At 34.4% G+C, this 72,089-nt stretch overlaps 2 protein-coding genes, 2 long non-coding RNA genes and 1 other non-coding gene across 10 annotated transcripts in view; 3 read left to right on the top strand and 2 right to left on the bottom strand.

Annotated features, from left to right (window-relative positions):
- The window catches only part of LOC108480700 (uncharacterized), a 1,880-nt gene extending 553 nt beyond the window's left edge, over window positions 1-1,327 (bottom strand). Inside the window, exon 1 of the long non-coding RNA XR_001870669.2 lies at window positions 989-1,327. This is a non-coding gene — a long non-coding RNA (uncharacterized LOC108480700). The remainder of the gene's footprint in view (window positions 1-988) is intronic.
- A 22,144-nt stretch (window positions 1,328-23,471) lies between these two features.
- Window positions 23,472-23,578, top strand: LOC128282137 (small nucleolar RNA R71). The gene has a single exon (XR_008272389.1). It is a non-coding gene; the product is annotated as a small nucleolar RNA R71 (small nucleolar RNA).
- A 10,662-nt stretch (window positions 23,579-34,240) lies between these two features.
- Window positions 34,241-35,393, top strand: LOC128284148 (uncharacterized). Its single transcript, XR_008274487.1, has 2 exons — window positions 34,241-34,678; window positions 34,756-35,393. It is a non-coding gene; the product is annotated as an uncharacterized LOC128284148 (long non-coding RNA).
- Window positions 35,394-40,485: 5,092 nt separating this feature from the next.
- On the top strand, window positions 40,486-44,943 carry LOC108483276 (monosaccharide-sensing protein 2). Of its 6 annotated transcripts, none has more exons than XM_017786567.2 (6): window positions 40,486-40,677; window positions 41,433-41,552; window positions 41,667-42,227; window positions 42,901-43,847; window positions 44,048-44,235; window positions 44,329-44,943. In XM_017786567.2, the coding sequence occupies exons 2-6, from the start codon at window positions 41,474-41,476 to the stop codon at window positions 44,771-44,773; spliced, it is 2,220 nt and encodes a 739-aa protein (XP_017642056.1). In that variant the 5' UTR covers window positions 40,486-40,677; window positions 41,433-41,473; the 3' UTR covers window positions 44,774-44,943. The 6 variants fall into 6 exon arrangements, with proteins under 6 accessions (XP_017642056.1, XP_017642054.1, XP_017642055.1 ...); XM_017786565.2 differs by lacking the exon at window positions 40,486-40,677 and adding an exon at window positions 40,688-41,096; XM_017786566.2 differs by lacking the exon at window positions 40,486-40,677 and adding an exon at window positions 40,692-41,036.
- Window positions 44,944-46,229: 1,286 nt separating this feature from the next.
- Window positions 46,230-47,231, bottom strand: LOC108482127 (RING-H2 finger protein ATL80). The gene has a single exon (XM_017785235.2). It carries the CDS (start codon window positions 47,048-47,050, stop codon window positions 46,481-46,483), a length of 570 nt encoding a protein of 189 aa, XP_017640724.1. The 5' UTR covers window positions 47,051-47,231; the 3' UTR covers window positions 46,230-46,480.
- Window positions 47,232-72,089: the final 24,858 nt, after the last annotated feature.

Genomic DNA, 72,089 nt, shown 5'->3' with positions numbered 1-72,089 from the left:
AAATGTGTTGTCAATAATGAATAAATCTAGATCATGCTTCCTTAAATACTGCCTACGTAGCCAGCTATCGGTGGGGCAAACCATTAGAATTGCAGCATGAGTTAACCAACTACAAGGTGTCGTAAAATCCCAGTTGCAAAATGCATAAAACATAAGGAACATGTCTGAATCTGATCTCTGGTACATGTGTTATTCTATAGAGCATATCAGAGTCTTTGAAAGAAATGAATCACTCAACAGAAAATTTGTCACCAGAAATCGCTTCCTACCTAGCAATTTTCTAATTGGTATGCATGATCCCAATCAAAAAGCCTAGCAGTCCAATTAGCATATATGGTTTATTATAAGATTATTGAATAAAACAAACTTAAGAATTTATTTATTTATTTAGAATTATATATTTATATAAACACGAAAACTATACATGAATTCCAGAAAACGTTTTAGATTCCAATAAATTGTTTTTAGTTCCTACTAAACGAATCGAAGAATACCACTCCTATCGAAATAGGTTTCATATTGATTCACGTTAACTTCCCAAGGAAAGGATGCCCCCCCTCCCCCTACAAAAAAAAAAAAAATCCAGAGGAAAGGGATTAAAGCCTCACGAATGGCAGGCAGGCTGACTTAGCACCCAATAGTCAACCAATGATAAGGAGTAGGGAAAATCAATCCAATCAACAAAGTTTTATGAAACTTTTGGATGGTCAAGATTTCAGATTAGAAGATGGGGGTCTTTGCTGTCCCAGACCTAGGTTAAAAGGAAAAAAGATTAAGGAAAGGCGATATGCAAATTGAATTTGCAAAGTAAGCGGGGCGATATAACTGTTATCAAATCGCAATCAGATCCATTTTTCACAATAATCAAAGACAGTAATTAAGAGCCGAAACGCAAGTAACCATAAATACAAAAGGTAAAACCCTAACCAGAGCAGAATCGACTATTTGTTTTTCCAGAAAAAAAGGGAGGGGGGGTAAAAATACAAACCAGGAGAGAAAAATTAATTAGGGGATTTGCCCTTCTTGGGAGAATCATAATTGGGAGGGGAGTAAATAATAGCAGCAACCATGGATCCAGGAAGGACTACGTATTTGGAAAAAGCAGCCAGTCTTGCGACCAAAGGCTGTCCCTTCAGCAGCACCATTTTTTTTTTTCTGTTTGTTTTTGGGTTGTTTAAGTTTCTCCGGCGACTGGCTGATGTTGTGATTGTTTTTGTGATGACAAGTGATATCACTTCAATATAGTTTTGGATTGGGCTTTTATCCTTTCCAAGTTTCTCCTCCCTCCACATTCATTTGGGCCTCCCATTTTGCTCCCCACCTCAGCGTCTGTGTCATTTACACGTAAAAAAAATATTATGTATCTTTTTAATTTTTTTATAAATTTATATATATAATAAGCTCATGATGTCATGCATTTTATTAAAATTTCCAATTTCAATTAATTTTATTATAAATTTATTATAAAATTGCTAAATTTGGTATTGTGTTGAGATAAAATTTAATTATATATTAAGCTTTCTAATTAAATCGGTGACATGAATTAATCAAGTACCAATAAGAGTGTGTCAAGTAAGTCTCCCCAAAACATAAGCCTCACATAATATAAATATATATTATATGCATAAGTCATAACTAATTGTTAAATAGAAGTAAGAAATTTAAAATTTTTCGATTGAAAGTTAAACTAAATTTAATATTTTACATACATAACAGATCTAATATGAAAGGAAAATATCAAGGAGTACAAAAAAGGATTTTTAGATATTAATCCTGGATCATTTTACACTCTATGTCGTTATAATCTAAATTCAGTACTTTGTGATATGCCTTAGTTCTTGTTCTAAAGATGCATAGTTTTTTGGAGTACTACAATGAATATACTAATTATTTCCTTCTTCAATGTAAAGATGAAGAATTTTACAAGATCATATATCGAGCCTAACTCTTAAATCATTGTCACGAATATGTTGAGAAATCCATATTAAAAGCGTTGAAGTTATAAGATTTCAAGCTCCACAAATAAGAGATATGTTATTAAAATTAGTTGAAGTTAGTGATGATCTTAAAGTCAAAAGCGAAGTCGAATGTTTAACAATAAATGAGCTTAAAAATTTTGAGTTTTTGTCGAACGTGACTATTTATTATGAAATATTATTTGATTGGAACTCAGTTAGCAAAAATTTACAATCGAAATATATGCAAATTGATGTAGCTATAAAATAATTAAAAGGTCTTCTTTCATTTTTTTTCGAAAAATATAAGGAAGACGGAAAATAACTATTGAGATAGAAATAAAGCCTAAATTTCATGAAAAATGCGTTATTTGTAGAAATAAACGATTAGATAAAAATGTTTATAATGAAACAAGAAAATCTCCTCAAGAAATTTTTAGAATCGATTATTTTTATACGTAGTAGACCAAGCAATTTTTCTCTCCCGAAAAGATTTGAATAATTTAAAATATATGAATTTTTTTTTTGTTTTTTATTCAATGCAGAGAAATTAAAGTCACTAGACATGTTTTCTTAATCTTGAAAATTCTTTAAAACATGGAAGTCACACAGATATTGATGGATTAGATTTATTTTCAGAATTGAAAATTTTGAAAGAAATTATCAAATTAAAAAATACACTCCAATTAACATAAATTATATAAAAGACTTATTCCTTTTCAAATGTGTATATTGGTTGTAAAATAATGTTAACTATTTCAGTTAAGTTTTTGAAAATTAAAATTGATAAAATCTTAGTTAAAATCAACAATGTCTCAAAAAATTAAATGAATTAGCTATTTTTTCAATTAAAAGAAATGTTACAAGAGATTAATTATAATAGTTTAATAGATTATTTTGAATCTCTAAAAGTCAGAAAAATAAAATTTAAATAAAATTTATAGTTTTATAATAATTACATAAATTCCTAAAAAAGCTTCACTTTACAATTTTGCTTTAGGCGTGTGGAGATGTCGAAAACACCCTGCAATTAGATAATGACTGAATTATGATTTTTTTTGTCTTTTTTAATTCTTAAGCTTATATTGTTTTTAATTCAATTAAGTTTCTTGATGTGACAATTACGTGTATATTACATTAACAATTAATTAATTTTTAAAAATTTAAAATATAAAAAATAAATAATTTAAAATTTTAAAATATATGTTTTATTTTTTAAAATTTTAAAAATAATTAATTCATGGAATAGCATCCACGTGATAATTTACGTGTATGCCATGTCAAAAAGTTAACAAATATTAAAAAACGAAAAAATATATAAATGTTAAAATAAATTTTTTGTAAAGTTAGAGGGCCAAATAAATTATTATACCGATTTTATAAATATGTTTGTTATATAATTATGTTGTTCACCCTGTTACATAATTTAATAGATATATAAAGTGTTATTACATTAAATTTAACTTTATAATAAAATTTATATATTATGTACAGGAAGGAAGTTGAGAGACCTAGCAGGGGCCTGTGACCCCATACGTCTTTAAAATTTCATTAAGCCCTTACAATAAATATCTAAAAATATAATCATTTAGATGACATTTCACCCGATACAAAGACAAACACCCGCCCAGTACGTCTCGGTTTTCATTGAAACCAATGGAAGATATCAACTTTGGGAGTGTGGAAGTCTTTTTCCCAAGGCAAATTATTGTGGGAGTTGGGTGTGATCGGAGTTTGTGGAGTTGTTTTGCTTTAGTCCTTCTCTTTACCAGAGTGTAAAATGAAGGCAACTGCTGGAGGGCTAGGAATGTAGAAAGAACAAAGGTTGGTCAGTGCTGAAGACATTGGTGGTGCAAACGAATAGGATGATGAAGAGATACAGAAGTAGGCCGTATGCAAACCCTTATCTAAAACAATCAACTTGCTATCTCACAGGAGAAAAAAAATGAAACAATCAATCACCACCTAACCATTTTGTGCTCTCTCTCCAAGTATCCTATTAATATAATCCCATGTGCTCTAGCTCCTATTATTAAGGAACTCAACTTCCAACAAGTCTTGAATAGGAACTAAGATTTAAGAACTAGCTGTCAATTAAACTTAGAATACCTTTGTGATACAAAAATGAGAGTCAGTTGAGGGTATAAAACTATTCATCTTTCCTATAAATCTGTGGCTTAACATGATGCTAATAGCAATGGACTAAGAGAATAAATCTTGTTTGCTTTTGTTGATATGTATAGGGAAGAAATTATCATGATGATTTTGGGTGGGTAAGTTTAATTTTATGCATTTTCAACTTGTTGTATAAGTGATAATGTTGAAGAAGAAGCAAAAGTAAAAAAAAAAAAAAAATGAAAATTTATAATCTCAAAAAAGGTTTTGAAAAATTATGACATGTGTCGCGATTTAATTATTTTTAAGTGCAAAATGTATTTTTTTTAATGGTGCTACATTTTGGGCTAAAGCATTTGACAAAATCAAATTTTAGGGATTATTTTTGACAAAAAATATTTCAAGGTTCAGGAACCATTTTACTAATAAAGCCTTAGAAATTTTATTTGTCCGAACTCAATATGTCCCTTAGGGCCTTTGATACTTCTTTAATATCAACAAGGATTATAGGAATAAAAAAAAGCCTTAATTGAAGTGAGCTGTAACAGCCCGCATGTTGTAGATCATACCAATATTCTTTTCGCGTATAATTGAATAAGCTAGAATGGTATTGGGGTGAATTATTAGCATAAGACTTTGGCTGGAGTGTTTCTTGAATTCTTCAGTATGTTATTGTAAGGTTCACCTCGGTGGAATTCACCATTTGGCGAACTCTAGGGTTTGACGGACTCTTTTATGAGACAGTTCGCCAACCTCAAATGTTCTGAGCAAACTTGTTAGTCTGTGAAGCGATAATATTGTTTTATGTGGAAATGATAGCTCGGTGAGCATCGTTAGAGTTCATTTTAAACCTAGTTGGAATTGAACTAGAATACTGTAGATGACAAGTTGATATGTTTAGGTAGCCGATTGACCTGTCTAGTTGGTTGCCTAAGTGTGCAAGCAATATTTTACCACTCTGACTTGTGGTGTTAGTTAATTTTGGTAAGGGTTATGAACAGCCCAAATTTCAGTGTAATCAGAATAGTGGTTTCGGGATCACAAATCCGAGTCGAAAGTAAAATTTATTTTTATTTTATTATATGATTTGTATTATATTAGAAATTTCATGTGAAAATTTTGATACGGAAAATTTTTATCGATTATGTGCTTAATTACGAGAAGGACCAAATCGCAGAAAATGCAAAAGTTGAATTCTAGTAGCTATAAAGATTAAATAGCTATGGAATTCAAAACTTGAGGTCCTTATATGGTAATTAGACCATTAAAGAAAGTATGTAGATATTTTGGTGAGTCATCCATGAAAATTTAGAAAAAGGGCAAGGACTAAATTCGAAAGTGAAATAATTAATTAATTAAAAAGATGATAAAAGATATCATCTTATTATTTTGTCATCTTCAACCCCAAAATTATATGGAAACCCTAGGAGAGAGAGAAGAAACTTTCATGGCCAAATTGGGTAAGTTTCCTTGACCCGTTTTTAGTAATTTTGATATTTTTGAAACCAGGATAGCTTAATCTATCTATTTGGGGGATCAATTTGAGAAGTTATCAAAGTATGGAAAATGGGTCATGGGTTTATATGCTGAAAATTTAAAATTTATGGTAGAAAATGAAAGGTTGTTGATAGATAAACAACTTTTACAAAGTGATTTTTGATGAAAACATGATTTAGGGACTAAAATGTAAAGTTGTGAAATTGAAGAAAAATGCTGAATTTTTATGAATACATGTGCTGTAAATTTTGTAATGGGATTTTGGTTAGGCTTGGAATAGGGAGTAAATTGCACAAATTTTATTTTCCAAACCCAAAGACTAAATGGGAATTTATGGAAAAGTTAGGGGCAAAATGGTAATTTTGCCTAGGTTGAAAATTGAGTCCCCTTGAATATGAAATATGATAAATTGATGTTAAATTTACTAGTATAGATCCGGATAGACCAAATTCGAAGCTAGAGCAAGGAAAAGTGGAAAATGTCGGATTAGTAGATTTTACATACACGAACATTGTCGAGGTAAGTTCGTGTAACTAAATTGTGTTTATTTACATGCTTGCATTGATTGTGTTTATTTAAATTGTATAAATGTCATAAATATGTGAAAGGATTACATATCCAATCAAGCCCGATAAATAAAATTGTTTAAATTAAATGATAATGCCCTATAGATGATAAAAGATAAATGATGAGAATGTTACTTATATGCTTGAAATGTGGAATGTGTTTATTTGAATTATATGAATGTTATAGATGTATGGAATAATCACATGCCCGATAATGCTTGAGAAAAATGTTTAAATCCCGGTTGAATAAAATGGAAAATCGATGAATATGTGCTTTCCCGAAATGAATGAGGTCCAGTATTTGTTGCTAACGGGATTTAGCTCTGATGAGTAATCCTATTGAACTCATTACAGAAATGATTTAGCCCGGACGGGTAATCCTGATATAAGTCATTTCGAACATATGTTATAGGTTAGATTCAGCCTGGACGGGTAATCCAGATCAAACTCCTTAGAGCACATGTCATAAACAAGATTTAGCCTAGACTGGTAATCCTGTTGTATACATGTGTGGCTCGAAAGTGTACTCTCTGATATATTACCCATAAGGTACCATTGGACATGATTTAATGGATCCTGATCCGTACACCTCGAGTGTATTACCTATGTCACAGACTTAGAGTTTTCACAAGCAATCTGTGCGGCCTTAGGCAGTTTCTTCGCTCAAAAATGCCTAAGTCAGCCTAACTAGCAACAATTGAGGATTCAACAGAACTCCTCTAAGGCACCCACGAATAACAACAGAAGAACGAAGTAAGAATGAACTTGAAAGATAAACAAAAGCCATAGAAAAGCAAGAACACTTGAGAGAAAAGTTTGAGTGAATACTTTCAGAATTCTATTTATAACTGCATGAATTACAATGAGGGGGAAAGACCTCTATTTATAGCTGAGTCTTCCCAATATCAGCGGTACAGATCAAAATACATCAATGGCTAAGATTTAAATCTATCTAGATATCAAATCTCTAAGATTACAGAATCGTATCTTCTAAAGATTATATTTAATGTCTAGGATCACATATCTTTGGAGATCCCCTTTCATATTTGCCGAGCATATCTTTTAAGATCATTTCCATATTTACCAAGCTTTGGAGATGGGCTTTCAATCTCTCCAAGCAATGGACCAGTCTGATCGGGCTGAATGACCTCCCTCGAATGCGATGGATCGCACAAGTTCGACATGGTTGCAGGTTCACATTTGCAACCTATGACATTCTCCCACACTTGTTCTAGTGACACCCTCGTCGCATCCCCCTTATGGAACAGGTCTATCTTCTCTTGGAACTGCCACAATGCCTTGGTAGGTTCCCAACTTGCTTCACTGTCGGGAAATCCCTTCCATCGAACCAAGCATTCATGTCGAGATTGATGGTACCTTCATCTAATCACACGATCTGCCTCAATGTTTTCAACTTCATGGTCGCAAGAGACCTTTACCCCCATTAGTGCTCGTTCGTACTTGCCTTGATTCGGATCATCTTGATCCTCATGGTATAGCTTAAGCATGCTTACATGGAACACTGGGTGGACCTTGAGCTTTGCTGGCAACTCAAGTTTGTAGGCCACCTTGCCTACTCTCTTTACAACTTTAAACGACCTCTCATACCTTCACACAATCCCTTTGTACAAACCAGTATATTACAACATCAAGTGTAGTTTGGCAAGAACTGAGTCACCCACCTGAAACTGCACATCCCTTCGATTTTGATCGGCCCATTTCTTGTTGCGCTTGCTTGCCTTGTGTGAATAAGCTCTAGCCAAGTCATTCTTTTCTTGCCAATCCTTCGCAAATCAGTATGCTGCAGGATTTGGTCCTGTATAGCAGGTCACAACAGCGTTAGGTGTGAGTGGCTGTTGGCCTGTCACTATCTCGAGTGGGATTTGATTCGTGTCCCCACTTCACTGCAAGTTGTACGAAAATTGGGCTACATCCAACAACTTTGGCCAATCCCTTTGTGTGGCACTCACATAGTACCGAAGATATGTTTCCAACAACGCATTCACTCGTTCGGTTTGCCTATCTATTTGTGGATGCATGCTTATGGAAAAGTTCAAGTCCGAACCCATTGACTTGAACAACTCCGTCTAGAACTGGCCTATAAATCACTCATCTCAATCACTGATAATAGACAGTGGAAATCCCTAATATTTCACCACGTGTTTCAGAAATAAACTAGCTGTTTCCTCAGCAGGGCACTCCTTGGTAGCTGGAATAAACGTCACATACTTTGAAAACATGTCCCTTACAACAAGAATACTGGCAAACCCATCAGACTTAGGCAAACCAACAATAAAATCAATAGATACATTCTCCCATGGCCTTTCCAGAATGGCCAAGGGTTGTAGCAAACTGGCGGAACTCTTTAACTCGACTTTGTCTTATTGGTACACTAGACAAGTTTTCACATAAGTTTCCACATCTTCACCCATGTGAGGCCAATAGTAACGATCCTTCAAAAAGGCCAAGGTATGGTGCATTCCTGAATGGCCCGCCCATATTGAGTCATGACATTCCTTCATGACTTCCTTGCACAATTTCTTGTAGTGAGGCACATAGAGGCGATACCCATGAGTGTATAGCAATTCCCCATCAAGTAAAAATCTCATCGTTTTTCCCTCATTGGCAAGCTCAATCAAGCTTTTGGTTGCAGGGTCATGGGACAATCCTTGTCGAATGCGCTCCAATAAGGACCTATCGGGTTTGCTGATTGCCGAAAATTTCATCTTTCGGCTAAGTGAATCAGCTACAATGTTGGCACTCCCTGACTTATACTCCATTGTGAAATCAAACTCTACTAGAAAAACTTGCCAACGATCTTATTTGGGAGACAACTTTTTCTAGTTAGAAAATAACTATTGCCAACGTTATCGGTATGGACCACGAACCTGGAACCCAGTAGATAATGCCTCTATGTGCGCAAGCAATACACCACAGCAATCATTTCCTTTTCTTTGATGGTGTATCTTCGCCCCGTCTCATTAAGCTCTCGACTCTCGAAAGGAATTGGATGCCCATCTTGCATTAGTACTCCCCCAATGGCATAATCTGATGCACCAGTGCGTACCTCATAAGGCTTCGAATAATCTGACAAGGCAAGTACGGGCTCCTTCATCATCGCTTGCTTTAATTGATTAAAGGCCCTCTCACATTGTGGATTCCAATCCAAGACCTTTCCCTTTTTCAACAAGCCCGTCAAGGGTATGGTAATTCTAGAGTAGCCTTCGATGAAGCGCCGATAGTAATTTGCCAACCCAAAGAAGGATCTCAACTCCGTCACCTTGGTTGAAGGCTCTCACTCAATAATGGCTCGAATCTTGCTCTCATCCATTCGGATTTTTCCACCTCTCACAATGTGGCCTAAGAATGGTACTTCTTTTTGGGCAAATGAGCACTTCTCCTTTTTGACGAACAACTTATTTTCCCTCAAAGTTTAGAAGACCTCCCTCAAATGTCTCACATGCTCCTCGAGAGACTTACTATACACCACAATATCATCAGGGTAAACAACCATGAAACAGTCAAGGAAAGGTTGAAATACCTTATTCATTAGGGTACAGAATGTAGCGGGGGCGTTCGTAAGTTCGAAAGGCATCACAATGAACTCATACGAACCATACCGCGTTACACAAGTGATGTGATGTGAATCGTGATAAGTTTTATAATTTATGAATGTCTGTTCTTAAAAACTAATTATTACAGTAGTATAGCTTATGGCAAAACTGGGATATCAAACCCAAAGGAACTAAAAGTACTAGTATTAACTTTCTTTTTATTATCTAGCCTAAAAAGAAAGGGGTTTGTTTTATCTAAACTAATTACTAAACTAAGAATACACAGAAAGTAAATTGGGAAAATAAATTTTGGGAAAACTGAATGATTTGGACAATACCTAAGGGAAAAATCCACCTAGACTTCACTTGTTATTGACTTTGAATCAGACGATTTATTCACTTGACTTGATCCGTAGAAATCCCTAAGTTATATTATTATCTCTCTTGAGACTAACAACATCTAACCCTAGGTTGATTAATTCAAATCTCTTTCTAATTAAAACCCCTAGTGTTGCATTAACTCGATCTATGGATTCCCTTATTAGGTTTCACGCTAATCCGATAAAATTCTGTCACCTTATCTCTAGGCGTGCAATCAACTCCGCTTAATTATGTTAGATCTACTCTTAGACAGAGACTTTTGCTCCTCTGAATAAGCACATCAATACTTGAATCAATATCCTAGAATATTAAAGCAAGAATTAAGAACTCATAATTAAGAACAAGTCAAATATTTATCATATAATTCATATAATAATAACAAGATCCGTCTTAGGTTTCATTCCCCTTAGGTATTTAGGGGGTTTAGTTCATATTTATGAAAGAAAATATCTCAAAACATAAAGAAAACCCAAGAACTCTTGAAGGGAATTGAAGGGAGATCTTCAGCCTTGAAGGTGAATCCGCCTTCTAAGATGGATCAATCGGCTTTCTTCAAGTAATTCCTTGCCTCCTAATCTGTGTGTGTCTTTTTGGTACCTCATGGGGTGTTTATATAGGCTTTAGAATGCTTCAAAACCCTCAAGAGTGGCCTTTTCCAAATAAGACTAGATTTGGGCTCGACAGGGACATGCCCGTGTTCGATTGCTTCAAACCGTGTTCAAGTCTGTTGAATGGACATGGGCGTGTGAACTACCCGTGTGAGGAAGTCCAAGCCGTGTTGATTTCCTATGTTGACCCATTTTTTTCCGTTTTTGGCCCATTTCTCGCTCTTTTTACTCTTCTATGCTCTCCTAAGTATAAAACATGAAATTAAAGGATTAGGAGCATCGAATTCACCAATTCTAAGGATAATTCATCCAAAATTATGCTAAGCATGGGATAAAAATATGTATAAATTACGGTTTATCAAATACCCCCACACTTAAGCGTTTGCTTGTCCTCAAGCAAAATTCTCAACTTACAATCAAAATAAATTCTTCTCAACTTATAATTCTCATCAATAGTATCTTAAAATAATCTATAAGTAAGCATACATTGAAAATTCAACTCGAAGGACATCAAAGTTTCAAACATTCCAAGTTGAGCATTTTATAACGAAAACATAGGTGTTTTCCCTCGTCTAAGTAATCACATTTGATTCAAAATATCACATAATTCAACATCCTCACTAAAGATTCACTCAAATCACTCGAGGTGTTTAGGGACAACAAATTAAGCACTCATCAGTCAATATGAAAAATTATTACCATAAGCTTGCGTGAAAATCAAATCTTCACAACTATATATTGAGATGATACATCAATCAAAAGGTCTTTAGAGGGTTGTAACGTGGCTTTGTTTACGGGTGTAGTTACAAGCTGAAAAAGAATGTTAGAATCGAGATTGAATTGAAAAATTACCTAACTAGAAAAATACTACAACTTGATAAATTACATTTCTAATTAGAAAATCCTAGAATTGAACTTTTCTTCATGGGATAAGGAATTTAAATACTTAAGCTCAAAAACAAAGAATTACTACTAATATGTATGTATGTATGTTGTTGTTTTTTTTTTAAAAAACAAGTCAAATAACATAGAACTTTGTTAATTATTACAACGGAAAATAAAACATAGCTAAGCAATTAATTCAAATCAAATCTCGACAAAAATAGGGATCAAATTAGGAGATTTCAACAATAATGGGTTATGGGTTAATATTGAGAGTAAATCAATGAATGGCTTGTTAGGCTCAAAGGGGTTCACTAAGGGTTAATTATGAGGGTAGGCTTTTATGGAGTAAGTGGATTAAACCTAAGTGCCTTTATTATCTTGACATAGTAAATCAATGGTGTGGTCTTGACATGCATAATCAAGCAACTTCTAGAATAACGATTTGATATTGACGCACTCAAAGCAACAATAAAGTGAGCATGAAAGAAATAATATATGCTCTAAAGGCTCAAGATTTCACAAAAATTATGGCTTTTTGATGTTTAACCTATGAATTTCAACTCAAGATAATACCTAAACTTGGGGAAACAACCAAAAAATTTTTAATTCTCAAAAATCAACTTTTCATGCTTGATTCATTAATTTCTTTTGAATTTTAAACAGTCAATGCATAAATGCCTATGTTTTAATTCAAGACATATCAATAAAAATCATAAATTAATCAAGATTCACGTGATATGAGTGATATGAGTGATTCATGTGAGAATAAGACAAAATTCAGGGATTTTTCTGACAATGATATAAATAACCCCTCCACACTTAAGATGTACATTGTCCTCAATGTACAAAGATAGTATTACTGAACAATATAGATATAAGAGAGGGAGAGAAGTGAAACTTCCTGAATTTGTGGATGAATTCCTTTAATTGGAGTTATGAAGAATAATCGGCCAAGGCAATATGAGAGTGGAGGAGGATACTCCGGTGGTGGTAGAGGTTCGTTAGTCCATAAGTCCTTCGCCAAAAGAATATTATATCTGGTAGTAGCTATGGTCGTGGTCGAGCAGGACATGGCAGTCATGGAGAACCTTTTCCAATGGAGTTGCAATTTCCTAAGTAATAGTAAGCTTTGGAACTCTTTATAACTGCGATAAAATCATTAACTCTTAGGAAATATAAAGAAGCATAATTACTTGTAAAGAAATGGCCGAAAACATAAATTATCTACTATTAATTATAAAATCTAAAAATGGAATAGTATTAAATGGAAGTAAAATAAAAAGTACTTTAAAGATATAAATAAAGATAAAAGTAAAAATAAAAATAATAAATAAAAAGTTTTTAAAAATCTTCATGTGGGGTAGGGGTGACGATGAGATATGAAGGTGTTGACAAATCTGATGTAATATCGCATCAATGTTATCAAAGCGCTGAAAGCATTGCTGCTCGAATCGTGTGAGGTGCTCAGAGAGGTCGGAGAGTGAAGCAGCCGCATGAACTGGGCGAGAAATGGGCGGTGGCTGAGATGGTGGGTCCTCGTGCTGTGGAGGGACATCATTAGTAATGTCATCTGGGTCCTCCTGTTCGGTTGTGTAACACCCGTACCCGAGCCCGTTGCCGGAGTAGGACACGAGGGGTTTGCAGACTTAAATCACTTATTTGCACAGTCCATTTTAAATTTCCAGACGAGCTGGCTAACTGCATCACTGTCACCTTAGAAATCATATCTCGAGTTCCAAAACTCGAAAACCAGTTCCTTAAATTTTTCCTGAAACTAGACTCATATGTCCATCTACAAATTTTTTTCTAGAATTTTTGGTTGAACCAATTAGTACAGTTTATTAGTTAAAGTCTCCCCTGTTTCAGGGTTCGACTACACTGACCTTTGCGCATTACGACTTGGATATCTCCCTGTACAGGGCTTCAATACTGATGCCGTTTGTTTCTATAGAAACTAGTCTCGAAAAGGAATCTATACATATATGGCATGACTTCTAATTATCTCTGGTTAATTTATAATGAATTTCCAAAGTCGGAACAGGGAATCCAGAAACCGTTCTGGCCCTGTTTCACGAAAACTTAAATATCTCATAATATACTGTTCATATGATCGTTTCGTTACTTTCCTATGAAAATAGATTCATCAAGATTAGATTACATAATTTATTCACTATTTAATTCCATTCCTACTATTTTTAGTGATTTTTCACATTCACGTCACTGCTGCTATAAGCATCTATTTTTAAGGTAGACTTTACCTATTACATAGTTTCCATGATTCAACTAGCCCTTTAGCATATATAGCACAAAATATGATCATGATTAACCATTCCAATGGCTAATCGTTCCCAAACATTTCCATACCTCTTAACGAACATCATACAAGACGATTATAATACTAAGCTCAAAGTGTATATAAGCCATTTTCGCATGGCTATCCAAATTTATACAAAACCAAAGGGTCCATGACCAACAACAAAACGGGTAGTCCTATACATGCCATTTCAAAGTTCAACCAAAAGTGTACCAAAGGGGGCTTTGATAGTGTGGGCGACTTCGACTTCAATAATCCCGAGTCCGATAGCTGACGAACCAAAATCTATAAAACAGAGATTCAAAGAACGAAGTAAGCATTTAATGCTTAGTAAGTTTGAGCCATAAAATTAGACACAACTAAAGTGTAGCATTCATATGGTTAAACAGATAATTTCATATGCACAAATTCTCAATATCATACTTACTTCACATTACCAACTCTTATATTCATACACAAAGATCAACTTAGCCAAAGGCGGTAGCTCATTTATCGATCGACGAATACTAATTGTAAGGATCAACTAAATCAATGCATATACGAGACATACCTCATTGCTTTGGGATTTTACGAGCATATTAATTGAAACTATTACAGCAAGGTCGCTCATTCCCAAGCCAAGTACCTTCGGGATTTAACCGGATATAGCTACTCGCTCAATGCCTTCGGGACATAGCCCGGATATAGTAACTCGCACCAATGCCTTCGGACTTAACCCGGATATAGTAACTCGCACAAATGCCTTCGGGACTTAGCCCGGATATAGTAACTCGCACAAATGCCTTCGGGACTTAGCCCGGATGTAATAACTTGCACAAATGCCTTCGGGACTTAGCCCGGATGTAATAACTCACACAAATGCCTTCGGGACTTAGCCCGGAACTAGTCACTAGCGCAAAATGCCTTCGGGACTTAGCCCGGTTATCATCCAAATATTCATGCACATATCAATAAATCATGACACATCTATATTTCATTTTCATAATTAGAGTTCAAACACAAGTCACGTATTAAGCAATCCCATTTTGGCTCACTAGCCACATACAAACAAAGATGGTTTAGTTTGCTTTATGGCACGATCTCTATGCACATACGGCTACCGTCATACGTATAGACTAATTAACTCAACATATAATTCAAGTAGAATCATCATATCACCGTATATTTGTTATGCTCATACGTCATGACTTAATCAAATCGTAAACTAAGTCTCGTTACTCAAAACTTACCTCGGATGTTGTCGAACGATTCCGATGGCTATTCGACCACTTTTTCCTTCCCTTTAACGGATTTAGTTCCCTTTGCTCTTGAGCTTAATTTAACAAATAAATTGATTTAATCATTTGAGCATCGAAAGAGGAACTCAAAGTACTTAGCCCATATATATACATTATACATTAAAGTCACATACATATGAAATCATGAATCAACTCAACATATTAACCCACACTCCCTTTTAGCCGATTGTCTAAGCCAAAATAAAAGCATCAATATGCTTGCCTCTAACCGAATACATGCAACACCAATCTTCTTTCTATGGCGAATATGCATGTATATGTTGAGGCCGATTGCAACACTTAATACATTCTACAATTATGGTTACTTGTATTGACTAAATACCAATTCGTTTTAAGTTCAAAACTCGGCTAATACACATATATACTCTAGAGATCAAATACTAACATTTGCACTTCACCTTACTACCATTTTCATCCAAATAACATGATCAACAACCATGCTTCTCTTCTACTTCCTAACATGGCCGAATGCATCAAGACACCATACCACTTAAATTTTGGTCATGGGTTAAACAAAGAACTTAAGGCCTAACTCAAGAATGCTAAAAAGAAAATCCACCACCACATGTATCATTACAAAGCTTCACATTTAGCATGCAAATGGCATCAATCACAAATCCTCCTTAGCCGAAACTTAATCCATCTTCATGCCTCATCACCACAACATCAAACATCAACCAAGAAGACAACACCCATGGCCGAATATCATCTCCATCACATAGCAAAGATCTAAACCATGGGCTAGATAGAACTCAAGCTAACAAATAAATAAAATAAAATAAAATAAAAACATGCATGAATCTCATGGAACAACACCAAACATATCTCCTCCTAAATACCAACCAACCGAACAAGAAGCAAGAAAATCCTTTCTTCTTCCTTTCTCCTTAAAATTTTCGGCCAAAGATGTTCAAGGATGAACACTTTTTTTTTTGTTTTCTTTCTTCAATTCACGACAATGGGGGGGGCATGGGTGAGAAATTTTTTTTTCATCACTCCTCCTTTTGCATTACTTTAATCCTAACCCCTTTTTTTTATTCTTTCTAACATAACACACTAACACAACATGTTTACAACATGTTTCCACCCATACCATGGTCGGCCACTATGCTTTAATTTTGGGTAATTTGACATGCAAACCCATCATTTTCACAACATGCATTATTAGGCCACTTTACATTTGCCTAGCACATTTCTAAATTTTCTCACATAAGTCCTATTTGATAAAATTCACTTACAATTAACAAAATTCAAACATGAAATTTTCACACATGCATATGTACATATAATGAGCATCAACTATGACGGTTAATTATTTTTATGACTCGGTTTAGTGGTCCCGAATCCACTTTTCGACTAGGGTCAATTTGGGGCTGTCACAGGTTGATTGGACGAGACGGTACTGAGGAGGATCAAATCCACGTCGTCGCTCGATCATCCTCATATGGAGCATAGTCAAGATGCCTTGTGGGAACATTTGATCAATGAGAGTGAGGGAGGATGCTTGCGCCACTATGTTGAGGAGACCGAAGTACCGCGCCAGGCAAGTCACATACGGGCCAATGAAAATGACTCCCCTCCTTTGCCGTTCCGTCTGATGGCGAATAGCGAATGCGATGAAATAGACGAGGTCGAACACCGGTACTCTCTCTCCATCCTGTCAGGGTGTAGGCTAGGATGGCGTGTAGGTATTGCAGGGATGGGGCGAGAGCCGATGCCTTGGAGCGACTAGGGTCATAGGTGGCCGAAGCAGGAACGAGTGCCCTCCAGCAGTTGGAGGGAGACAAGTGGATGTGGTGATGGAGGGTGTCAAAATCATCGTCGTCCATGAACTCCTCCATATAAAGCCCCAAAGTGACACCGAACTCAGGTACGCTCAACTGGTAGACTAAACCGCCGAGACGGAACTGGACTGTTCCGGGATCATCGAACTCTGTCATAACTGCTTGGAGGTAGAAGGTCAAACAGAGTTCCTGTGTGAGCTCGAGGTACGTCAATTCGATAATCTCAAAGAAGAGGCCCCACGGGTTAGTAGTCAGGAGGGCCCAAACTGCCTCGGCAAGTTGAATTTGCTCCAGAGTGGCCCAATCAATGTAACGGCCCGCATCTAGGGGTCGGGCCCGGAGTATTTGAAAAAGTTCCTCTTGTGGTCCCAGTGGAAATTGGAGGAATGGGTACCTGATCTCAACAGCAGGACCCGAAGATGATGCTGCTCCTTTCCTCTTCTTCGAGGTGGAGACGACAGTCTTCTTGCCTCTTGGGTTCGTCATGGTATCTGCAATTAAAAGACGAAGTTATAAGAATAATCCCCAAGAATAGCATGTAAAAGTATGTAGGCATGTTAAAACTAAACAAGAATACTTCATAGGGGTTACTAACTAAAGGGAAAATCTACTGAAAATGACTAAGTCTTAATAGATATAGCAATTAATTATTAGCATTAAGAATACAAAAATAGTGCTAACGAAATACCTAGTGCATATGGTAATGATAATATAGAATATGGCATGAAATCTATGGAAACATAAGGATGAATGTATCATAATGCATCAACTAAAATGGCTAGTTTCTAAATAAAAACAAAGAGTATAAGCATGATTATCATAAAAAAACATTCAAATAAACAATAAATAACAAGAGAATAGAGAGAAGACAATGGACAAATGCAATAGTGCTTGGTGGAGGAGTGATGTGGTTGGCCACGGGTGTGGGTAATGAGGTTGTATGGTGTGCAAGGGTGAGAATAGAGGATGAATGAAAGGAAGAAAGGAGAAAAATGAAAGGAGAAAGAGGAAGGAGTGGCCGGTCGGTGGTGGGAGAAGGGATTTCGGCAGCTAGGGTTAGGGTTTTTAGGGAAGGGGATGATGAATAGTGAGGGATTTATATAGATTTTGGGGCACACAGCCGTGGGGCACGGCCGTGTGCCCTTATTTCAGCCTGTGTGTTTCGTGATTTTCAAATTTGGGCGTGTAACAGCCTAATTTTCAGTGGTGTCGGAACAGTGATTCGAGATCACTAAATCCGACAAATGAGTAGGAAATATTATTAATTTAGTGAGTATAAATTAAATGTGAAGTTAGGAAAAAATTTGATATAGTGAATAGTGTACTAAAAATAAATATTAAAATAATTAGAATCGAAAACGAGGTATCGAGACCTTGGGAATTTTAAATCGAGCCATAAATATTTTTATAAATATTTATGGAGTGTTAATATGTTAGTATTAAAGTTTCATCAAGAAATTTTAAAGTTCTGATAGTTAATTGAACAAAAAGGACTAAATTGTATCAAATGCAAAATTGTGGGAAATGATTAAATAGCTTAATTGATAAAAGAAAGAGGGTTTAAAAGGAAAATAGACCCAAGGCCTATTTGGGCTGGACAGCAAGGGCATGAATCAGCAAGAAAATAAGGAGAATTAAGGGCAAAATTGGAAAATTTACTTAATAAAGCTAGGACTAAAGTGGAATTATCTAGATTTCTCTTTATTTTTCTGCATTCTCATCAGAAAAACGCCATGGAGGAGTTATATTAAGCTTTTTTTTCATATTTTTACTCCAAGTAAGTTCAATTCTTGTTTATTTCTTGAAATTTTTGTGTTTTTATGACTTTTACAACTAGGTCCACTTGTTGAATTCATTAGTTTTTGATTCTATGAAAGAAATTGAAAGTTTTTACACATATGTGCTGGAAGTATGATGATTTGGCATGGAATTAGAGTTTTAAATTGTTTATATGTTGATTTTATTGTAAGAGTTCAATAGAAAGTGAATGTTTGGGACCTAATTGTAAAAGAGTTTGAAGTTAGAGTTTTATGTGGAAATTCTGAATTTAAATAGTTATGAAATAACTTATAATGTTTATGAAAAGTATTAATTGAGAAAATTATCTTAATTGAGGGGTTAATTGAGCAAGGACTGAATTGTATGAATTGTGAAATTTGGGGCAAAATGGAAATCAACATTTTGCACTAAAACTGTTTTGGACAGCAGCAGTAGTCTAACTTTGAAAAATCACCAAAAATTGTATAAATGGAATTGGAGGATGAATAAAATATGAAATTAAATCTTATTGAGTCTAGTTTCTTATAGAAGAAATAATGTAAGCAATGGAATTGTAAATCATGAGATATGATAAATTTTGTGAGACAAGGCCAGAATGATTTTGGGTTCCCCTATTCTGACTTTGTAAAATCATCAAAAATTGGATAAAAATAATTAGGGGCTTAAATTTATATGTTTAGAATCCTGAATGAGTATATTTTCAAGATAAACAAATGGGAATATTATTCGAATCCTGTACGATGAGATAATTAATTTTTAGTGAAGAAGGGTCGGAACTGTCAGACAACAGAACATGGGAGACTTCAATGAATAAACTGTATTAATTGACCCAACTAAAAATTATGAAATTTTTATGGTAAGAATACATATGAGTCTAGTTTCTGGGAAAATTTATAGATCTTAATTTGGAGTTCTTTAGCTCAAGATAAAAATAATTTAGTAACTATGACACAGATGGACGGCTTAATTAATATTCACATAAGTAGATAGTGAAAATTATGGATAATGTTACCTACAAGTGTGTTGTTTATACTAAGGATGTGGATGGAGAGGAGGAGGAGGAAAATATACAAAAATATATGAATGACTCATGTATAAATTGATCACATGCCCGATTATAATCGATAAGTGTTGAATTAGAAATAATATAATGTTTTATTTGGAATATTTATTATGAAATTATGATTATCGCTATAATACAAAAATCGAACTTGTGAGTTTATATAACTAAATTTAGTGACCATTTGTTAATCTTATTAAATTTCAATATTATTTTATGAATGGTGATTAATATTTATGTATGTTAGTTGTTGAAAATAAGTAAATTATGTACAAAAGTTATGAAATTGAACTGAGAATTTCTGAAGAACGGAACGCGGGAAATAAGTACAATCATTCAGTGAAAAAGATGAATTGACGGTAAATTACCCAAGTAAACCGAGATTCAGCATTTGTTGCGAATTGTCGTGTTTGCTTTCTGTTTAGCTCTTACGAGCTTCCGTTAACTCATATGAGTTTCGATTAACCCTTTTGGGATTTCGATTCACTCTGGTGAGCTTGATTAGCCAAGACTTCGTTTAGCACTTATGTGCTTGATTAGCCTTCTACTTCGTTTAGCACTTATGTGCTTGAGCTAGACTTCGGGCTTCAGATCACGATGTACTCAAATCCGTAAGCTATTCCTTGAATGGACAAGTTGGTAAGTCGTAAATGTAACATGTGGAAAAAGAAATGTAAGTAATGTTATCATTATTATTATTGAGCTCAATTATGTGATTTTGTCATTCAGAGATTGTGTTTGACAGGATATGTTAGTAAATTATGAGTATGTGAATCAAAGTGACAGAATTTAAACACCTAATGAGGTTGAGCTCATTCATACGAATTTGTCATTTGAAATTGTAATTGACAGGAAGAAATAGTGAATTGCATGCTTATCAATGGTACACATAATTATCTGAAAAACAAGAAAAATGACGGTTATTGATATATGGAAATGTGAGACATTGATATATGAATGTGGAATATGTTTGATAAATTTGTTCATTCTTAATTATGGAATTATGTACCTCATGTGTGCTATTTGCATAAAGATGATATTTCAAATACTTTGGTGAGTAAAGCTTAAATATGAAATAGTATGAAATCAAGACAAGTTGTTATGAAAATATATTTAAATTATCTGTAAGTGTTTTTATACTCCTCGGTAATGCCTCGTACTCTATTCCGGCGACGGATACGGGTAGGGGGTGTTACAGGACGCGTCTGAAATTCGGCCCACGCCCGTGTTCTTTAGCCATGTTGGTGCACACGGTCGTGTCGTACAGCCGTGTCCTACTTTGTTTGCTTCTCCCACACCCGTGTATGGATGCACACGCCCATGTTAATTTCACAGTCTCGAGCATGGGTGGTGGGCAAGGGGGTGTCGCACGCCCGTGTGAATTTCTCAGTTTCAACCACAGCTTCTGGACACGGACATGGCGCACACCCGTATTGTTTTGACAATTTCATCCACGGTCATCTCACACAACCATGGCAACGTATCGAATCCCGTGTTGGGGAAAACTTTCGCTCTGTTTTCACACGGCTGTATCACACGGTCGTGTCTCCTCCAGTGGTATGAGCACGACTTAAGGCACGCCCATGTGCCTGGTCGTGTGGATTTGGAAAATATGTGTTCAAAGGCTTAGTTAGTGAATTAGATGTTAAAAACTAAAATTAAAAGAAGTTAACACTGTTAGTGCTCGGGTTGCCTCCCGAAAAGCGCTTATTTATAGTACAAGCTCGACTTACCTCTCTTTGTGCATGGTCATGGTGGTGCGAGGAGTTTACACTCTTCATTCCTGCTATCAAACTCAAAATAAGGCTTTAGACGAGTACTATTTACCTTAAAAGTGCTGAATTTGGGATGAATTACCTCGACTGTACCGTATGGAAAAATGCTAAGTACCGTAAGAGGGATTGCTCCATTTGGTTCAGAAGTAGCAATATGAGGGTCTACTGCATCTAGTAGTACTTTGTCTCCAACCTTAAGTTGATTTGGTGAAACATTGAGCTTGTCATGGCATGGTTTTGGTCTATCTTGTGCTCTCAGTTTCTGTGTTCGCCATTCATCTAGTTCCTCAATTTGTAGCATTTGTTCTTCATAGATGGGTTCTTTGTTGTTATTTGAACAAGGCTCATGTATGCTTTTCGAACGTATTTCCTGTAAAGAAGGTTGCACCACATGATCAGTATTAGTAGAATTTCGAGCTTGAAGAGTGATTGTTTCATCACCCACACGAAGTTCACCTGTACCAACATCAATTATAGTTCTAGCAGTTGCTAAAAAGGGCCTTCCTAAAATTAAAGGCAGGTCACTATCCTCTTCTACATATAGAATAAAAAAATTGACTGGGAATATAAATTTGTCAATTTTAAGGAGTACATCTTCAATAATGCCCTTAGGAAATCTAATTGTTTTATCTGCTAACTGAATGCTTATCCTAGTTTGTTTGGGTTTCCCAAGACCTACTTGTTTAAACATTTTGTAGGGTATGACATTAATACTGACCCCTAAATCAGCCAAAGCATTACTAACATCTAAGCTACCAATTAAACAAGGAATCGTAAAACTCCTTGGATCTTTCAATTTGTTGGCCAGCTTATTCTACAGAATGGCTGAGCAAACTGTATTCATCTCCACATGCGACGCCTTATCCAACTTCTGCTTATTTGCTAAAAGCTCCTTTAAAAAGTTAACTACGTTTGGCATCTGCGAAAGAGCTTCGATAAACGGTAAGTTAATATGCAATTTCTTTAATAGTTTAAGAAATTTATCGAATTGTTTATCTGTGCTATCTTTCCTTGTCGCATTGAGGTATGGCATCCGTAGTTTGTACTCTTTACTTACCGGTTGTTGCTCACAGTGGACTATCTCACCTTTACCTTTACCTACCACCATTCCTTGCCTTGGTTTTGTTTCAGGTTCAACTAACCCTTCCTCACCTTGAGTGGTAATCGTGTTGAGTTGTTCCCTTGGGTTAGATTCAGTATTACTTGGCAAGCTACCTTGTGGTCGTTCAGAAATTAATTTGGCGAGCTGTCTTATCTGAGTTTCGAGCCTTAGATTGATGCTTGTTGATTCTTAAGTGCTGTTTTGGTATTTTGAAAGCGAGTTTTTGACACCGAGATAAACTTTGTTAGCATCTCCTCAAGGCTCGGCTTCTTTTCCTGTTGGTAAGGTGATTGTTGAAAACCCAGAGGATGTTGTGGCCTTTGATTCCCTTGACCACCCCACGAAAAGTTGGGATGGTTCCTCCAACCTACATTATATGTGTTACTATATGGGTTATTTTGGGATCTAGAATTATTATTACCTATATATTGAACTTGTTCCTCCTCAGTGCTAGGATTGAAAGGTTGATATTCTGTGTGCGCTCTTCCTCCATTTGAATCACACCTCATCACTGGATGTACCTGAGTAGAACTATATAAACCGTCAATTTTTTTATTTAAAAGTTCTACATGGTTAGATAGCATAGTAACCGCATCGAGGTTGAAAACACCGGCTGCTTTTGTCGGCTTTGTTCTCATGACTTGCCACTGATAGTTATTCAGTGACATCTCTTCAATAAATTCGTAAGCCACTTCAGGTGTTTTGTTATTGATAGTCCCACCAGCAGCTGCGTCAATAAGTTGCCTTGTTGAGGGGTTCACGCCGTTGTAAAACGTTTAAACCTGCAACCATAATGGTAACCCATGGTGAGGGCACCTTTTCAATAGATCATTGTATCTCTCCCATGGATCATAGAGTGTTTTTAGATCCATCTGCACAAAAGAAGAGATATCATTCCTCAACTTAACCGTTTTAGTCAGTAGAAAATATTTAAGTAAAAATTTTTCGGTCATTTGTTCCTAAGTAGTGATTGACCCTCGTGGTAACAAGTTCAACCACTATTTAGCTTTGTTCCTCAATGAAAAGGGAAACAACCGAAAGCGAATGGCATCATCAGAAACACCATTGATCTTAAAAGCGTCTCAAAACTTTAAGAAATTCATCAAATAAGCGTTTGGGTCCTCGCCCTGCAAACCATCAAACTGAACAAACTGTTGGATCATTTGAATTGTGTTAGGTTTCAGTTCAAAAATAATTTGCAGCAACAGTAGGCCTAACTATACTTGACTCAGTTCCTGTTAAAGTAGGTTCAGCATTATCATCCATAATATGTGGAGCAGAATTCTGATTTACTGGATCAGCAGCAATTGCAGGAGGTAGCAGGTTTTCCTGATTTTCAGCCATCTCCTCGGCTGTGGTGTGAATATCGTCCTCTTGTCATTCCTCTATGTATCTTAAACTTCGCCTTATTTCTCTTCGGTTTCTGTGAGCTGTGTGTTCAATCTCACTATCAAAAAGTAATGGTCCTGATGGGTTTCTTCTATTTATAAACTATAAAAACCTGTCAGAAGGAAAAGAAAATTTAGTAACAAAAATCAAAATAAAATTTAAGTTGCAATAAAATAAATGGCTAAAGTAATAAAAATTAAATGTTCCTAATATCTTAGCTCCCTGGCAACGACGCCAAAAACTTGATGTGATGTGAATCGTGATAAGTTTTATAATTTAAAAATGTCCGTTCTTGAAAACTAACTATTATCACGACAAAAGCAAGCGCACCTTATCGAATAGTAGTATAGCTTATGGCGAGACCGGGATGTCGAACCCAAAAGAACTAAAAGTACTAGTATTAACTTTCTTTTTATTATCTAGCCTAAAAATAAAGGGGTTTGTTTTATCTAAACTAATTACTAAACTAAGAATGCACAGAAAGTAAATTGGGGAAATAACTTTTGGGAAAACTGAATGATTTGGACAATACCTAAGGGAAAAATCCGCCTAGACTTCACTTGTTATTGACTCTGAATCAGATGATTTATTCACTTGACCTGATCCGTAGAAATCCCTAAGTTATATTATTATCTCTTTTGAGACTAACAATATCTAACCCTAGGTTGATTAATTAAAATCTCTTTCTAATTAAAACCTCTAGTGTTGCATTAACTCGATCTATGGATTCCCTTATTAGGTTTCACCCTAATCTGACAAAATTATGTCACCCTATATTTAGGCGTGCAATCAACTCCGTTTAATTATGTTAGATCTACTCTTAGACAGAGACTTTTGCTCCTCTGAATAAGCACATCAGTACTTGAATCAATATCCTAAAATATTAAAGCAAGAATTAAAAACTCATAATTAAGACCAAGTCAAATATTTATCATATAATTCATATAATAATAACAAAATCCATATTAGGTTTCATTCCCCTTAGGTATTTAGGGGGTTTAGTTCATATTTATGAAAGAAAACATCTCAAAACATAAAGAAAACCCAAGAACTCTTGAAGGGAATTGAAGGGAGATCTTCAGTCTTGAAGGTGAATCCGCCTTCTGAGATGGATCAATCAGCTTTCTTCGATTAATTCCTTGCCTCCTACTCCGTGTGTGTCTTTTTAGTACCTCATGAGGTGTTTATATAGGCTTTAGAATGCTTCAAAACCCTCAAGAGACTAGATTTGGGCTCGACAGGGACACGCCCTTGTGACACGCCCGTGTTCGATTGCTTTAAACCGTGTTCAAGTCTGTTGAATGGACATGGCCATGTGAACTACCCGTATGAGGAAGTCCAAGCCATGTTGATTTCCCATGTTGACCCAATTTCTCTATTTTTGGTTCGTTTCTCGCTCTTTTTACTCTCCTATGCTCTCCTAAGTATAAAACATGAAATTAAAGTATTAGGAGCATCGAATTCACCGATTCTAAGGATAATTCATCCAAAATAATGCTAAGCTTAGGATAAAAATATGTATAAATTATGGTTTATTAACAAGTTGTCTTTGGCTCGTCCCCCTCGGCTATCCAAACTTGATGATGCCCTAATCTCAAATATAACTTGGTAAACCATCTTGCATTACCAAGTTGATCAAACAAGTTTGTAATAAGAGGAATAGGATACTTGTTCTTCACACTAATCTTGTTTAGGGCTCAATAATCTATGCACATTCTCAACGACCCATCATGTTTCTTTTGGAACAACACTAGCGCACCATATGGAGATTTAGATGGCCTAATAAATCCTGTATCTAAAAGTTCCTTCAATTGTTTCCGCAACTCTTCTAATTACGGTGGAGACATACGACATGGGGCCATTACTAGTGGCACCATGTTAGACACTAACTCGATCTTGTGGTCCACTTCTTTCTTAGGTGGAAAATTTTTGTGCAACTAAGCGGGCATTACATATCGAAAAGATTGTAATAACTCCCTCACTTGTTTCGAAATCTCACCAACGAAATTAATCGCCTCCTCATTTTTCAAGGTGGCCAAATAGAAGACTTTCTCTCTACGTACTCCCTTAGCAAATTGAATTGCTGACAATGTTTTTCCCTTCAAGTCTCTTTTCCTTTTCATTTTCACCATGTATTGATGGTTTGAATCCGAAATCACCATGTAATTTCCCGAAAGAACAATGAAAGCATTAACTTGGTCAAAAAAGCTTAGTCCAACCACAAAATCAGAGTCATCAAGGGGTATTACCTTAATGGATGCTTTACCGGTCTAATCACCAAGTTAGAGATCCACTCCCTTCGTAACCCTCTTGATTGGAACACTTTTTGAGTTCACTATTTTGATCCAACCCGTCTTATTCTCTATCTTGAGGTCAAGTTTACAAGCAGTCTTTTCGGACATGAACAAATCAGAAGCACCTATGTCGACAAGCGTAACCAATTTTTTATTGGCCACAATGATGTCTACAAACATCAGCCCATGACACGTCTTATCTTTAACACCCTCTAGTATTGAACCAAGATTGTTATAGGCCCACTTTTCTTTTTGTCCCAAGGCCTCCTACGGTTGCCATTCCTAGGGGGCCTTTCTTTGCTTCCCCACTATTCCCTTTTGATTGAATTTGGGCTTAGAACACTCAGGCTTGTCTTTCTTCCCACTAAATTCAGCCAACAATTTTGCTACAGACATGGCCTTGGTAAGCTCTTAGACTCCTCGACATTGCAACTTTTACTTCGCCCATGGTTTCAACCCATCCATGAAGGAAAAGAATGCCTCTTTCTCACCCATATTTGATATTTGAAGCATGAGTTCGCTAAAATCCTGCACATACTCTCTCACAATGCCTTGTTGTGAAAGCTGACGCAACTTTGCCCGAGCTTCATACTCGGTATACTCTGGATAAAACTGTGCCTTGAACTCACATTGAAATTCCTTCCAAGTTTCAATTTCTGTCCCACCATATCTCACATCGGTGAACCTACGACGTCACCTAGGGGTGAACAAAACTCGATTCGACTCGAAAAAATTGAAAAAAAAATCGAATTTCGAGTTAAACGAATCGAGTTACTCGAGTCAACTTATTTTTTTTCGAATTTCAAGTTCAAATAACTTGAATAATTCGAATAATTCGAATATCAAACTATAATATTTTATTTTTTACCCTAAACTCCCAAACCTTTTTACTCTTTCCCACTTCCCCCTAAAACTTTTACTCCCTTCCATCCCAACCCCCAATCTACCCAAAATCCATTTCCAACTAAAATTTTACTCTCCCATTTACTTTTTTCTCAAAATTTTACTCCCAAAAACCCTCAAAATTTTTTTATTTTTCCCCAAAATTTTTACTCCCTCTCACTTTCCCCCTAAAACTTTTACTCCCTTCCCATCCCACCTCCCATCTACCCCAAACCCATCCCCCCCAATTTTTTTTTAATATTTTCCCTCCAAAATTTTTCTCCCCCATTTACTTTCCCTCAAACTTTTATTCCCCAAAACTGTTTATTTTCCTCCTAACTTTACTTCTCACCCCTTACTCTCAAATAAAAATCAAAATTATCCAAAAAATTACTAAACATAAATAGTAAAATTTAATTTATATATATATATACTATTTATATTATTAAATTAAATTTCACATTTTATATTATTTATATTATTGAATTGTTTAGTCATATTGAATATTTATATTAAAATTGAATTATTAATTATGCCATAAAATATTCGTGTTAAAATTTTATATTGGTATCAATTTCACATTTATCTTTAAAATAAATTTTATTAAAAATCACATTTTACATTTAATATATTTTTAATTCCAAAAATACATGGTGGAAAGAATCAAGATAATTGAAACAACTAAGCAAGCAAAGAAGTTAACCCGTATATAAAAGATTAATAAATAAATTATGAGGTGATGAAAGTTAATAAAAAATTTGATTAAGGTGGACAAATTTTATTATGATAGGTGACAGTGGTTACAAGGACCTAAAATTATTTTTTAAAATTTAACTCGAACAAATATATTCGATTTGATTCAATTTGAATTCCATCTCACTCGACTCGAATCGAGAAAATTTCAAATCAAATTAGGATGATAAAATATGATTTGTCAACTCAATTAACTCAAAATTTTTTCATTCTATTCGATTCGATCAAACGCTCACCCCTAATGTCACCACAACAAGGCAACGTCAGTAAGATATATAGCAACAGTAATTACCTTTGTGATGCCTTTGGCATAGAAGTATTGCTCGACTCCCCATAGAAAATTGTCCACATCTTTTGCGGACCTTGTTCCCTTGAACTCCTTGGGCTTGGGAACATCCACATTGGCCTTGGGTACGACAGCAGCTAACCTTCCATTGCCCAAAATAGCCTTATAGATTGTGAGTTCACCCTTGAGCTTCGCAATCTCCTCTTTCAAGGCTGCCATCATAGTCTCAATGGCATCAGCCTTACCAGTCATCATAGCCTCAATGGCATCATCCCTACTAGTCAGTTTTTCAACATTATCCAACACATACTCTTTGAGCTGCTCTTGCATAAAATACAACCCATCATTAAGCCTATCATCGACATTATCAATCATCTCCTTAGTATCCCCCATAGATTCCTCGAGAGTGACGACTCGATCCTCCAAAGCTGACAGTATGTCCCTCGAATGGCTAGCTTTCATAGCCCTTCTATGGGTCTCTATTCCATCAACATTCTCAGTAACTTCTTTCGATATCTTTCAATGGTGCCTTCAAACACTAGCTCGGATACCAACTGTCACGGAATTAGAGTTTTCACAAGTAATCTGTGTGGCCTTAGGCAATTTCTTAGCTTAAAAACGCCTAAGTTAGCCTAACTCGTAATAATTGATGATTCAACAAAACTCCTCTAAGGCACCCAAGAAGAACAACAAAAGAACGAAGTAAGAACGAACTTGAAATATGAACAAAAGCCATAGAAAAGTAAGAACACTTGAGAGAAAAGTTTGAGTGAATACTCTCAGAATTCTATTAATAACTGAATGAAGTACAATGAGGGGGAAAGACCTCTATTTATAGCTGAACCTTTCCAATATCAACGGTACATATTGAAATACATCAATGGATAAGATTTAAAGCTATCTAGATATCAAATCTCTAAGATTACAAAATCATATCTTCTAAAGATTACATTTAATGTCTAGGATCACATATTTTTAGAGATCCCCTTCCATATTTAACGAGCATATCTTTGAAGATCACTTTCCATATTTACCAATCTTTGGAGATCCCCTTCCATATTTGCCGAGCATATCTTTGAAGATCACTTTCCATATTTACCAAGCTCCGGAGATGGGCATTCAATCTCTTCAAGCAATGGACCAGTCTGATTGGGCTGAATGACCTCTCTCGAATGCGATGGATCGCACAAGTTCATCATGATTGTAGGTTTTCATTCGCAACCCATGACAACCTGCGTATCTATTGATATTCTGAATAAATTCAACGAGTGACAATTTCAGACATGAGAAGATATGAATGATAAAATGAGTCATTACACGTATCCGTCTAAAATACAAGAAAATGATGATACATGACAAATGATATATGAAAATGTGAGATGATGATATTTATACATGGACTTTATTTGATGAATATATGTTCATTCTTGACTATGGACTTGTACACCTTGATTGTACTAATCATGACCTTGATATTTCGAGTAATATGAGTGAAGTTTTGATATACAATGATCTAAACTCGAAATGAACTATTATGAAATTATACTTGTAATAATGAGATGAATTATGCATGTTGAATGAATACATGATGTGGAAAGCATATGTGCTTGAAAACTTAATTATTGTTGAGCTCATATATGTTTTGATATTATTATGGAATATATGACTAACAAGGGCAATGAGGATGTGTGTAGGGCTTGATGTCAAATTGATTGAATATGCCTTACATAGTTACCTCGAAATAGAATGAATGGTAAGTTAAGTACCATGTTATATGAACTTACTAGGCATTTTATGCTTACTTAGTTTTATTTTCCTGTTTTATAGTAAATCGGAAGCTTGTTGGATTGGAAGCTTGGTGGAGATCACTCACACTATCCATCGACCCATGTCAGCACAATATAGTAAATCAATTATGGTTGTAATGACATGTATAGGATATATTGGCCATATTGGCATGTAAATGTAAATGATACTTGTAATCTAGCCATTGGGATGGCTAGTAATGGTTTGTTTTAATATACTTGTACTATCAAACTATGGTAGCTACATATATGTTAAGTAGTTGATCAAACTATGTCTAACTTAAGGACTTAACTAAGGTAAGATTATAGACATGTATGCATGAAATGATATGCCATGATGAATGATAGAATTTACTTGATTTGAATGCTTGAAATGATTGGTATTTGGATGTGTGATTAAAGTGCAGGTCATGGGTGTGATTTTGGGTGAGAAATGAAGCTAGGAATGACTTTATTTTATCAACACTAACAGACACACAGGCGTGTGTCTAGATCGTATATGACACACGGCCTGGTACACGAGCGTGTGGTTAAGTCGTGTGTCCCCTGAACTTTAATTTCGAGAAAACAGAATGCTCGAAATTGAGCATATGGGTAGAGACATGGGTGTGTGTCTCAACCGTGTATGCTACACGGCCTAGAACATGAGTGTGTGTCTTGGCCGTGTGAAACCTACACCTAATTTTGAAATGAATTAATTAACCACATGGTCTAGCACACGAGCGTGTGGCATGACCGTGTGCATAAGTCAAAGAGTTACACGGGGTCGAACACGACTTGTAGCATAGGCATGTCCCAGGGTCACACGGGTGTGTCCCTTGAACCACACGGGTATGTGAGCCCTGCACCTTGGAAAAAATTTAAAATTTCGCGAAAAATTCTTAGAGTTTTCGATTAAGTCCCGACTTGATTTTAATGCTCGTATTGGGCCTCGAGGGTCCAATTAAGGGACATTTTGAATGATCTCGGTTAATAAATAGTGAATAACATAAAATGTCTGTAAATGTTCTGAAAATATCCGGTAACACTCCGTAACCCTATTTCGGCGATAGATACAGGTTAGGGGTGTTATAGGTTAGATTTTAAATTTTATTAGACAAACTTAGTCTTTGAATTCAAGGTCGATAATGGGAACTCAGACCTTTCCACTAAGCTTTTCTTCATTGTTTGTGCTATAAAATAGTGTTTATAACCATCATGTTTTACTTTTTATTTTTCTCTTTGTGTTCTCTCTTACATCCTTAAGAAATTTCTTTTAAGTTATCTTCTTTAGAGGAGATGAGGAAAATTTCCAAAAGCTTAACAAACGCCATTAATAAGTACCAACAGACTGGTAATTTCTGGGAAACCCTTAGGTCGTTGTCGAGGAGATTTACGTCTTTGCTCTAGTACATGCATAATCAATTTATAGTAGAATGGCCTGATAATTATAATTATTTCTTATTTAGCTCAAGAAGCTAGAGATGGTCCAAACAATCGAGGCAAATGACCAATAGAGTAGATTTTACCCTGAATGTTCTGGTGAGTTCCTTTTACTTCCTTTGAGTTTTAAAAACTCTTTGATATAGAGTTGTGTAAGGTAAGTTGTCTCTACGGAATATATGTCTATATGTTGTGTATTGATGAGTCAGTGTTGTGTGTCCATGGCCATGGTCATGGTTAATACCCACCTTGTGTGCTAGCCTAGTACTAAACTATCTGTGAAATGTGAAAATACGAAAAGAAGTTTTATTTGTGATACCTCTGGTGACGCAGCTTTATTGCAAACTGAATTGGCAGATCATAGCCCAACCTTGCGGGAGAACACATGTTCAATATGACAAGGAATATGAATAATAATATGATTATAACTGATATGCGATTCTGATTTCTAAATTATGGGTCTGAGGCTGACACAATGCTAGATTTGTGTGCATGAGTTATTGGCATGTGTCAACTAAGGGATTTGTGTGTTATAATTATGGGGTGTGCGCCAGTGAAATATACTAGCAAATTGGCCTAATGTTACTATAGGGCAAAGTCCAAAAAATGTCTTTATCTTCGATTTGATCAGGGGTAACCTAATAATCACGTTGTGTCTATTGGGAACTCACTAAGTTGAAATGAACGTACTCTGTCACCTTTCTTTCTAAAAAAAATTATTAGTAAAAGAATATCCATAGAAGGGGACTATGCAAGAGTTACGTCTACAAGTGAGCCACTTGCCTATTTTGTATCATGCATGGTTGTTCGACAAAAGGCGCATACACACATTTTGTGTTTATCTTTTGTTTTTACTTCACCAATATTTTATTTTAACTTATAAAGTGTAATTGACCTTATTTGTAACTGTGATCGCCAATTCCCCTAATTGACAATTTTCAAGACTATCTTTTCCTAAATGTATTTGTCTTTGATGGCGGAATCTAATGGGTAGTTTATTAATCCCTATTACTCTTCTTAAAAATGTAATACCAAATGAGAAAGGAATAATGATTTTAACGTAAAAAGGAAATCCTTATAATTGTTTTTCCCAAACTTCGAAACAAGCCAAAGGTTTTGAGTCTGTCCGTAACAAACTAATCTGTTGGGCGGATTGTTTGATTGTTTGGTATACACCATGTCTTCCTAACAGGCTAATGGGTGTTACATAAGTGCATATGGTTATCATGAGGGTCTATCCTTGGGGTGGAATAATAATTGTGATGTGCATTTAAGGTCTTTTCCAAACAATTATATTGTCATTGATATTGGGGAAGACGTTGATGGAAATGCTTGGAGATTCATAAGGTTTTATGGAAAACCAGAGTTATCTAATAAGAATCGTTCATGAGAGTTCCTTCAAGAATTGAGTGGGAATTATATTGGTCCTTGGTTGGTTGGTAAAAACTTCAATGAGATAACATATGCTTTTAAAAATAGGGAAGGGCTACAACATGTGGAAAGTTAGATGGGGGTATTTAGGGCAGCTCTTGATGACTTGGGTCTAGTTGATTTAGAGTATAATAGTCACTAGTGTACTTGGGAAAAAGGTTATCTCCCGCACACCAATATCCAAAAGCAATTGGACAAGCGAGTAGCTACTACAATTTGGTTTGGTATATTTTCTAATGCATCTAATACTCATATTCTATACTTTTTTTCTAACCATTTCCCTCTTCTATTCGATATTGAAGTGGTTAGGTTGAGGATAGGAATGCCTAAGGAGGTAAACATAATTTGGTTTGAGGATTGGTGGATTACGAAAGACATGATGGAGAAAGAGGTCTGCCAATTATGGTTAAGGTGTAAAGGTGCTGAGTCGACTAAGCTAAAATCTGTGGGGGAAGGATTAAAATCTTGGGCTTGAAATAGGAAGACGACATCCAAGTAGAAAGTGCAAATTTTGAATGATCGACTTGTTGATCTTTGTAACATGGATCCCGATGAGAAGGTGCTAAATGAAATAATTTACATGAAATTAAATACGAATTGGAAGATTGACTAGGAGGAAAGGTATTGGAAGTAACAAGCTAAAGTGAATTAGATATGGAATGAAGATTAAAACATTATGTTTTTCAGTCAGTTTGCTAATCAGAGAAGAAGAATAAACATGATTCGATGTTCGGAAGATTGGAAGGCTTGATTGGTAGATTCTAATGAGTCGATATAGGATGTAGCAAAGGATTATTTCATTGATCTACTCACGTTTCAAAGGGAAATAGATTTTTCATCAGTACTCTCAGGTATTAATTGTTGTATCTCTCATGATATGAATAATTCTCTTTTAGCACCTTTTACAAAGGATGAAATTTTCCAAGTTGTTAAAAGGATGCATCCTACTAAGGTTTCGGGTCCTGATGGTTTCTTGACTATATTTTTTAAAAAGTTTTGACATATTGTGGGGTTGAATATTAAGAAGTATTGTATGTGGATATTAAACAATGAGATTGATGCTAATTAGATTAATGACACGATTATCGTTTTAATCTTGAAGAAGCGAGATGCGCATAGTATGTGTAATTTCAAACCCATAAGTCTTTGTAACATCCTCTTTAAAATCGTCTCTAAGGTTATAGAAAATCAATTTTGAATGATTGTATTGATGATGCACAGAGTGCTTTTGTGCATGGTAGGCTTATTTTAGATAATGTTTTACTAGCATATAAGGTATCTCATTCTTTCAAGAACTGTCACCTTGGGTTGAAAGAATCTTTTGCCTTAAAATTAGATATGAGTAAGGCATACGATTGGGCGAAGTGAAACTTAATACAAGCTATTATGGTTCACATAGGTCTCAACGCGAAGTGGGTCGATTTAGTAATGCATTGTGTTAAATCGGTTTAGTACTCGTTTTGCATAAATGGGATTATAGGTGACTGATTCTTTCTACAGAGAGGCTTACGTCAAGGTCATCCCCTTAGCCCTTATTTATTTTTTATTTGTTCTAAAGTATTTGCTGCTTTGCTGCATTTGGCTAGGACTAATAGGTCGTTGAAAGAGACGTAGATTTACAGAGAAGGCTCGAGTTTGACAGTTTTTTTGCAGATGATAGTTTATATTTGGAGAAGCGTCGCCGATGAGCATTTCAGTGGTTCGATCCATAATTCAGAATACGAATCTCTATCAATGTAGCAGGTAAATTTTGATAAGTCAGATTTTTTTCGTAGTAATGTTTCGGAAAGTTAATGCCAACTTGATCATCCAAACTTTAGGGGTTTGAGAACGTTTAACCTTGAGAGGTATTCGTGCTTCCTAAATCATACCTACATACCTTATTCTTTTACCGCGGAGGCCACAGCTGTTATTCATGCATTATGGTTTGTAGAGAATTTAGGCTTTGCATACGTTGAGATTGAAGGAGATCTATTTACGAAGCTAAGGCATTGGCTACAAGATTCACAGAACGCTAGTTCAGATTTATTCAGAGAGAAGGTCATATACCTGCGCACAGTTTAGCTCATGAAGGAATCCATCCAGGCGTTGATAACTTTTGGGTAGAGAGAGCTCTGATGTCGGTTATGGCCACTACTGAGAAAGATAGGTGGTGGGTGGATCCACCGAACTAACTTTTGCTGCTAATCGATATTTGCTGGGCTGGTTTAACATTTTCAGAATTTTTGCCCAGATTTTAGCTTTTGAGATAGCTGTTAGGTTCTTTTGAAACTTAAAAGCTTAGGTTGAACTTTATGCTTGCTAGGAAGATAGATGTCGTTATTTTTGTGTTTTCTTTTAACTTTTCTATTGCAATTTTTTGAACGTTTTTTCCGAGACAGCTTAGCTATCCTCCATCGATATTGTTCTCTGGTTTTTTTGCCTATTTTCCTTAATAAAGTTTAGCCTTTAAAAAGTATTTCCTCCGTGATTATGTGAGTTCATAAATTGAGTTTGTATAAGATGAATTTGTTTATTCTATATGTCTATATAAAAAGAAGGTCCAAATGACCTTCCTTTTTTTGACACACGTCTAGCCTCCTATAGCTTCTTTTTTTTTTTTTACATTAAGTTAATAATGGTTGAAATTCAACTTTGATCTTTCTATTTTCTAGGTGGTATATAAAAGGGTCAATTTTCAAATCATCCCTTAGGTTATATAAAAATAGTTAAATTTTAATTTCGGTATTTATACTACGCTCAAATTTTAGATTTAATATTTATATATTAATTTTTAACATAATTTGATCCCAACATTTTTAATGCAATTAGTTAGTATAAATAATTTAATTTGATTAAAATGTTGACGTAAATTTTAAGAATTGTTAACATCATTCTTTTTAAACTCGGATCCATTACAATGGCATATTTGTCACATGATTAAATAGTGAGTACTTATTTTAAAAACTTAGAATGTCACAAGAAGAAATTGAATAAAAGAATTTTAACTATGTTAACAACTAGATCTAAAATTTTAAATTTGAAAAATAGAAAGATTAAATTCTTAAAAATATAAGTATAGGGGCCACATTATAAATGTGAAGAAAACTACAAAAACTCAGAGCATATTGTAACATTTAAATTTTAACAAGAATCTTACTACTTCACATGTTTTTTTCCTTTTTGGGTTTGCCTTTTATTTGTTTTTATTTTGTTTTTTTTTTACATTATAAGATGTTAAATTTTAGTTTTGGCCCTATATTATGTTGAAACTTAAAATTTAATATATATTGTCATTTTTATTTAATTTGATGCTTCTACATTTTATAATGCCATTAAATAGCATAAATAGTTAATAATTTAATCAAAATGTTAAACCTAAATTTTCTTAAATACATTATTTTAATTTTTTATCATAATGAATTCAAATGGGTGTTTTTAAAAAAACTTTTAGGCTTCATTTTTCACTGAGTTTAGGGTTCTAAAAGTGCTTTTCAACTGCCTAAGCAAAGAATGCCTAGCTTTTTGGGTCAAAATTGTGGTGGAAAAGTGCTTTTCCATATAAAAGTTGAGATTTAGGTAATTTTTTTTGACTTTTGTAATTGAAAGCAAAAATTATCAAAATATCATTATTTATATTATTTATTTAAAAGATATATAAAAATTAAATTAATTTGTATTTAATGTATTGATGTATTAAATTATTTAAATATATTTTATCATTATATTAATGTATTTAAATATAATTTATTATTAGATTTAAGTTTTAATTTTTTTATGTATCATTAATTTTATAAATAATTTATATTTAATTAATTAAAAGGTATATAAAATTTATACTTCATGTACCATTATATTAAATTATTTAAATATCATATATAACTTAAATAATTTTTACTATTATGTCCAAAAGGATATTTTAACCTTCAACGAAGAATACTAAATTCACAAATTATACTTTTTACCATACTTTTTAAAAACACTTTTTTTCTAAAAGCATTTTTCAGTCGTAACAACAATATAGTACTAGCCATTAATCAACATTTTCAATATTATTTTTATTGTTACACGATTACCAAATAAATATTTTTTTCTTTCAAAATGACACACTAGTGAATCTAGTAAAAGAATTTTAATGACGGTGACTTCTGGACTTAAATTTTTAAATATCAAAACTAAAGAGATAAAATTCCTAAAAATAAAAGTAGGAGACTAAATTATAAATGTACGAAGAGTATAAAAACTTAGAACATAATTTAATCTTTAAATTTTTTGTACTTTATAATTTAATACAAAACAATTAATTCATCCAATGCAAAACGTGAGATTACCATAGTTAGACTTGTCAGTGGCCCACTTAAAAAGTGGAAAAGTTTGAGCAAAAATATAAATTTAAAAATTAGATTTGAGAAAAAAAAAACTTGTTTAGAAAACGAGTTTGAGCAAAAATAAAAACTTAAAAATTAGATTTAAGAAAAAAAAAACTCGTTTAGAAAACGAGTTTGGCCTCAAGTAATATTTTTTTAGCTTGGGACCAACCTGTCCCAACCCGAATTTGCAAAAAAAAAAAAACCTGTTATTTTGCTGTCATTTGACTATTATGCTGTTACTATTTTATTGTTATTGTTTGGATATTGTATAACTTTTATTTTATTGTTAATTTTGCTACTATTTTAGGCATTAGCATGTTAAATTGTACATATCTTAGAATTATTTACTCTTTTTTTTAATTTATTTTCAAGTTGTTGGGAAACATTTATTTTAATGTTTTGATGAATTATACTTTTAAAATTTTATATAAAAAATAAAATAAATTAAACTTAAATTTTATTATTTTTATCTAGGTCAGACTTAGACAAACGTTTAAGCTATTTTTTGAATCAGATTGAAACTGAAGTTATAATTTTATTAGGTGAATTTTAGTATGTTGACTAGATGGGGTTAAATCTACCCTTCTAATTAACTAACTTCCACCATTCATATAAATGCTAGTTGTAAGCAAGAGGACAGTGGTCCCAATAAGGGTGGGTTTGGGCCACATGGTCTTATCAATTGCGTGGCGGAATTACTACTCTAGTATTGTATTTTAAAAATGTTTCTATGTTGTGAATAGGGTTTTTAGTAAGTTTTATTTAAGATTTTATATTGTGAAAAGTTAAATATTATAAAGTGAAAAAAAATAAATTAATTCAAATGATATTTTAAATATTTAAATAAAATATAAACATAATTCTTGTAAATTAATTAAAGGCAAAATATCTCTTATTCTTGTACAACAATTCCATTTGTATTCATAATATCTTTCAAAATTCAAACAAAATGTTAATGAAATTATATCTTTTATCTGAAGATATAACTCAATGAATGGTGAAGGAATATTAAAATGAAAGTTAAATCTACTCTTATAGCATATTTTCTGTTCTTTTGTTGTTTGATTTGTGAGGTAATTAAAAAGAAAATAGGAGATTTGATAATTGATTATGAGAAAGAGGAGGCATGGCAAATCAATGCTATGAATCTAGTTAAGTGTTTTCTCATTTGAAATGCTATGGGAAGTGTATGAAAAATTATATTTTATTATGAAATCAATGTTGATGAAATAGAGAATGATGGCCTTGGATTTTTAATAATAATTTATTGTTGATTTAGAGAGGACCCCTTGCATGTCCTATTTTTATGGATTTTTGTGTTTAGATCCTATGGTCTAATGTTGAAACTTATGGCAAAATAATTTGGTTAGTGGACCACATATTCCTACAGTGGTTAATTACAAAATAGAAGATTTTTTATCAGCTTGGGACAGGAGGGAGCCAGAACCGAAATTATATTCTTACTTTTAATAGTTTATTTATTTATTTTTATAATTTTTAAGAAGTTTTTTATTTTTAATGTAGAAGAATATACAATTTTATCTTTACTAATTTAAATTTTTAAAATTTTTAAATAATATAATTTTCTATTTTAGAGGGCTGAGGTCACTTACTTGGGGGATTATGTTTTAAGTGATTTGGGCTTCTAGGTGCTATGATTGACTTGGGAGCAAGGTAGAATTCCTAAGGATAATATACGTGAACAATTAGATCGAGATAAATTTTTGAATAATTTATTGATTAAATTATAATTATTTTCAATTAAGTGATCAAAGTAAAAATTTACCTATAATTTAGTAACTAATGATATAGTTTACCCAACATATTTCAACTTTTCATTTTTTTTATATAAATAAATAATATATATATTATAATTTAATTTAATATTTTAAAATATATTATAAAATATTGAATTAATTGACATTTATATTTTAATAATATTTTTCTTTCTTCGCATTCTTTTGTTTCTTTCTTCTTTATTCTTTTGGCAATTTGTTTTCATTCTCTAAAATACAAAAAAAAACAATAAAATTTATTGACTCCTAAAACATTCAATATTTATTATACTTTTCCTTTTATTGGTTATAAATAAATACAAAAGAATTAGGTCATATTTTAAATTAGTAAGTATAAATTTTATTTTCACTAATTTAATTCGAAAACAAAATATTAAATGAAAATATAAAATAAAATACTCTTAATTAAGTAATGTAAATAAAAGATTATGGTAAAAATATATACTCTAATAAATTATTTATTTAAATTAAATTAATATAAAAAAATATTTGTCTATTAATCTATAATATATATAAAACACGAGTTTGAATAAACTTTTAAACTAATGATAATATCCTTTATTTTTCTTCATATTATTAAATTCACATTTAAAAGTAACCATAATATTTAATCTAGAATTATTAATTGATATAAACAAAAGTTGTGCTAATTTTTTATGCAAAATAGAGTTATTATTTGAATATGATTTTAAGCATATTGATTGTTACTTAATTAATATTAGAGTTAATTATGTTAATTAGTTATTATTTAGAGTAATGCTACTTTGTATTAATTACGAAATTAAATTTCCATATTGTATGTTGAATATGTTAAAAATACTTTAATTATAATATTTGAATTGAAAAATTATATAATTTATTATATTTAATTATTCAAATAAAAAATTTATTTTGCATTAATTATTGTAATTTAAAATACAATATTTGTAAAAACTAATTAAAAATTAAATGCATAAAACAAAAGGGAGAGTTAAAAAAATAAATTTATAAAATTAATAGTATTAAAATTATTAATAATATTATCGTTTGATTTTTTATGAAGAAAAGAAGAAAGTAACTAAGAAGCGGTCAGAAAAGTAAAAACATGTTAAAGTTTTAGTGATGAACATATGGGTAGTTTAACAACATTTGGTGCAATTAGGACTAGAAAATGGCAAACAAACAAGTAGTAAATATCTGGCAGCTCTAGACTCAACGTGACTAAAGGCAGCCCCACATCCACATGGCAAACATGTGCACCCTCCAAAAGTCTCACTCTACTATTGATTTACTACTAAACAGATAACTAATAGTCTTTCTACTTTCTATTCCAAGAGTCTTGCACCTTCCGTCCCTACTCCCAACCTACGTTCTTCTTTTCATACATCTTAATTTGCACTCTTATTATTCCCATCCTACTCATTTTATTATTTGTTTATATAGATATATGTCAGAGTTTGATTTTCAGATTGCCTTTTCCCCCATTATTACCTTTCTATCCAAAAGACAGTACAATCATGCCAAAAGTTAGCAATCCATCTGTACTAGCTGAGGTCCACTGAGTCTGAGCAGAAGCAGCAGCATCTTTATCAATTATTATCACTTAAAGGTGGAGCGGGTGAGAACCAATAAATATTCACAACCAAGTTACCATTGTTATTGTCTTGGTGTTAGCATGGAATATATTAAGTTTTTTTTATTTATTATTAAAATAATATCTCACATATGCTATCTATTAGGCACAAGATAATCCTTATCTCTCTTCTCCACCTTCACCCAGCTCCTTCAACTTGGGTAGCCATAGATTAAGTATTAAGAATATTGGATGCATAGTACTATATGATTCTCTTGTTGTGACTGGCTGAGTGGTTTCTGTTTGACAATATGGTGAAGAATGGTGGTTGTGCATTTGACTTCGAGACCCTAAAATCTCATTTACTTGCTACTACAGGAAGGACTCTTTTCTTCTCTTCTCTGGTACTAGTGCTAGTATCTAGTTACAACAGCCATCCCTTCCTCTGTCTCACAATAATTTAAGTAAAAGTTTTCTTTTTCAAACTCTCTCTCTCTAATATATAGATTTCCATCTTCTGTACTTTAAATTCTGTCTCAAAAGGTTCACTTCTCCTTTTTGGCTCATACAATACAAGGTCACTCACAGCTACTAAAAGATATAAATATTTTTGGGGCAATGAATAGTTTTGTTTTATTTTTGAGTAATTTTTTTTTTGGGGGGGGGGGTTGATGTGCTATTGCCATGGTTTTGGGGTAGAGTCTAGGTGGGTTGATTAAATGCAATTCAATGTTTGGTGTCTTTCAAATAAAGATGGAGGAATGGTTGATTTGTGATCCAGGTTTCTTCTCTGCTTGCAGATAAGTTCCAGGCAAGGTGTTTGATTCATTGTTGAAAAGAGATGAGGGGTGCTGCTCTTGTAGCCATTGCTGCTACAATTGGTAACTTTTTGCAGGGATGGGATAATGCTACCATTGCTGGTACTTCCTTCTTTCACATTGATATTTGTTACCTGTTTATTTCTTCTCAGCATCATGGTGTTTCCATGCTTCCAACAAACATCTTGTACTTGTTTTATTCATTTGTGCTTTCAGGAGCAATTGTGTACATTAAGAATGACCTCGATCTAGGAACTAGCGTTGAAGGTCTAGTGGTGGCTATGTCACTGATAGGAGCAACAGCTATTACAACATGCTCAGGAGCTATATCAGATTGGCTTGGTCGGCGTCCAATGCTGATAATGTCTTCAATGCTTTATTTTGTCAGTGGTTTGGTAATGTTGTGGTCACCTAATGTCTATATTTTGTGCCTAGCCAGGCTATTAGATGGATTTGGAATTGGTTTAGCCGTGACTCTTGTCCCAGTCTATATATCTGAGACTGCCCCATCTGAGATAAGGGGATTGTTAAATACGTTACCACAATTCACTGGTTCCGGGGGAATGTTTCTATCTTATTGTATGGTTTTTGGGATGTCATTGATGGACTCACCAAGTTGGAGGTTGATGCTTGGGGTTCTATCCATCCCGTCTCTCCTCTATTTTGCCTTTACGGTTTTTTATTTGCCCGAATCTCCTCGGTGGCTTGTGAGTAAAGGAAGAATGCTTGAAGCTAAACAGGTTCTTCAGAGATTACGTGGCAGGGAAGATGTTTCAGGTTTTTTTTTTTTTTTTCCTTATTTTTCTCCCCTTTCCTTTGAACATGTTGAAAATATAGGGGACTTGGCTGTTGAATGGTTAGATACACTACTAGGAGCTAATAGTATAACTTGTTTGCTTGCTCTACTGGATCCACTGAGAGGTGTTACATAAATCATGAATGAGCATAAGCTCCATTTGTTATTTATCTTTTTATTCATTAAGATCTAAACAAAAAGGCATGATGCATGCACGTAGGTCATCGGAAACTTGAACAGGTCTGATTTATATATTGGTAGACTATACAAGGGATTGGAAAGTTAGTTGGTTTTATCTGTATTTTTGGGAAAGGTTTCTAACCTTGGGGTGTTCACATCAATATAATACTTTTTGAGTGCTTTTCTCCTAATTTTGTTGGCATCCTTTTCATGAGTATTAGTGAGGTAGGCATCATGTGCAGAATAGATGTTGGGGGCAAGAAAGAGAGGAAAATCTTCTCCATTCCTGTCTATTAAGCCCTTTCACGGCACGCACTTGCCTAATCTTTATACCTGATAAGTAATAACAAAGAAGCCTTCATAGCATTTCTTTTTTGGTTTATTGAAAATGACAGAAATTCCTGTGTCCTCCTATTTAACTCGTTTTAGACTAATTGAAGGTGTGGAGCTTACTGAGACTTCTTTGATCTACAGGAGAGATGGCTTTGCTGGTTGAGGGCCTTGGCATTGGAGGTGAAACCTCTATAGAAGAGTACATAATAGGTCCAGCTGATGAACTTGATGAAAGTCAGGAACCCGGTGCTGATAAAGACAAAATCAGACTATATGGACCGGAAGAGGGCCTGTCTTGGGTTGCCAAGCCTGTCGCTGGACAAAGCATTCTTAGTATTGCCTCTCGCCCCGGAAGCATGGTGAACCAAAGTATACCCCTTATGGACCCTCTTGTGACATTATTTGGTAGTGTTCATGAAAAGCTTCCCGAGACAGGGAGCACGCGTAGTATGCTTTTTCCGAATTTTGGAAGCATGTTTAGTACAGCAGAGCCTCATGCTAGAAATGAACAATGGGATGAGGAGAGCCTGCAGAGAGAAGGTGAGGACTATGCATCAGATGCTGCAGGAGGAGACTCGGATGACAATTTGCATAGCCCATTAATCTCACGTCAAACAACAAGCTTGGAAAAGGACATGGTTCCCCCAGCTTCCCATATCAGTTCTCTAAGCATGAGACGCCATAGCACTCTTGTGCAAGATGGTACAGAATCAGTTGGTGGTACAGGGATTGGAGGTGGTTGGCAGTTGGCATGGAAATGGTCTGAGCGAGAAGGTGAGGATGGAAAGAAGGAAGGAGGGTTTAAAAGGATTTATTTGCATGAGGAGGGAATCCCGGGATCTCGACGTGGCTCTCTTGTATCACTTCCAGGTAATGATATGCCTGCAGAAGGTGAGTTTATCCAGGCAGCTGCACTAGTGAGCCAACCTGCTCTTTATTCCAAGGAGCTTATGGATCAGCATCCTGTTGGACCAGCAATGGTTCATCCAGCTGAAACTGTCTCAGAAGGACCAGTTTGGACTGCTCTCCTTGACCCGGGAGTCAAACGTGCTTTATTAGTTGGGATTGGGATTCAGATTCTTCAGCAGGTACTCAGCAGTTATATTTTTGGACTTCATTTTCTCTACAAAGTTTATAGATTTTAAATAGCAGTGGCAGCTTGTTACATAACAATGTTTGTGAATTTGTACTTCAAACAGAGAAGTTTGAATCTTGTATTTATCAGTTGAGGCTAATTGCATTATGATTCCCATGGTAAGTTAAAATAATTTTCGAAACTCGCATGTAGTTTTCCGGCATTAATGGAGTTCTCTACTACACTCCTCAAATTCTTGAAGAGGCAGGTGTTGAAGTGCTTCTTTCAAACTTGGGCCTTGGTTCAGATTCTGCATCATTTCTTATTAGTGCATTTACAACCTTGCTGATGCTGCCCTGTATAGGTGTAGCCATGAAACTCATGGATATATCAGGCAGAAGGTAATCTCAGTTTCTCTTAATATTCTCCTTAACACCCCTTCCCTTTTTTTATCCTTAAAAATGGAAAGAAACTAATACTTGTATCGTTTGCAGGCGGCTGCTACTCACCACGATCCCGGTGCTTATAGTGTCACTGATCATTCTAGTTTTTAGTGAACTTGTGGATTTGGGCACAGTTGTGAATGCTGCCATCTCAACTGCATGTGTTATTGTTTACTTCTGCTGCTTTGTGATGGGCTATGGACCAATACCAAATATCCTCTGCTCTGAGATCTTTCCAACAAGGGTCCGGGGGCTTTGTATTGCAATCTGTGCTTTGGTTTATTGGATCGGAGACATCATTGTTACTTACACACTGCCAGTGATGCTGAGTTCTATAGGCCTAGCGGGCATCTTCGGGATATATGCTGTTGTATGTCTGATATCGTGGGTGTTTGTGTTCTTGAAAGTACCAGAGACCAAAGGAATGCCACTTGAAGTCATTACCGAGTTCTTTGCTGTTGGTGCAAGACAAGCTGGTGCTACAAAGAATGAGTAAAGTCACACTGCTTTCAATGGTGTCAAATTCTTTTTTCAATTTCAGCTGTTAAGCTTTCAACATTTTTGTTCCTTCTTGTTGCTTTGAAAATGAGGGATCCTCTTATTCAAACATTAAAATTATAAAATTTTCCCACTAGAAATTGAGTTTACGTGTATTTTCATGGTGAACCACCCTTTTTAACTTGGATTTCATAAACAATAATTGCATCAACCAGGTATGTGGTGGTATATAGGTCCTGCCGCCTAGACGACTAGGGTTCTCTTATGATAATAAAATAAAAGACGGTCAGAGAGAGGCAGGACTTCCAATCCCATCGTATCTCAGTTGATTGGTTATTCTGCTCCATTAGTGGACCATCCACCTTATTTTAATGGACGGCTTGAAATCAAAGGCATATATTATATGTTTTACTAATGAAGTAAATTTTCATGGTAACAGGCATAAAGAAGAGTGGACTAGAATATACTATCTTTGTTAGGTCAAGACAAGAGTTAATTACTAGTTTAAAAATTCCCAATTAGTGGCTTATATGCACTTTTGTTCCTATCACCCTGTGTATAATAATAAATACAAGTATGATCGTTAGTGATGCATTCAATTTTTAGCACCACCCACCCCACCGCCACCTTTCAATCACAAATTCCATTTCACAAGTTGCCAAAATCAGTTACATTTACTCAGAATGGAAACAAATGCCTGCTTTCCTTCCATCTTCCTAAATCCTGGAATTAATAAATTAATGAAACCTTTTGCTCACCATCATCATATCTCTTGGATTGCACTCAATGGACTTGGGAAGAAGTTGGGTTTTCATTAATTTTGACCTATTTTTAACCCACGTAGAAAGTGAAAGCTTTTTTCAATGCTGAATATAATAACATATCCAACCCAAGAGGAATGATTTTATTTTTAGGTACTTTTTAACCTGTAGTGAGTGAAGAGTAAGTGGAGGTGGAACAAGAATCTTGATGCCCCTGCCCAGCCCCACAGCCACCAAACAAGGGGAGGATAAAAGACCCCCCCTTCCCCAAAAGCCAAAAATAAAGCATAAACCACTTGTTTAACGTTGAGCTACCCACTTTATACTTTGCTAATCAGATAGCCTAAAAGTGATGAAGAAAAACAAAAGAGATGGACTCTTATCACCTACTGTTTCCAAATATTTTCTCTTCATCACATGCCCCTTTTTACCTTTTATTATTTCTATTACAGGTAAAATTTCCAACCCTCGTTTCATCGGAATATATTTAAATCAAATCCCAGCCTGAAACCGGATTCACTTGGGAGGACCACATCAAAGCAAAGAACAAGACATGCTTTACAAGTGAAGAAAATATCATGGATGAACCCAGATAACATCTATATATTACTAAATTGCAATTTTTTGATGGTTGGTATGATTCAGGTAAAGGGAACAGAGAGGAGTTCGTCTTACAGGAATTTCATATTCTGATTTTCTGCCTATAATTATATTTCACAAATATATATATTATGTTCAACTTTACATACATAAATACACCAAATCAAATACTATTACATACAATTCAAATCAATCAAAACCTAAATGTTCCTATTAGGAATAGTAGTGGTATTAATAATAATCATTGGCGGTGGTAATTAGCTAATGAAAAACCTAACCTAACATGATTTCACTTGGAAAAGAAAGGAAAAAAATGGAGGAACCCAGAAGGTGGCTTGGGTTGGCTAGGGCAGGAATCTATTCACATCATCTTCACGCTCTTTCAATCTAGCCTCAGTGTTAGTTCCGGAAGTTGAAGCACCCGGGCCGGGTAAACCCCCACACTTTTGGCACCTGGCAACCAGAATCTGACGGCAGGAAGGGCATGAAGAATGGGAGCCCAGCCAGGTGTCGATGCAGACGACGTGGAAGCCATGGCCGCACTGTGGAAGAACCCGGATTTCGTCCCCTGCGGCGAACTCCGTGAGGCATATCGCGCAATCGGAGAATTTGGCGGAGAAATCAGGTGAGAAGGTAGCCTTAGGGAGGGACTTGAGGATCTTCTTCTTGAGGCCCTTGTTAGCAGGAGGGGGGGGACGGGATGAAGCAGAGGGATTGGGAGCAAAGGCACCGGAGAGACGGCGAAGCCAGGCGCAACGAGCGACAGCAATGAGACCGAGGACGCAAATAAGGGCACATAGGAGAGCTGCAAGGATAACGACGAAGTCGGAGTCGACGGTTGCCGCTTGTTCAGGTGGCGGCTCAGTAGTGGCCGAGGAGTTGGCGGCGCCAAGGAGCCTAAAAGGACGAGTCATGTGAAGAGAGAGAGAGAGAGAGAGAGAGAGAGAGAGAGAGAGAGAGAAGTGGTTTTGGTTCAAGTGTATGTAAAATGTATCAAAGACTGCGTTTGTCTTGTGTTAGTTCCAACCTTTTTCTCCGTCTATGTCATGATTTATAATAAATCTCCCTTCCCTTCCCTTCTATCCTTTTCTTAGTGAATGCTCATTTAAATTACTTCACTATGATATATATAAATTATATAATAAAAATATTTGGTACGAATTTTTAGATTATACAAATGTAAAGTAGAATAAAATATTATTTTTTAAATTACTTAGACAATATTAATATGTGAAATACTCACCCATTATATAAAATATGAAAATCAAACAATTCATTATAAAATTAAAACAAATTATACCATTTCTGAAACCTTCCAAAAAATTTACCAAAATTCAAGGTTGGGTCGACAGGACTGTTGACTATTGAGAGTCCACTAAGAAGCTTAAATGGTGTTTATAATATCATTTCAAAACGCAGAGGAGAAATGTAATTTAAAAATAGGAGCATAGATCAATGTAAAAATAATCAATTAATAATAAAAATTAAATTCTTTTCCTATAAAACCGCAAAATTGAATTAAACCACTTCCTCATGTAGCCCCAATAACCAAGAACGAATTTATTGGGTTTTTTACCTATGTATTATAAAAATTAAATAAATTATTTAAATAGTATGTTAAATAAATTATGTATAAAAATGGTATATCCAAAAAATACTGATACATTTGACTGAAAAAAATTATTAAAAAAATTGCTAATGGCAACTAAATAGGTGGCACCTAAAGAAATACGGGTTAAATACGACCTGTACCCGACCTACTGTCACAAAAGGATAGGAAAACTAAGCAGCACTGGTCATGCCTACTAGAGAGGCGGCACACTTGTGGCTTGTCAGCGATGGGACGTGTCGGATGGCATGCCCGTGAGTTGTATTTTTGGGGACCATTATAAGGTCCCCAATGTCCTATTTTTTGCTGAAAGAGAGAAGAAAATCTTTAAAGAAGAGAAGAAGAGGAAGGAGAGAGCCGGAAGGGGAAAAGAAAGAAAAAAAGAGAAGCCGAATAGAGAGAGAGGGAAGGAGAAAGAGAAGGAAAAAAATAAATAGAAAAGGAAAGGAGAGATTGTTGTTTAGAGAAGACTTGGTGTTTAAAAAAAATCATAAAAGATAATTTTTTTATTTAATAATTTTTTTGGTTAAAAGTAAACGTTAATTTGTTTTTGTTGTTATTGTTGATTTAATTCGGATTTAATTTTTAATTTTATTTTTGTAAGATATTATTTGGTTAAAAGAGCTATTAACGTATGTTTGTATTTATTTTATATTTTCATTCATTCATAAGTTATTTTTAATGTTTATTAAAGTAAAAACCCTATTTATGTTATGTGTAAAGAATGTTTTATTTTTTATGTAATTTATTTGTTATGTGTGTTTTAGGTTGATTAAATTTATTTTTTATGTAATTTATTTGGCATGTTATTTTGATTATTTTAATATATATTTTTAATTTTTATGTAGGTAAAAGATGAGACCATTGATATGGAATTTGTGAGTGGGACCATTGAGTTAGAATTTACGAGATAAATCAGAATAATAGTTTACATATTGTAATTTTTAAGATTTTATAATTGAGAATAAGTGTTTATGTTTTTAAATTTTATTTTAAATTTTTTATAAATATTATAAATGAAATTTCTTTTAAATCTTTCGATGCAAAAAAATATTTTTTGACAATAATTAAGTTGGCATGATATTATATATATATATATATATTATATTTTAAACCAATACAATTTACTTATTATCATTTTAAAATAATAATAAAAATATTCGTATTTATTATGTTGAGATAGTTTATGTTATGTTTATATTATTTTTTTATTGGCATGTTATTTTTATTATTTTAATATAAATTTTTGTTTTTAATGTAGGTAAAAGATTAAACCATTGAGATGTGATTTGTGAATGAGACCATTGAGTTGGAGTTTGAGTTGGAATTTAAAAGATATATTTATTTTGTTATTGTAGTATATCAAAAATATGATGAGAACAAAACTGTTTGATATTTTTGTAATTAAAAGCTATATATAAAATTTAGGTATTTTGATAAATATTTAAAATGCATCAAACTTAGAAATTAATTACCGAAATTTGTTTTGAAATTGCAAGTATCGCAATGGGTTCATTGATTAAGAACGATGATCACATATCAAACACAGTTAATAATATGATAATATATTGTTATTTGTTAATCATGGGTTCCCTTAAAAAAGGTTCTACATCATTTACGGAAATAAATTATGTTATAATAACTATTTCTGTAATTTAATAGTGTCAGGGCCCATACCGCGTATTAAGGGGTCGGATGAATGGTTTAGGATATCCCCCGGATGAACGACTAATGCCATACTTAGAGTTAGCTGGATTCGAGTCAGCAGCATTGATCCAGACGTTTGATTTGCTGTACGATTTAATATCCACATTGGTTGAGCGTTGGCGCCCAGATACCTACACTTTTCATTTTCCATGTGGGGAGTGCACTGTCACTCTAGAGGATGTTGCATTGCAACTTGGCCTCCCAATTGACAGAAGTGCTGTAACGAGTGTAAGTACGATAGCTGAGTTGGCTGCCCTTATTTATAGCCTACTAGGAGTCTCGCCCATTGATGCTAAGTCCAAATTTACGAGTTTGAAATTTTCATGGCTGAAAGTTAATTTTGAACATTTATCAATTAATGCCACTGAACAGGAGGTGATGTGCGTAGCTCGAGCATACATTATGCATATTATAGGGGGTGTACTGATGCCGGATACGAACAACAACAGGGTTCATTTGATGTATTTACCACTATTAATTGATTTGCAGAATGTTCGCTCATATAGTTGGGGTTCCGCAGTTTTGGCTATGTTGTATCATTAACTTTGTGTCATAGATATAGGCAGATGCCTCATATTGCTGCAGTCATGGGCTTTTTATTGGATGCCATTCTCGGCATCGGTTAGGCACCAAGCATACGTATTTCTATTGGTAAACAGGTGATAAAATTTAACTTGTTATAGCAATTAATTGACATTTTTTTTCTAATGATATTATTCTAACGATACTATTCTAACATGTAATTTGTTTTCGTACATGGAGTACCAATCTGGGTATCGAGAGCTTATACACTGTCCCGATATATCGTCTAATGATTGAACAACATGTTAGGGATGGGGTAAGCTATTCCAATATTCGTGACATGTAATTACTTTGTATATTTTACTCGAATCGTGTTAAATTTTAATCATGTTATTAAACATGCAGTTTATCAGTTTATCTGGATGCCATATTGAAGACCAGAAATTATTGCTGTTATACTCTCGTCTGCCCACATTCATTCTCACATGTGGTGCATTAACGCACCAATTATCAATTTCTAGACAGTCAAGTGGTATAACAGGGATCGAGTACTCCGGCAGTTTGGTTGCGTCCAGTATATCTCGTCTTTGCCAATGCAGTTTGGGAAGATTCACGAGATTAACAAGAGAGGAAAACATGAAAATAATTAGAGGGTTGTGCACCAGAAATATATTGTAGTGTGAGATAAAATCGGATGGCGCGGAGACCTCAGATGAATATTTCTTTCGATTTGCAACCATTGTTAGAGTACATACAATGGTACTCTAGTACGAGAAAACTATATTTACTTGGTGGGCAGTCGACTGTAGTCCCTCTGCACATGTATCGACTTGGGACATACGAGCCTGAGCGTTCGTATACACATTTCAGGGATAGTTCTTATCATTTGGAGTTGTGGGTCAATGACTATTTTTCAGGTTCGTCAGGACACAGATATCATTCTGGGTTTGATATTTTCAGTCCAGTACCACGGTAGTACAACACTTCTCTCAACCCGTATCCACCGCATTACTCCACTCCTCCTAGGTCATATCCACTGTAGTATAGAACTTCTCTCGGTTCAAGTTTATCGATGGCGTTCGGAGCATATGATTTTTCTTCCGTGTTTTGCATACCCCCACCTACGACTGAAGAGAATGTTGATTGTCGCGATCACCCACAATGTGAACATCGACCCCCGCAAAAATATACCTTAGGACCACACCATCAAACTATCAATTTTAGGGGTTACTTGCAATTTAAATATTACAAAGTTTGTACTTTTTTTATTCTAAAAAATATAAATCAAGAAAAAGACAATATTTGTATTTATTTAATTAGATTAATTACAATATTAAAACTTGGAACAAACTTTGTTGTCATAAATTAATTAATTGCAACATTATAACATTACAACATTAAAACTTGGAACAAACTTTGTAATATAAATTTTGTAATATAAATTAAATACATTGCAACATTAAAACTTGGAACAAACTTTGTAATATAAATTAGGTACGTTGGATTACATAAGCTCAATTCCTACTCGATCGTGATGATTGTCCAATATGGTAGTTTCGCTGCGGGAATTTACTCCGATTATGACCAGCTAATCTGCATAATCCACAACATTTACCATCATCTTTCTCCCTAATGTCCATTTCATTATGGATTCTGGATGATTGCAGATGACCATTCAGATTCTTACGCAACCCTTTGTATGGGACAAGCTCGAAAGTCGTTGGAGGAACATCCCACATATACAGGTCAGGTAGGACTGGGAGCTTATTCTCCCAAAAAATCAACGTACGATTGAGGGTTTACATATCATCGACAAATTGTTGAACATTGAGCGAGACTTTAGCACACGCTGCCACGACATGCATACATGGTTAATGATGTGTTTGGAACTTTCTACAATTGCACTGTCTGTTTCGAAAATCAACTCCATAGGATCTAGGTGGTATACCAAGTTGATGATCGATGGTCTCTGTAACTCGAAACGTTTCAAGACGTCGTGAATATACTTCCACATTCATCGACCTCGCCATCCGATGGTTTACAACCATTGCATCCCTGACATATTTGACAAACACGTGTCCTACCTCCATCTGGTTGACTTGTTGCTGATCCATATTGGCATCAAGGTAGCCAACCTGTAGAATGTAGCCGAGAAGATAGATGAAATTGGAAGATGTCATGTTTTCAACAACACAAAGTTGATCTCCTCCACCAAGTTTGTGGTCATATGACCATAGCGAAAGCCCTCGTCAAAACTTTGAGCCCATTGCCACGGCTCCATGGTACCCAACCACTGTAAAAAATATGTGTTCGTTTGACCCTTCATGTCACTTTCAAGTCGAGTCATTCCTTGGCGAAAAATGTGTGGCTCTAGCTCGTGTGCTGTATATGTATTAAGAAAAGATAAGTTACAATATTACCCTAAAACATTAAAATTTATATTGAAAAGATAAGATTATCATTTATCCATTCTCACAACTTGTCTTCGTCAGTTTGCATTCTTATAATCTCAATGGAAGTTAGTCGCAATGTGCTGAATGCAGTAAACGGATCTCCATGGCACGCTAAAACGCTTAATGGCGGTAATTAATCATTTCTCTTTATTGGAGATAATGCAAATATTATCATTGCTAATAACATACCTCCACAGGTTGGTAAGGAAGAATTCCCACGATTCCATGTTCTCTTTATCTACAATGGCAAATGCTATTTGGAGCATGTTCTTGTTCCCGTCTTGAGCAGCTGCAAGAAGTAGGATCTGTGTATATTTTCCATATAGTCAAGTCTCGTTTACTTGCACAAACGGCTTATAGTGGGGAAATGCGCGCACATATGGATCAAATGTCCAGAATATTCGATGGAAAATTCTTTTCCCCGGTTGTAGTTGGTCATTTTAGCCGTAACAAGGTCGTGTCTGTAACTCAATGACAGTCCCCTGTACGTACTCCTGCAAAGCGGCTATCCATCCATGTAGCTCATTGTACGGCGCATCAAAATCCTCGTACAATTGCTCTATTTCCATCTGTTTAGCTATCCACGCCTTTCAGTATGATACTCGATACTAGAATCGTGCTTGCATTTCGACAATCAGTACTGAAACTTTAATGATCGGCATTTCCTTCACAATTGGCATAATATACGTACAAATAGTTTTGGAATCAAGTTTTCGATTATCTTCTGTCATACGTGTTAATGGGCATGTGTGAGGCCCAATAAATTTTTGTATCTCCTACATCTGCGACTTTTGAATAAATGCAACTCGTACTCGCCAATTGTAGCCTTCCATCGACTTCCAACACTCCTTAATATATAATGTCGGTTTAGACACTGCAACTTTGTAGTCCACTGATATATTCATGCTATACTGCTTAATAGCAAATACGCATTCTTCCTTACTTTCGAATCTCTGGCCTACGAACAACTCCTCAGGATTGGAATCTACGACCAGCCAATGAGTAGGTAGTATTTCAGGGTACTTCAGGAACTCGGCTACGTGCGCCGTGTCGGGGTCTATGAGCGACATGTTTGGCCCAGGATTATTGTGTATCACAATATGTCGAATCTAGTTCCCAACTGAAGACACGTTAATGTTTCCATTGTCATTCACGTATTCGTTGTCAATATCATTGGGGACCTCGTCCACATCAGAATTACTATCACTATCGACCTCGTGATTATAAGGATCACTACTATCGTATCCATCATCACCAACCACATCAATATCGGGTGCAACATTAAGATCGATATTGATCCCGCATATAGTCGATTTACTATCAACGTATGATACTGGAGCCACCATACAAGGTTCTTGAGCTCCGTGTTCTTCACCTAATGCAGTGAGATCTTTAGTTGGCTCCACACCAACTAACTCAACAAATAACTGAATCGGTGTATTTTGGTCATTTCGATTCCCACAATAAATAGCGATCATTGTCTCCACATCTTCATCATCTACAAGTTCTATTTCGGTAAATTTGATGGGATCTGTCGAAACTGGAAACTTGTAGAAAAGTTTCAAGATCTTTTTCCCACAACGTCTAACAATTTTTGCGCTAATCATTTCCTTCATATCATCGAACGAGACATTTCTATTAAATCTTATTGCTATTTGTTGGCAAGATTCAAATATACATCCAACGATTGTTGTCAAGATTATTCTATCAAAATAAACGCATATGAAAAACTGATTATCCATCTTCAATACTCAATCTGTTAAAAAATAAACAAAAATTCTCAAAATAATTTCGAACAACATAAAAATACTTATATAAAAAAATTAATGAATAAAAAGAGACCAAAATTATATCAATATGCAATTTTTTCATTCATAAGCTTAGAATTTTTCAGTTCTCATTTTGTACATGAACAACATTTATCTTTATATTTAACCACTTAAATTCAATTCTACATTTTCTTCCATCTTCGATCCTGTATCTTCCTCTGGGAAATTCTTTATATTAAATTTTGAATTCTCTTTAAATTTATATTCTACAATCCAATTTGGAAATTCCTCAAGATCTTCTTCCTCTTCAATCTTTATAACAGGTATTGAATTTAGAAATTCTCTTGGTAATTTCCTAACAACTAATTTATCCATCCAAGGTATGTCAAACACATTTTGCTTACCAGTCAACTTTTGTGACACTTTATCTCGCTATTTTCCTTACTACATAAGAGATTATAAACTTCACGAAGTATATAACTAGATTTCAATAGGTTCGTGGTACCAATGTTTTCCAAAGTTGGTCTAAAATGATTTGATGCTTCCATTCTATTAATATACCTCTAAGGGTTACGTATTGCACTTTATTCTTTCTAATCAGTTCATGACCCTTTCATAACACTTATTGCATCTTTTGATTTATGGTAATAAGGTGTTAAACGATGTCTTCTTCTGGTTTCATTCTATAATCTTGCAATTCTCTCATCATCTTATCAATGTTCTCCTTTTGTGCTGAAGTTATTATCTCATCAGGAAATATAAAATTTATTGTCATTTCTAACAATATCTATGACAGAAATATTTTCAGTATTTATCTATTTTTTTCTATTGTTATCACTGGCTAACAATTACTTTATAATAGTTACTAACATAAAACTTTCAAATATAGTAAAAAATTTAAAACATAACATTCATACAAATCACAATAAATCTTAAACAAATAATTAATCTAAACACAAAACTTACTAACAAATCACAATAAACATATGGTTTTAACTAATTAACAATAACACATGAAATATGTAGGTTATTAAAATTAAAAAAATTATTAATATATACAACTAATGGAGGTAATAAAGTGTGCATAATAAAATTATAATGTATAAAAATAATGAAATAAAGTTTTAGATGAATGATAAATTAAAAGTTTTACTAATGTAAGTGGCACAGGTTCAAATCTCACCGTATAATATATTTTTATTAATTTTTTTAAAGTGAAATATTCTTGAATAATATTATTTGTTTTAATTACAAAAAGGGCATTCTTGTGACTTCCTAATTGAGTTAGTGGCTTAGTTGAGGATGACATCGACTCAGCCAGGAGCTTAAATAATAAGTATAGATGTTTAATAAGATCTAGGAGTTAATTATTCCAAACATCCTTAAGCTATGACTCTTATTTTAAATTAGTCTTTAAACTTCAAATCATTCTAATTACATCTCCAAGCTATTGAGGTTATGCAAATTAGGTCCTTCAATCACTAAAATCATTAAATTAACTATTAAATGAAATGTTAGATATTATGTGACATAATTTAAAATGAAAATTTTAAGAAAAATGAAAGTTGTAAAATTAATGTTTTAAAAATATTAGTTTTGAGGTTTTCTAAGCTTTTACACAAGCTTTATTGTTCATTCTTTTTTTCCTTTTACTTTTAAAAGTTATACGATAACATTCTATTTTTCTTAAAAAATTATTTTATATTTAGTTGTATAATATTTAACATGTCATTTAACAGTTTTAATAACGAAAGGACTTGATGATATAACGTAAGGACTTGATGATATAACGTCAATAGTTTAAGGATATAATTAGAACATTTTAAAATATGAGGACCAATTTAGAATGAGGGTTGTAGTTTGAGATGTCTAGTGCAATCAACTCAAAATCTAGTATATAATTATCCATTGATGAGTAAATTAAACAAATATATATCATATGTTTCATAGAATATATGAGTTTTATGGTATACTTAAAATTTAGAATAAAAGTATATTTGATGTTTTGTGCTAGTGAGTCAAAATTTTGATATAATTGACATAAACAATTTCGTCATCAACAAAACATCCTATACAATCAAGCTTCAAAATAAAATCAAGATTAGTGATAATGATAAAAAAAAAAAACTTGTGTGCCAATGAGTTCAAATACAAAAGTATAAGCTAGGAAGATATAAGAAGCAATTTCTAACTTAATGTTACGGATTCTTAGAGATAAAAGTATGCTCCAGTAAAAAAATATTTCTAATCTGGTAAAATCGTTTATAATTTTTGAGGTTTTTCGTATTTTTGTTGCATAGTGAAGCGGATTAAGATCTCTATTCTAGCATTGCTAATATTTTTAATTGTTTTTAATTTGTTTTATTATTATTAAGTTAGGCTTGGAGAACTTTTAGGTGAAACCCTAAATTTTTTTAAAATAGGTATATAGTCTCTTTTGTAATCTTGAACCTTTTTGAATTTGTATAAAAATCAAATTGAGAGGATCTTCTCATCTCCGTCACAGACAAACTCCAACAATTTTAAATATGAAATATTGTGAATCTTAATTGCAAGATAATATTGATTCCTAATTTAATATAATCAACGAGTCAATTTTCCATTTCAACTAATAATATTGGCTCTTGATTTTCTATAAACAAATTAATAGTATATGTTATTAAAAACATGATCTTTGACAATTTAGGGATTCTATTTCCGTTTATTGCTGTTGGATTTCATGGCAATTGTGTGATGTTCACACCATTTGGTATTAGAGCTTTAGAGGTTTTTTTTTCCAAATTAAGATAACCTATTCTTGTAATTTTTGTGTTCTTTATTTTTGTGTTAATTGCATTTTTTATTTATGAACTTGTTTGATTTTGTTTGTGTTGTTATGTCTTAATGTTCTTTACTTTTATTCTTGTGTTCATTGTTGTTATTCATTTTAGCATTGACATTTTGCTTTTTTTATTTTTTAAAGTTTATTTAAGTGTATTTGAATCTCTTCGTGAGTCCTTATTCATTTTTTTCTTATTTTAGTGTTTTGATTTTTGTTTAGACAAAAAAAAAACCATCATGTAAAAAATTCATGTAAAAGAAAGAAAAGAGAAGGAAAAAAAGCGTGGTAGGATTGGAACCAAAATTGCTTGGGAGTTTGTTATTTTTATAGATTTACATCATATCGCAACAAAGTAGTAAAGATGAAAAATGATCATTCCTTATTGTAGTCTATCCTACAACAATGTGAACGTTTGATTGAAAATAATGAAGATACTAAAAAAAAAGTAATCAATGCCTTAATAGTTTGTAAAATAATGTGTACCATTTAAGCGATCTCATAAGTGTGAGTGTGCTGTCCAATGTTATCAACAATATTTCTATTATAACGCCCCAAAAATTTAGGATCTTTATTTTTGAATTATCTAACATGAATTACATGTTTGCTTTATTGGCTAAGTGATTTGAGTGGGTTGGGAGTGTTTGAGAAGCCTGGGTTCAAGTCTTGGCTTTTGCGAAATTTTTAATGCTGCTCTTAAATGAATCTGGACACTGTCATATAGGCCTTATAAATAACAGTGTTGGTTTTATGACACAAAGAGAGCGTGTGGTCCCTTATAAATAACAGTGTTGGTTTTATGACACAAAGAGAGCGTGTGGTCTTGTGGCAAGGTGGCGTGTTGCTTCTGCTAGGGGACTTAAGTTCAAGTCTTGGGTTGTGCAATAGAGTAATTATTTTGCTGTGTGAGCTAGGTAGGTAGTGGAGTTGGACTGAGACTTTGAGGTTGAATTGGTCATAAGAGTTTGTATAGAGTCTGAATAGGATGTTGGAGTGTTTTGTGGAGAGAATCAGGGAGATATATTAGGAGAAGATCAAGGATTTTGAGGGTATAGATGTAGTAGTGCAGAATTGGGTTTCTAGCTCCTCAGAATTTTGGCTGTAACTTCTTTTGGGGGAGTATTCCTTGTTTCGGTTTCTTTTTTGGACACTTTTCTTTTGCATTTTTCTCTCTGGCTGAATATTCTTGGTTCGTAACAACGTAAATCACACTTTGGTCAATTGCTGGTAAGCTGAGTGCTTTTTTGTACCTTTCGGGTTTGTGGTTTCTGTTCTCGAGTAACCAAGTCTCTTTCCTCAATCTCTTTATTTTGGTAGGCCAAATACACCTTTTCTCTCCCTCACTATTCTATCTTTCGGTTTTCCTTTTTAGCCGAACCTCTCTTTTCTCTCTTCTCTGTGTTTTTTTTCATTCTTCCCTCTTTGTTCCCTTTTTGTTGGTAAACCGATTGCTCACTGCCTCTTTTCCTCCTCATCTTTTCATCTTGTTGTGGCTTGATGACTGTGGTAGGTACATTCGACTCTTGCTTGTTGTTCATTAATCTTTTCATGTTACCTCTGCTTAAAGCCGAATGCTCCTCCCTTCTCTTATTCCCTTATGGCCGATTCTTGTCCTCTTCTTTTAGGTGTGCTATTCTTTTGAGTATCAGATTTCCTCGAGAAGTGAAGGCATTTTTGGGTGACATGTAGCTGACGAAATCGTTTTCTTTTCACTCGACTTAGGGTAAGTATGTGGGCTAACAGTTGGGGTGTTGGTCGAAGACCCTATCTTTGGTTTTGATTTTTATGTAGGCAATAGGTATCGATTCAAGTCTTTGGTTTATACGATTGTTGTTAATGGGTTACCTAGATAACGCAACTTTTGGGAAAAAGAAGGTGTGGCCAACCTACGATTAATATTATTGACGGGTTAAACTGTATTCGTGGATAAAGGCAAGTGTTGATGTTGTTCTTTTTGGGATTAAGTATTAGTATGTGGGTGTTAACTTTAGTGCTAAATGTTTAACCAAATGTCTTGATTAATGTAGGTTGGTGTTCGAAGGCTTTTTGCGAGTATTCGCAGCCAAGTGTGTAATCACACCTTCTTTCAACTACAAATCGGTAAAAACTGAAAAACTAAAAATACGAGATTTGAGGCTACACGAGCGTGTGAACGCTCGTGTGGTAAACCAAGCCCATAAATCATGGGCGTAAGACTGTAGAGGCCACCATGGGCATCCTCATAAGCTTAGGCTGTTTTGGGCCATGTTGGGTCGAAATAAGCCGTGTAGGCCAGTGGGCTTGTGGGCTTCATACGAATAAATTCTGCAATATATGGTAATTACTAGATTAGGCTATGTAGTTCACATGGCTGTGGTAACTTTTGGGCTTGATGGGCCACATGGGCGTGTAGGCCTACTTGGGATGCAAAATGGGCTTTGGGCTCATTTACACTGTTAGGACTGTTGAGGTTACACGGGTCACTCGAGGCGACTGTAGACCTTCTGATGGGTCGATAAGAGTACCTAGACCGCAAGGCAGGTAAAAAGACCGAAATACTCTTATAAGGTAAAATGACTATTTTACCCCTCAAGGGTAAAAGACTGATTTGTGTTATGATTTGACTGTTCTCTCTGAGCATGGCATTCTGCATTCACGAATGAGATTATGACATGACATACTGCATCGGGTTGGGGTATTGTTTATGGAGGAAGTATACTGTACTGTTGGCTTTTAGCCTTTATATTGATTACTGGCAGCTTTGCTGCGATACGGCTACTGGCAGCTTTGCTGCGATACTGATATTGGTGTGTCTGGCTAGGTGGGTCAACTTTGTCCTGACATGGTGTGATTGGTGGTACGGAGTGGTGTGTCTGGCTGGATTGGGGTAGGTTTCACTGTTGCATTACTGCACTGAAACTCTTACTGTAATGGGCTCAGGCTCGGACTATTACTACGTACTGTATTCTGACTGTTAGATAGGGGGTTACACACTGAGTTTCTTGTAAACTCACCCTTCTTTTTAACTATGCAGGTAATCCCTAGCTTTAGAGGATTTGGTGCTGTGAGGGACTCGGAGGTGGCCACATGACCGTAATCATGCTATGCATGATTTTACTTTTATCTGAATTTTTGTTTTGGGTTTTAATTCTGTAATAAGGCCTTTTATGGATTTAAATTTTAATTGGGCATTTGCTTGCTTACTTTTAAACTGCTAGTCTAGGGAAGACGGGTTTTCAAAGTATCGATTATTTGCAAAGACACACGATTTATCCTTTATAGTTTTGAAAAGCTTCCGTATTTAAATCATTGTAATAAAATAATGGCAATTTAATATGACTAATGTTTTGACTAGCTAATCGGTTAATAACAAGGAATTTAACATACTTATCAAACCACAATAGGATTTTAACTATTCAAAATCGACAGAGTTCATATTTTCGCAAAACAGTGCAATGTGACAAGCCAGATTCGGCCATAACATTTGGGCCAAGTTTGGGGTCTTACATCTATTATTAAAGTTATGATCATAGTCCAACTGTTTGTCCTAACCTATAGTTAGTTACTATTGTTAAACCAAGCTTTATTTGATAAAATATTTTGATATAACGAATTAAAGTATTTTTTAATATAAGTTAAAATTGACAAAATGATTTTTAAACTTGAAGCCAAAGAAATAAAACTTTGAATATTTATATTAAACTCCTAGAAAATATTGAAACAATTTTAAAATAAAGTGAAAATGATTTTAACCAAGTCAAAATGATTTTCATCAAGTTAAAATCATTTTAACATATCAAAATGATTTTCAAACAAGTCAGAATTGCTCTAGGCCAAAAAGTATCGATACCATCTGACCAAGTATCGATATTTTTGGAATTATCGATATCCTAGGAAAAATCGAGACCAAATATGTATTCTGTTTTCAGGAACCTTAAAAATTATCGACACTGTTTTACCGATATCGATACTTTCTAAAAATAATTGATACCTTTCTTAAAAACGATACCAAAATAACATTATGTTTCTTATAAACCCTACAAAGTATTGATTCAGTATCAATACCTATTTAAAAAAGTATCAATAAAATATTTATTGGTATCGATACTCGTAGTTGTAGGTGAAATAAATGCTCTGGTTTTACATCCCCAACGGCCATATTCACTACACCAATAACCTCAATAGTTGGAAAGCTATTAGAGGGTATAAATACCATCCTCCAAGATAAGCACTTTCAAGCAAAAATCATCAATCAAAGAACCTTAGAGCTTAATACTTTCACATTCTTTTTACATACACTTGTGAGTTTTATCTCTATTCACTTTCTCAAGTGCTTTTTATTGTATTTGAGCTTTATTTTGCAAACAAATTTATCTTGTAAGGATTTTTTCTTTTTTTGCTTATTTGTATCTCTTTGAGAGGGTTTGTAACTTAAGATTTAGGGTAGAAATCTTAAAGAGTTGTAAGGTTAAACATTTTCCTTAAAGGTTGAACAAATTAGTGAGTTTAGGAAAATCCTTAGTGGTGAAAAGCTAAGGTAGTGGAGTAGGAAATTGGGGTTGAACCACTCTAAATTCTTTGTGTTCATTGTTTCATTTTTGTCTGTACTTTCACCACAATTTTTGAAGGCCAATTCACCCCCTCTTGGCATTTTTAGTTTGTTCCATCGAGCTAACAATTGGTATCAGAGTTAGAACTTTAGAGATGATTTTACAACCAAGAGAGAAGATCCTTAAGATATCCAAGATAGAAGCCACAAGTAAAGAAATTTACTTCATGACATTAGAGCAAAATTCCACCATATTGGGCGAAGGGCATTCCACCATAAGTCCTTCTTTATTCAATGGCACCAACTACTCATATTGGAGAATAAGAATAAAGATATTCATCCAAGCTAACGACTATGAATTTTGGAGGATAATTACTAATGGGTCATCTATTCTAATAAAGAAGGTTGGAGGTGTTATTGTCTCAAAGGAAGAGAGTGAATGTAATGATAATGATATTAAGAAGGTACAATTATGTAACGCCCGAAAATTTAAATTTTTTATTTCATGTATGTGTGACACACGACTGTGTATCTGCTTCAGTGGTTAAGTGTTTTGGGTGTGTGTAAGAGGTCCCAAGTTCAAGCCTTTTTGATATTTTTATAAATAAAGTATTAACTTTGTGCAGAGGGCTTAAGTTTATTGTTGGTAAGTTTATATCAGAATGAGCCTGCTGGTCTGGTGGTTAAGTGGAGTATTGGAGTGTTGGGGGTCTTGTGTTCAATTCTCTGTGATGGCGTGGAGACAGTATTTTTGCTCGAATTTCAGCTAAGAGTTGTGTTGGGGCAAAATTCTGAGTAGTTGTGTTTTAGTGGGTTAATAGAGAGTGATTTTAGGAGATAATTGTGGAGAGGTTATCAGAAAATAATCTGATTATCTTTTTGTTGCAAAATAATAATAATAATAATAAAGTTTCGGTTTTCTCTCCAACTCCCCAAAACTTTTTCTAACGTTTTCTTTTTCTTCTTCTTCTTCTTTTTTCTCTCCTTTGTCGATTCTTTCTCCTAGTTGCTGCCGAAATTTCCATTATTTTTTCCCTTCCGTTTCTTTCTCTTTTTTTTTTCTAATTGATTTAGTTGTTCATTGTTGGTTGCGCATGTTCAGAGTTAATCAAGGGGCTGGTGGTTTTGAATCGACGTTGTGATTGTGTGAAGTTGTGGTTACTCAGGCGAGGTTCCAGAGGCTTAGAAGTGCGTACGCATTAGAAACGATACCATGTGTGTACCCGAAACGTAGAAAACAGGATTTGGCGAAAAGCCAAAATTATTTGCTGTTGAGAAACAAGAGAAATAAGGGAAAATGATGCGAAAAAAATTGTAGAGAAAGGAGATAAGGGTGTTATAAACTTTGAAATCAACATTTTGTACTAAAATAGTTATGGATAACAACAGTAGTCTAAATTTGAAAAATCATCAAAAATAGTGGAAATTGAGTTAAAGATTAAATAAAATATGAAATTAAATTTTATTGAGTCTAGTTTTTCCTGGAAGAAACAGTGTGAGCAATGGAATTGTAAATTATGAGATATAATAAATTTTGTGAGACAACATCAAAATGATTTCGGGTTCCCCTGTTCTGAATTTGGAAAATCCTCAAAAATTGTAAAAAAATAACTACGGGCTTAAATTTATATGTTTAAATCCTTAATGAGTCTATTTTCAATAGAAATAAACAGAAACATTATCCAAATTCTGTACTAAGAGATAAATAATTTTTAGTAAGAAAATGTTGAAGCTGTCAAACAGTAGAATAGGGATAAATTTGAAGATTTTACTGTACTATTTGATAGATTATAAATTTTGAAAATTTTATGTAGAAAGGTATTTGAGTCTAGTTTCAAAAACATCAAGCGGATCTTAATTTTAGGAATTCTTTAGCTCAAGATATAAATTGTAACATTCCGAAATAGGGCCTAAACGGAACAGTGGTTGCGAAACCACAAATTTAGGGTAAAATATATATATATATATATATATATATATATATATATTATTTTGAGGTTCATGGTATGATTACATGATTGTGTGAAAATTTCGTGATAAAATTCTATGCATAAAGTGCTTAAATTGAGGTTAGGGACTAAATCGAATAATTTGCAAAACTTGCATTCTAGAAGTTTTTAGTATGAAATTATTTTGGAATATTAATTAGGAGATCTTAAATGGTAATTTGACCAATTTTAAGTTCATGGACAAAATTAGGACATGGAAGGAATTTTTGAAAGTTTAGTAAGGAGGGGCATTTTGGTCATTTGGTTATTAACATTAATAAAAAGGTGAAATCATCTTCTTCAAGTTACCAGCAGAACCTTACCTCTCTCCATAGCTGGGGTTTATTCAACTTTCAAGCTTCATAGTAAGTGATTCCAAGCCCCGTTTTTAATGATCTTTACGTTTTTGAAGTCCCGGTAGCTCGATAAAGCTTATGCTAGCAATAATTTAAGTTAGGAATCAAATTTGGAAAAATACCCATAGGTGAAATTTGTGTATTTTGATGTTTTATGATGGAGTATGAGGTTTTAAATTATGTTAGACAACTTGTGCTACTTGGTTTTAAGTGAAAACGAGTAAAAAAGGCTTAATCGGTAAAAATACCTAATAGTCATAAGTACATGTTAGTGTGTGAATTTGATGTTGCCATAGAAGGGAAAAATGATCAGCATGTCATAAAACATAAGAAAATAGGATGAAGTTTAATTTACGAGCCTTGGGGCAAAAGTGCAAATATGTGAAAATTTAGGGGCAAAAATGTAATTTTTCCAAAGTTTGAGTAAAGGGTTGTTTTGATAAATGTTGATATTAAATAAGCTAAATTTGCTATTATAGATCAAGAAGAGCGAAATTGAGAGTAGATCGGGAAAAGAAAAGTAAAGGACTAAATTGTAAAGTTTAGTCACATTTTGTATCGAGGTAAGTTTACAAGAAATAAATGCAATATTCTTTTATTTTACATTATTATTGTCAATTTCAGCATTTATATATTTATATTATGAAAATATTTAAAGTCGAATTTAAGGTGAAGTGACAGAGGAAAAGTGTTAGAAAGCCCGGTTGAACCCTAGGAATGTTAGGATATTAGGGTTGACAGATGAAACGAAATGAGCCATGTAAGTCCATATTAGAAATATGGCTTTGGAGACAGGATTGAGCCATGTAAGTCCATATTATATATGGCATTGGAGAGGAATAATTCATGTAAGTCCATGTCAAAGACATGGCATTGGCGAGATATTGATAGACAGAAGCGACCCTAGTATCCTTAGTATTCCGAGTGGTTCAACGGGTCAGGATACGAGTTAAATTACAGTGAATTAACAGCAAAGGAAAAGTAGATTATACTTATGAAAAAGGAAAGGTCAGGTAAGAAAGAAGGTAAGGGAATAAAGAAGAAGATAGAAATTGAGAAGTAAAGAAATTTATGATGTTAGATGATATTATGCATAATTATCCATTATGTTGAATGTTGTGATTTATTTGCTTGTAAGCTTACTAAGCCTAGTGCTTAATCTCTTTATTTTCTTCTTCTTATAGTACTTATCTAGCCACTCGGGATCGAAGGAAACGTCGGAGGCCGATCACACTATCAAAGAAATAACTTCGGTATAATTAGACGTTTTGTTTTGTGTATGGAATGTATAGAAACTTAGCCACTTTTGGTATAATATGAACAATGAATGATGTGTAAATACTTGCTAGTGATTAGCTAATAAAATGGCCGATGATATGCATGTTTATTAATATGTATGATTGAATGGTGATTATCACATGAAAATTATGAAAAATGTGAAAGTAACCTAAAAACAGATTCAAGTAACAGCAATGACGTAACTTTGAAAAATCACTAAAAATTTTATAAACATAGTTTGAAGATGAATAATATATGAAATTAAAGCTTATTATGTCTATTTTCTTATGGAATAAGAAAAATAGGTAAAGGTATTATATTTCATGATATATCTGAGTTTTAGTGAAATAGGGTCAGAGCAATTTCTGGAACCCCTGTTTCAACTTTGGAAATTCACCATAAATTTTACAAAACTAATTAGAAGGTATACTTTATATGGTTATAATCCTTGTTGAGTCTAGTTTTAAGAGAAACAAACGGCTTAGTGATATGAATTTTGTACAGGAAGAAACATGGTTCGTAGTAACAAGAGGTTAGTGCAGTCGAGTTTTGAAACAGGGAAACTTTAACTAATAAACTGTACTAATTGGCCAAGTCAAAATCTATGAAAAAATTAGTAGATAGATATATGAGTCTAGTTTCAGGAAAAATTTACGGATCTTAATTTCGAGTTTCGAACTCAAGATATGAATTTTAGGCGACTCTGACGCAGAATGGCAGCACATTCCGAAATGCTTAAATAAACAATTTAAACCTATTTAAGGGATAGAATAAGTTTAGTAATGCCTCGTGCTCGATTCTGGAAACAGTCTCGGGTAAGGAGTGTTACATAAATAATTTAGTGACAATGACTAAAGTAGATAGCTTCGAATGAACATATAAGTAAATAGTGAAAACATATATGAATATTTAGTTAGCATGGGTTAAATTAAAAATGGACCACATGGCCAAGGCTAATTTGGACTGAGTGGGCCACACGGGCAGATCACATTGTCGTATGAGCCCATTTTTACTGAAATGTTTCTAAGGTTGCATGGGTCGCCCAAGTCAACTCTGAACCTACTGTAAGGTCGGTAAACACTACTTAGACCCCTAAATATGTGAAATTGACTGAATGATATTTGTACTGAGCATGTTAATATCTGAACTGAATTTATGTACTAAAATTGCATAATAGCATATCATCCATTGTATGTTGCATTGCATTGGGTTGGGGGTTGTTATTCGGTGGAAGTGTACTGAAAGGCTTTAAGCCTAATTTACTAGTAGCTCAGTTGCAAACTACTGTTTTGTACCGCATTTGGTACTACTTGGAGTGTAAGGATGGTTGGGTTGATTATATCCCCATATGGAATGTAGGGTTGGAAGAAGATGGTGTGTAGAGGCTGGTTGGGTAGGATTTTGCTACTGCATGACTGTTACTGCTACTGATACTGTGATGGGCTAAGGCCCAAACTATCACTGATACTGAAAAGGGCTTAGGCCCAAGACTGTTCAACTGTGCACTGTGAATACTAATTGTTTGTTTGTTTCTGCGGGATTACACACTGATTTTACGTAAACTCACCCTTTTTGTTTAATGTGCACAGGTAATCCCCAGACTTAGACGGATCAGTGCGACGGAGGACTCAGCGGTGACCACAATAATTTTTGGACTTAATGGTTTTCAATTTACAATTTATAATTTGATTATTATTGATTATTTGGGTTGTAATTTAAGGACCTTCTGGGATTTTGGTTTTTATTTATTTATTTTACTTTATGGATTTATACCTGCTAGTTGTAGGAAATTCGGTTTTCAAAAAGTTAAAGTATTTTCTAAATGCATGATCACTTAGACTGTTTTACTAAAGCTTCCACAATGAGGGATGTTTCAAAACAAATGTTTTAAATGAATAAAGACGACTTCCTAAGTTCTGAAAAAGATTTACTAAAGATAATAACATGAAATGTTTTCATCGTAACAATGAGGTTTCAAAAAAACTATCGTGTGACATTGTCAGATACGGCCATAACGTCTAGGCCAAATTTAGGGTGCTACGAATTAAATGCAAAAGCTATGCACACTTTATTTTGTGCACTTGGTTCAAATGAGTACAATAAAGTCTCATTGTGTGACAATGCAAAAGAAATATGAGACAAGCTTGAAGTCACCCATGAACGGATAAGTAGAGTCAAGGAGTCCAAGATAAGTCTTCTCATCCTTTATTATGAGTTGTTTAAGGAAAAACTTGAAAAATGAAACAAAGAGATGTTCGATCGCTTCACCCAAATCGTCAATGGTCTCAAAACCCTTAGGAAGACCTATCCCAACAAGGAGATGGTGAATAAGATGTTAAATAGTCTCTCAATTTCTTAGGAAGCTAAAGTGATGGCAATAGAAGAATCAAAGGATCTTAACTCACTCTCCCTTGATAAGCTCATCGGTTCCTTGTTGACATATGAAATGAAGATCAACCATAATGCATAAGAAATCAAATAAGCTCTAAATAAAGTAGGAGTTGCCTTCAAATCAACAACTTGTGAGAAGGATGAAGATTATAGTAATTATGATGATGATGTAGAGATAACAATGTTTGTAAGAAAATTCAAGAGGTTCATGAGGTCCAATAAAAGAAAAAAATTATTGAATCAACCAAGGAAAAAGATCCCGTCATTTGTGTAACACCCCAAACCCGGCTTAGACATTATGGCCGAATCTGGAGGTGCCACATAAAATATGTTGAAAATCGTTGTCATTCAATTAAAAAAAAACCCTTTCCAATTCTTTTAGCCTTTATCATTATTATTAATTTCAAAGCTCTCTTTTATTTAATCATTTGGAGATAAAATGTATTTGTAGTGGAAGCTTGTAAAATCATTGTGTTTAGAAAACCGTTCAAGTTATAAGTAATTGAAATCAAAACCCCCAAACCAAAGCCAAACAGTTTAAAATAGTCCAGAGAGTCTTAGAAAAATACAACTCTCAAATCTTAACGCCAAACTATAATAAAAACGAAAACCAATAAAACACTTTTGGCGGGTGGTCACCCTCGAGCCCTTCGCTGCACCAATCCGCCTAACACTGTGGGTTACCTGTACAGACAAATAGAAAAAGGGTGATTTTACATAAACTCAGTGTGTAACCCAGTAGAGTTAAACATGTACACATACAGAATATCACAAATTAGACAGTTTCACAATTAGGCTTGAGCTGATGTCAGACACAGACACAGCTACAGATATGCAAAGAAGATAACAGAATCCTACCCCCATCCTTTACACACCATCTCCGACTATCCATACACACCATGTGAGGTTTTAAACACCTACCCAGACCTACACACCACGCTGTACCGATGCGGCACATATTATATATAGTTCAGCTGTGCTGCCAGATGTTAGGCATAATCTGCCTTTCAAAACACTTCCTCCAACATTTATCATCCCACCCAAATTACAGTAACAGAACATGCATATAGAATTAACTGATATGTTGTGGTTAACATATGTTCATAAACAAATAATAGATAATCAAACATAGGCATGTTCATAATAGTACTTCATTCTAACAGAACACATAAATTTAGGGTTTAGTAAGCCCTTATCGACCTTACAGTAGGTCCACAATCGATTAGGACAACCTGTGCGACCCTACGAAAAATCTCAGTACAATAGCCCAATATGCCCATGTGGGTTGCCCGTATGGCCGACACGCCCAGATTGGCCTAACCCGTATGGATTACACGGCCTGACCTAGTTATCATACACCTGTGTGGGCCTACACGGCCGTGTGGCCGACACGCCCAATTCGGTCTAGCCCGTGTGGCCCATACGACTATACTCCAGCCATCACACGACTGTGTCTTGCACACCGCCTGTCCTTTGTCGATCACATGATCGTGCCATCGCACAAGGCTTACCACACGGCCTACCACACGGCCATGTGGCGTCGACAGTGAGGTTTTTCGGCTTTCTTCGAACATTATTTTTTAGTGTTTCAGGTACACACCTGGTTAGTTTTCATAGCTAACGTAATCCCGAGACCTCCAAAACCTAGAAATTAACATTCCAGAGCTCAAATTAATAACACTGACGAAAATCACAACCGAACTTAATTTGCAATCGAAGAACCAATGCGCGCAAAAACTTACTATTATTGAACTGAACCCCAAACACTTTAATTGTTGCAAGAACCCTAGCCAAATCTTGCTCTTCACCTAAATTGAAAGTAACAAAACAAACTCTTCATCAATCACTAAATCGAATAACATTAAGACTTAACAAAAACAAGGCTTACAGAACGAACACAGCCCAGCGTTGCACAAAAAGAACGATACAAATTCAGAAAGAAAATTGAGAAGAAAAGAAGTGGAAAAAGGGGAGACAGAATTTTGGCAATGAAGAGAAGAGAAAGAACATCAGTTTTTTTTAAAAACAATTTTGAAAAAGAATAAACCCGAATTATCCCCAAATCCCCTAATTCACTCCACTACCCCACTACTGATAACTTCCTCAAAATCTTGTTTGACCAAAACTCTCTCGATCAAATAAGCAAAAATAAACTCCCACACTCACGCAGGGATTTGAACACAGAACCTCTACACAACACACAGACTCTTTTACCATTCAAACCAGTAGGCTCATTCTGATATGGTTCTTCAATAATTTAATATAAGCCCATTGAACAGAGATAGTACTTTATTTTAAAAATAACAAAATTTGCTAAAGCAAAGGCTTGAACTCAATACCTCTCAAACATTCCCAGAATACTTAACCACTGAAGCAGACAAATATTTGTGTCAAAATTTTACAGAAATAGACATAAGAAATTTGGGGCGTTATGAGTTAAAGAAACCATGACACATCAAGTTTGATTGTTCTCAATGAAAGAATAAGGGGTTTAATAAATAAAAACACAAGGCTAATGTTGCTATTTGGAATGATGAGGACTCATCTGATGAAGAAACTCAAGAAGTATCCAACTTGTATATCATGGCCATCGATGATTCTAAGGTAACTTCTAGCTCATCTATTTCAAATTCTTATTCTTTTGATGAGTTGCAAGTTGCTTATGATGAATTGGGTTTGGAATTTGAAGTCATGAATTCAAAACATAAGAAATATATTTTAAATTTGAAAAATGAAAATGACTTGCTTTCCAAAACCAATCATGAACTTGAAGAGAAAGTAGACAAGATGCAAGGAATAATTAATGAGCTTGAGAAGAAGAATTTAGAATAGCATAATTTATTTTCTAAAGTTCATGATGGTCATGAAAAGCAACTTGAGTTGCTTAAGAGTGAAAAAGCTCGCTGTAACAAAGTTTTAGAAAAAGGAGAAAATCCAAAACAAAATTTTGTTAAAAATAGTTTTAATTTCTATAAGCATAGAGGTTCCTAAAACTTTTACAATAGAAAAATCATTAAAAGTATATGAGTCCCTAAAGGACTCATAACTTCACAATATAAGAACTTGATTTCAAAATGGATACCTAAAGGGACTAGAATTATAAGAATTAATGCTTACGACCCAAAAGAATTTGCGTAGCAAAAATCAAACTTTGAGGTGGATTATTCAAGGAAAAACTTATGGTACCTCAATAGTGGTTGCTCAAGACACATGATTGGTGACAAGAGTCACTTTATCAATTTGAAGCAAAAAAAGTGGAAGAGAAGTTACGTTTGGTGACAAATTTACAAAACAAGTTGAAGGAATAAGCTCTATTGGTAAAAGCTTTTCAATTATTATTGAGAATGTCTTATATGTCAACGGTCTTAAGCATAATCTTCTAAGTATTAATCAATTATATGATAAAGGTTTCAATGTCATATTTGAGTCTAAAGGTTGTAAAGTTATTGACATTGCCTCTAATAAGATTGTACTTGTAGGACATAGGATAGAATATATATATATTGTGTATTTAGATGATATGCATAACTCTAACTTATGCCTTGTTGCTAAAAATGAGAAGAACTATTTGTTATGACATAGAAACTACGACATGCTAGCATGAGCATACTGTATAAATGAGTTAAAAATGACTTAGTAAGAGGTTTGACAAAAATTGATTTTGAATTGGATTAAGTTTGTGATGCATGTGTTAAGGGTAAGCATAAATGTAACACCCCACACCTGAGTCCTACATCGAGACAGGATACGAGGCGTTACCACACTTAAACAGGTTCATTCCAACTTTTTCGAATCATCAAGACTTGATAAATTTTAAAACTTTATACAAACTCCTTAACATTTGCCTACGAGACCTCAAACGTCTATTGGAAACCATTCAAGACCGGCTCAGGTCCTTAACCAACTTTAGAAAAATAACCCTTGAAACAGAGCACACGCTTGTGTGGATGGGCGACATGCCTGTGTGGTCATTAAGACATGGCCGTGCTAATGGCCCGTGTAATAAACACGACCTCAGCATCAAGAGACATGCCCGTGTCCCATGCCCATGTGAATTAAATTCTAGATTCGAACCTACAGGGGTTTTCACCTGGCCTGACAGACACTCGTGTCTAGGGCCTGTGTCCCTCACACGGCCATGGCATGCTTGTGTCCAAAAACCTTGACATTCTATTTTGACGTCAGCATCTAATAAGGGGCACACTCCCATGGCCATAGGCCGTGTCCTCCACACGGTTGAGACACACGGCCGTGTCTCTACCTATATGTTTACTACCATGCAAACTGACTTGAAAATTTTATGTGTAGGGGACACAAAGTCAGACAACACGCCCATGGGGCTGGTCGTGGGTCAGACACGGCCTAGACACATGCCCGTGTGTCTACCCGTGTAGGCAATATAAGGCTATTTACAAAGTCCTATGCCACCCTGAAACACAATTTAATACCGATCAACATATCAAAATCTAACTTAATATGATTTATCAACTAGCAACCATAGCTAAGACCTATATACATTTCATAAATTCAACCA

Source organism: Gossypium arboreum, chromosome 1, assembly GCF_025698485.1.
Source record: "Gossypium arboreum isolate Shixiya-1 chromosome 1, ASM2569848v2, whole genome shotgun sequence".
NCBI lineage: Eukaryota > Viridiplantae > Streptophyta > Magnoliopsida > Malvales > Malvaceae > Gossypium > Gossypium arboreum.
The sequence above is the reverse complement of the archived record's forward strand: the minus strand, read 5'-3'. Positions and strand labels throughout refer to the sequence as shown.

Excerpts from the sequence above, each read along its gene's own strand:
- LOC108483276 (XM_017786567.2), top strand. The coding sequence starts at position 41,474 with ATGAGGGGTGCTGCTCTTGTAGCCATTGCTGCTACAATTGGTAACTTT. Across the intron at positions 42,228-42,900 it reads TGGCAGGGAAGATGTTTCAG|GAGAGATGGCTTTGCTGGTT; the intron begins GTTTTTTTTTTT and ends TTTGATCTACAG. Across the intron at positions 43,848-44,047 it reads GGATTCAGATTCTTCAGCAG|TTTTCCGGCATTAATGGAGT; the intron begins GTACTCAGCAGT and ends ACTCGCATGTAG.
- LOC108482127 (XM_017785235.2), bottom strand. The coding sequence starts at position 47,050 with ATGACTCGTCCTTTTAGGCTCCTTGGCGCCGCCAACTCCTCGGCCACT.